We start from the raw sequence: 64,762 nt of genomic DNA on the forward strand, positions 1-64,762 counted from the left end.
AGTGGGCGTTTCGGGCGGAGACCCTTCGGCGGGGTGCTGCCGGACTGATGAGTTCCTCCAGCATTTTGTGTGTGTTGCCCAGAAACATTTGTAATTTTGCGACCCAACTCGAGTCAAACACCACGCTGCCCGCTCCATCAACAACACGGCACAGCGGAACACACAGCAGGGACTTTACATCACAACACTGGATTCAGTGATGAAACCCTAATTTAGTTTTGCTGTTCCAAGTCATACGAAACGACCATTAAGGTGTTTTTAAACAGAAGCGCTCAGCCTCACGTGACGTCACCCATGGACTCCCCGCATCTGCATCTGCTGTCACGTGCACTGCGCCTGAGGTCACACACGCGCTGCTGCGCTCGAGCTCGGTCGGTTTAACGGCTGAACTACTGAGCACGAGCCCCCACCCCACCCCCACAGACAACGGAGGAGTTAGAGGCTGCGCTGCCCCCATTGGTGCAGAGTGATGTCAATCAGTGGTTACGCCCAATAGCGGAGGCGGTCGAGCCGAGAGGGCGTTACCCCCGCTGAAAACCGTCTCCCGAACTTTCCTTCAGAGCGGCTCAAATCCCAAAGTAAATGTCCGCTTTCTGATTTATTTCCATTTCCCTCCGAGGGAAGTTGGGGCGTTTGTGAAGCGTCTCCTGCGGCCGGAGTCTGATGTGTCGCTGAGAGGTAGGAGGAGACCGCTCGGCCCGTCGGTTTGATGCCGGTTCCCCGGGGAGGGAGAGGGGGATTTTATTGAAAGGATGAAGACGGTGAGAGAGGGGGCGGACAGGATGTTTGTCCCGGTGGGGACAGGAGGGGCTCATCTGTGGAAATGTCTGAGCCCACGGTGGTGGCGAGCAGAGGGATTCACCACATTGGGGGGCAAACACCGGCAGACTGTTGCCCTGCAAGCGGGGCCAATGGTCCGGGCAAAGTGACAATTATTTGTGTTTTGTTGAGACTGTACCTGGAATATGGTGTAAAATCCCGCTCCCCACACTAACACGGGTCATACAGACCAAAGAACAAACTGCCGGAGGAACTCAGTGGGTCGGGCAGCATCTGTGGAGGGAAATGGACCGTCAACATTTCGGGCCGAGACCCTCCCTCTGGACTGAGAGTGTACGGGAAATAGTCAGAGAAAAGAGGTGAGGGTGGGGATGGGGCAAGAGCTGGGAAGTGAGAGGTGGATCCAGGTGAGGGGGGAGGTGGGAGGGTGGAAATAGTGACGGGGGTGGGAGGTGAGTGTTTGGGACAACACGGGGCTGCAGATGGTGGAAATTAATTCCATGATCGAGGAGATGGGGATCGGGCAGAAACATGTGTCTGAGATGGGAGAGCTGTGAATGTGAAATAAAGTGTGAAATGCGGCCGATGGATCGGGCAGCGTGTGAGGGGCGAGGAGACGTCACCGGGTCACGTGGGAGACCCTCCATCATCACGTGATCCCGTTTTAACGCAGATCGGCAGCATCTGCGGGTTTGTCTCAGAGGCCCCGCCCCCCGCTCTGATGACGCAATAAGAAGATTGCGCATGCTCAGAGTCCCGGGATCGGCTGTGATTTCTTTTCCCCCGTCTTTGTCGAAGCGGGTCCGGAGCGGCGGATCGTCCGCGGGATCCGGATCGGGATCGGGATCGGGATCAGGGGAGGGTCAGGGTCCTCGCCCCCTCGGGCGGGGAGCCGGGGATGGGGGACGGATCATTATCTGCCGAGCGAGTCCGACAAGATCCATGCGGTGAGTACTGAGTCCGGTCCCGACCGATGCTGGGCAGTGAGTCCCGTTTGCTTCCCCGAACTCGCGGTCTCACCCCGCTTCCTGGACAGAACCTGCCGGGGTCGGTCCGGGTTGTGAGACCTTCACCCCGAACCTTGGGGTACTTTCCATGGTGTGTTGATAAAAATTGGTCAGGGGAGAAGGGTCAATGCCAAAGTTCCTGTTGTTCTATCTTTGTCATTTTAGTTCATAGTAGTATGTACTGTTAATTCAGTATCTGTGTATTGCTGGAGGACCATCAGTGATCGTCCTTGATCCCTTCTCCCACCTGGCTCTATCTGCTCAATCCCTGCCCATCTTGTTCAATCACTGTCCAGCCTGTATCCCACCAATGATTACATATCAACAATATCTCTTCTACCATTGCCTTCATTGTGAAGTACTTTGCCTCACTGAGTTATTTCTGAAATCAGTGTTTGGTACCTGGAATTACCAGAGGATTTATTTAATGTAGAATGAGGAAGGATAAAGACAGTCACCACAGTTTTAGTTTCAAAGTTACCAAATGGCTGCTGTGTTAATCTTTGTCAGACGGAGACTCTCCACATTTAAAGTTGAGTCTATTATTTCCTGTTTTGGTCATTTTTGGAGAGGCCCGAAACAGCCCATGGGATCAGCAGGGAGTGGTACACATTTTTATCGCTCTCTGGTCACTTCCCATCATTGAGAGTTAGTGGCCTCGGGAGCAGATGTAACACACTGATAGTGGGGTGGGGAGGATGTTGTGAGCATTGACTGTATCGACTGTATTAACCCTGTGATGAAATGAAGAGGAAGCTAATTAATGTGGGACTTACATTTGTGTAACTTTATTCAGGCCGTCACAAGCATCTTGCAGTCAGTCAATATACTGTAGAAAGAGAAAATGCTGGAAATTTTCAGCGGATCGGGCAACGTCAGTTCTGATACTGGGTCTTCCACAGATCCAATCTGATGTACCGAGTTTCCAGCATTTAATTTCAATTTGAAATGTAAAGCTTGCAGGAAAGGTGATGGCTTATTGTGCTGGGCAAAATCTCATTTAGCAATACAGTAATGATAAAATGTGTTCAGTTTAACTGCTGGAGACAATGTGAAACGTATCCATGCCTGCTGGTGACCTACGTACAGGTTTTCCATCCCAATGTCTGGTCCAGTCAGAGGATTATCAGGTTCCCATTCGGCCACAGGTTGATGCAGGAGTGTTAGTTTTTGAACTCTGAATGGCCAAGACACTGCAGCATGTTACTGGAAACAAGGGAGTCCTGCGAAAATTGGTGCACGGCCTGTTATCCTGGGATATAGACTCTAGGCATATGGAACTGTCATTTTTTGGGATTTGATCAGGTCAGTACTTCTGTAGATGGGGCAGAATGTTCCTTCTTCCACAATGAATCAGAAGTCCCGGGTTGCTGGACATTGGTTGTGGGGAAATCCCTGATGTGGGGATGATGTGCGAGGATTCTGGGGTCGGTAAGTGGCACATTCAGCTGTGTGACCCTATCACAGACTTTGACCAAGGTAAAATGGATCCAGGGATCGAGCTGCTTGGGCTTATGAGGTGTTGAGTGAATATTTCTGGTCTGGAGTCAGGTGTTTGTTGCTGGAGTTCATTTGGAAGCAATGATTGTAATCTGAGGAGTGCTGTCAGTATCCCAGCTCTTTGAAGTCACTCACATTCCCTCAGTGTTTGCGCATTTCAAGGTCTTGGATCTTGTGAAGTAGCTTTTGGTCACTTCTGAGTTGGGAGGTGGAAACAAAGGGGAGAGTTAATACTTAATATCTTTCCAAAAAAAAGTAATTCTTTGAGCTTACTTGCTGCAAACTTGCTTGGCTTTTTCTCCTTGGAGTGACAGAGAATGAGAGGGGACCTGATAGAGGTGTATAAGAGGTGCATTGATCATGTGGATAGCAAAAGGCTTTTTCCCAGGGCTGAAATGACTGACATGAGGGGGCATAGTTTTAAGGTGCTTGGAAGCTGGTAGAGGGGGGACGTCAGGGGAGTTTTTCCACACAGAGTGGTGGGTGTGGAATGCATTATTGGTGACGGTAGTGGAGGCAGATACAATAGGGTATTTTAAGAGACTCTTAGATAGGTACATGGAGCTTAGAAAAATAGTGTTATGCGGTTGGGTAATCCTAGATAGTTTCTAGAGTAGGTTACATGGTCGGCAGAACATTGTGGCTGAAGGGCCTGTAATATGCTGTAGATTTCTATGTTCCTTGTTCAAGCTTACTATCTATACCCTATACATTCCCAACCAAATGATTGATATAGATGACAAGTAACAGTAGGTGTAACCCTGGGGAACATCACTAGGCACTGGCCTCAAGTCCAAGGAACAGCTCTCACCGTCACCCTCTGCTTCCTGGCATTCAGCTGTTCCCAGGCTCTGTGGCTCTGTCACAAACACAATGTTAACAGGAAGATTAGTCAGTAATTAATGTGAAACGAGAATTGTTGCTTCCTGAAAGGTCACATATCCTGTTCAATTCAAAGGACCAACTCCTCCCTTGTTTACAACATAATTTGTCCTGGGACCCATCCTCCCCCAACCTCCCTCCACCCCGCCAATGGCCCCACATCCCCAACCTCCCCCCACCCTGCCAATGGCCCCACACCGTTTCCACCATTTACCCCACACCCACACACATAGAGTGATCCACATCATCCACATTCCCAACTACCCCCCACCCCGCCAATGGCCCCACACCCTTTCCACCATTTACCCCACACCCACACATATAGACTGATCCACATCACCCACAGCCTCCCTCCCAGCCTGGGGAACCACAACTAACTGATCCCACAGTCTTGGCTCGGGCACAAAACTAAAACCAGAGCTGCAAGACCAGACATCCTGGACTCTCTAGCCATCCGGCTCAGTCCCAGCCTTTTTCTATTGTAACTAAAGCCTGATTTACACAAATCCAGGACCAGCCCCTTCCTCACTGCTGCCTGAACAGGAGAATCACTGGCATCAGCTGGAGTCGGCACTGTGTTGATATAGATGACAAGTAACAATAGATGACAACTAGATATAGATGACAACTAGGTTATTGATATAGATGACAAGAAACAATAGATGTAACCATGGGGAACATCACTAGGCACTGGCCTCGAGTCCGGCTCAGTCCTGGCCCACTTCCACTGCAGCCGACGCTCAATTTATGCAAACCCGTGAATAGCCCCTTCCTCACCGCCGCCTGAGCAGGAGAATCACTGGCATCAGCTGGAGTCGCCACTGTGTTGCACTTTGCAGGAGGTCCCTGTGCCACCTCCGGAGGTCGGATGGACAATAGAGAGAGTTTGGCTGACCCGTCCTTTCAATGTGACATCCCTGAACTCCACATCAACTCCATCCAACCAAATCTAGGCAAACTTCAATGACCAACAAATATCGTTCTTCTCAGCGATCAGCTGTTTGAATGATACACTGACTTAGAGGAAGGTGTATCTGTGGTCCACAGTGTCAGAGTGTTAGTTTGTCTGGAGACAAAGACTGCAGGGATGAGAGGTTTTCTGTTAGCTGATACGAGTCTGTGTTTACACTGTTGCCAATTCTGGTTTACATCAGTAAAACCATTGTTTATGAAATTTGTAAACATTAGGATACTGCACTGACTGACCCACCCCAGACCAAATCACCCTGGAAAGTCCTCCCTTGAAACATTAGGGGTTTTGTGACCCAACTCAAGAAAAAGGCCACACTGCCCACTCCATTAACAACTTGGCAAAGCCGGGGACTTTGCCTCACACAACACTGGATTCCGTGATGAAACCTGATAAGTTTCTTTCATTGTCCCTCTGAAATCATTAAAAACGTCCATTGAACAGCTTTTGAAAACAAGTTCTCACCCACATGTGACGTCACTGTGCACCCTGATGTCAGTTGTGGTTTCCCCACTCCGGGATCTGGCATCACTCTGTGCCCCCACATGCCTTATGTCAGTGTGGGTTCCCCAGACCGGGGTCTAACGTCACGTGTGCACTTACTGCCGCTGAGACGGTTGAACTTTACCGGCTAAGGTTACGATTACCTGACCCACCCACCCCAGCCCACTGTCAACAGAGGAGGTACACTCTTCGCATTGGTGAGAAGCGATGTCAATCACTGGTTACACCCAATAGCGGAGGCGAACCAACCGAGCGGACATTGCTCCCGCTAATCCTGTCTCCTGCTCCTGCTCTGCTCCGAGCTCCACATCAAAGTGGAACAAACCTCAAAGGAAATGTCCCACTTTCTGGATTATTTCCATTTCCCTCCGATGGGGGTGTTTGTGAGGTGCCTCCTGCAGCCAGAGTCTGATGTATCGCTAAGAGGTAGAAGGAGACTGCTCGGCCCATCAGCTTGATGCTGGCTCTCCAGGGAGGGAGGGATCCCAGCAGAAGGAAGAGGGAGAGGGAATTAACTGAGAGGACAAATATGGTGTGAGGGGTTGGATAGGATGGAGTCTGAGAGGTTGTTTGTCCCAGTGGGGGATCAAGAAGCAGGATGGGGGAAGGAGTCCATTGACAGTGGGGAAGGGACATGAGGGGCTCGTCTATGGAAATGTCTGAGCCCACAGTGCTGGCGAGCAGAGATATTCACCACTCTGGTGGGCAAACACTGGCAGACTGTATTTTATTATTGTTCGTGACACAGAATTGTATAATTGCTGTTCTGTGTGTTATCTGAATGTACTTGCCTGTGATGTTGCTACACGTCAGTGTTTCTCTGTACCTGTACCCTACCGTACTTGCTCACTTGGCAACAAATTCAACAGGACCTGAGAAAACTCGGTGAGATTTGATTAGTGATGATCATCTTGGCACCTTGGTAGGTAAAATGTAAAGAACGCAGAACATAGAAATCTACAGAACGTTACAGGCCCTTCTGCACACAATGTTGTTCCGACCATGTAACCTGTTACAGAAAATGACGAGAATTTCCCTGCAGCATAGCCCTTTATTTTTATAAGCTCCATGTACCTATCTAACAGTCTCTTAAAAGACCCCGTTGTATCCGCCTCTACCACCGTCACTGCCAGTGCATTCCACGCACTCACCACTCTCTCTGTGTGAAAAACATACCCCTGACATCCTCCTTGTAACTACTTCCAAGCACCTTAATACAGGGGTCCCCAACCTTTTTTTGCACTGCGGACCAGCCGACCGGTGGCGGGGGGTGGGGTAGGGTTGCCAACGGACAAGAGTAGCCATCAAATATGTTGTGTTTCCCCCAAGAAAGACTACCAGGACTACCATAACCATGAAACCTTGCGTGGGCACCAGTGCGCTTGCGTGTACGTGCCGATTTTTTTTTTCCTCCAAATTGTTTTTGGTGATTCTGTTCGGGGGGGGGGGGTGCGGGGTGTGTTAATGCAACCGGAATATATGTGATGTGGCTAATACACTCAATTTCGTTTCTAAAAGGGTTTATCTAACAAATTTAATATTAAACACACAGCACATATTTTCCTTGCATAAATATAGTGATAAGTCAATTATAAGTCAATTGCATCATAACATTCTAAGTAACATTTGGATGTTAAACACACAGCACATATTTTCCCTGTATGAACATATAAAATCATTGCAACACACCAATATCGCTGAATCAGTGGGAGCCCTGGGCTTGTTTCCCTGCAACAAGATGGTCCCATTGACAGCAATACTCGAAGGGGGTTCCTTCTGTCCAGTCTATTCCGCGATTTAGTTTTCGTTACATTCATTGCAGAGATATGTTGGAAATGGAAGCAACATTTTCAGTGCTTTCATGGCTATCTCTGGATACTTAACCTTGACTTTGATCCAGAATGCCAGCAGAGATGTTATGTCAAACATAACTTTTTAGCCCGCCATCATTTGCAAGTTCGAGGAGTTGATCTCCTTCCCATGCTGACATGGATGACACGTGGGTAATGACCTCACATGCGTAATGACCTCGCGTGCATTCAAGCTCAACAGTGGGCGTGACAGGGAATGAGGAAAGGTGTAGCTGACCCATATCGCCAAATCATATCGTTTCCTCATGGCCGGGTAGCACGTTTTGTGGCCCTATAGTTGGGGACCGCTGCCTTAATACTATGTTCCCACTTGTTAGACATTTCAACCCTGGGAAAAAGCCTCTGGCTATAGGCACAACCAATGCCTCTCATCTTGTACACCTCTGTGAGGTCACCTCTCATCCTCCATCACTTCAAGGAGAAAAGGCTGAGTTCACTCAACCTATTCTCATCAGGCATGCTCCCCAATCCAGACAACATCCTTGTAAATCTCCTCTTCACTCTCTCTATAGCATCCATATTGTTTCCTGTAGTGAGGTGACCAGAACTGAACACAGTTCTCCCAAGTGGAGTCTAATCAAGGTCTCATATAGCTGTAACATTACCTCACGCTCTTGAACTCAATCCCATGGTTGATGAATGCCAACACACCATATGCTTTCTTAACAACACTGTCAACGTGTGCAGCGGCTTTGCGTGTTCTATCAACACAGACCTCAAGATCTCACTGATCCTCCACATTGCCAAGAGTCTTACTATTAATATTATATTCTGTCTTCAAATTTGACCTACTGAAATGAAACATTTCACACTTATCAGTATTGAACTCCATCTGCCACTTCTGTGCCCAGTTCTGCATCCTATCGATGTTGCACTATAGCATCTGACAACACTGCAGATGATCTGCAACACTCCCAACTTCTGTGTCATCAGCAAACTTACTAACCCATCCTTCAACTTCCTCATACAGGTCATTTGTAAAAATCACAAAGAGAAGGGATCCCAGAATAGATCCCAAAGGAACACTATCAGTCACCATTATCCATGCAGAATACGAACCATCTACAACTGCCCTTTGCCTTCTGTGGGCTTGCCAATTCTGGATCCACAAAGCAATGTCTCCTTGGATCCCATACCTCATTATTTTCTGTATGAGCTTTCCATGGGGAACCTTAGCTAACCTCTAACTGAAATCCATATACAGTACTTCCACTGCTCTACCTTCATCAATGTGCTTTGTTACGTCCTCAAAGAATTCAATCGGGATCATAAGGCATGACCTGCCCTCAGCAAGGCCACGTTGACTATCCCTAATCAGATTGTCTCTACAAATGCTCATAAACCCTGCCTCTCAGGATCTTCTCCAAAACATGCCCACCACTGAAGTAAGACTCACTAGTCTATAATTTCCTGAGTTATCTCTATTCCCTTTCCTGAACAAGAGAGCAACATTTGCAACCTTCCAATCCTCTGGTACTTCTCCCCACCTAACTGATGATGTGAAGATCATCATCAGAGGCTTAGCAATTTCCTCCCTCTACTCCTACTACAGTACAATGACGTATATCTCATTCAGTCCCGGCGACTTATCTAACTTAATACCTCTAAAAAGATCCAGCACGGGCACTTTCTTAAAGTCCATACACTCATGCATTTCAGTTCGCTGTAAGTCATCCCCACAATTGCCAAGGTCCCTTTCACTGGTGAATACTGAAGCAAAATACTGAGTATCTCAGAATATTTAAATGATCGGCAGGTTGAGAAAGATCTGTTGAGAACGTAACGGTAGAATTTAACCAAGCTAATTTGCCATTGCTGGCGACACCACCACAGATTTGTTATACTTGCATGACATGCCCTCAACACCAATAATGATTGTTGCAAAAATCAGTGATATGTATCTGATCCTTCATTAACAATCAGCAAACATACAATCATGAATCGATGAAACTGAAGTTTACCCAAGTGTAAGTTCATCGTATTTGAGAGGATAATAACAAAAGATATGACATCTGTCAGTCCCCAGCTGTGTATTGCATGGAACAAAGCACAAATATGTAACTGATTCCCTTAGCGTTTACCACACCCCCACTGATGCGACTAGTTACCATAAAAAAAGCATCATAAATACACAACACAGAATACAATGCAGATAGAGAACAGGTACATGGCTCCTACACACAGGCTCAGCTCCGATACAGGGTCTTCCACCTGAAATATTAACATACTCTCTGTCTTGTTGAATAATTCCAGCATTTTATTTTATTTATATTAACTATTTTCCCTAACTGGCTATTGTTGGATGTATGGCGTGTCGACATTGTGTTTAACAAGGTGCCATGTAACTAACTATCTGGTAATAACCAGGTGATATGCTCAAAGAAATCTTGACTGAGTTTTCGTGCTAATAATGAGGTCCTGCCAGAAAAAAAAACTATAGAGGTTCAGGACAAGATGTCGTGATGCTATGGGTGAGACTTTATTGTTCAGCATGTCAGTGTTTCTCTGTAGACTCAAATCATATATTGCCATCGGTGTCAATGCTGGGCGATGTTAAACTGAAATGAGACGGTGAGAATCAGGTGTGACTGAGAACTCTGTATAATCCAGTGACGCGAGGATTAGAAGTCTCATCATCAGCAGAAATGTTTCAGCCCACACTGCTGTAACAGTTGTCCACAGCGCCACCAGTGGTAGGAGGACCAAAGCAGTGGGCGCTGTCTACTCAATCTGCCCTGCCATTCCATTGACACATCACTCCCGGTCCGGGACACAAGATTGGTTCCTGAAAGGGATTTGCCTGCAATATAGCAAGTAGATACCCTGGAGAATCCTGGCCCAGTGTACAATCCATGGAGAGAGTGGAAATGGACATTGTATGACCGTGGGTGGATGGGTGCAGGTGGAGGCTTCAGTGGACGGGCCCAAGATGTTTGGAAGTGTTTGCCTCTGTTTAAAAACAAAACACGGCAATTAATGTCTGACCCTACTGTTAACTTTGTTTGTTACAGAGCATCAAAATCTGACCACAACTGTCCTCAAAATGGCTCAAGGAGTGGGCAGGGGAAAAGTTCCAGTGATGTCAAGATCAGGAAAGGACACGGGTATGCTAGCGAGTTACTTTATTTTTTAAATATTTCCTTGACTCTGTGTCTGAGTTTAATTCAATATCAACAATTCACAAAATATTTGTAAAATCTTCGCAGAGAGATGAGTCACAGAGGTAACTTCTCTGGGGAACAGTCACACGTGGAAGGAGCACAATCACTGTCTGCTTTTCACTCCTCAAGCAGACTGTGATGCACATTCAAACAGTGAGGTATTCCAGAGCACAAGACATTGTGCAGTTGCTGAAAGTTTTGAGCAACACAAAGACACACAAAGTACTGGTGGAACTCAGCAGGTCAGGCAGCATCCATAAGATAAGATGTACTTTATTGATCCCGAGGGAAATCCATGGAGAGGAATTAACAGTTAATGTTTCAGTTCAGGACCACAAAGAATAGAAAATAATGTGGCAATATCTGGAATTTCTATTCCTTCATTTCCAGTCTAATGAAGTGCCTTGGCCCTAAACGTTGATTGTTTATTCTCCTCCATAGATGCTGCCTGACCTGCTGAGCACCTCCAGCATTGTGTGAGATATTTCAGAGATTTGCTGAGGAAGGGTTTGGCAGGCAGCCAGTAACCCAGAGCCAAGCGGAGGTGATGGGCAGTACCAGGAGAGTGTTGCTGATGGGTTACTATATTCTCAGGAATAAGCAGTCATTTCCAAACAGAGTGGTATATTCCCAGAGACATTAAAACATTGAAACATCTGTCTCGGACTGTTTAGTGACCCAGCGAACCATCTTTAGGTTCCAGAGAGAAAGTTGCCTCTGAACATGGGGTCGGTAATATCTTTAATCTTCACCATTTTCCTTCACAGGTCCGATCTCAGTGATCACCGAGCTCCTGGCAAGCTGGAATGATTCCCAGCTGCTGCAGCTGACGGATTTCTACCGGGACAGGCTGGAGCAGGCGATGGAAGGAGGAGTGCACGGAGTGAGCCTGGCGTTAACGGCCGAGAATCAGTTCAGTGGAGAGGAACATCGGGTGAGCGGGAGGGAGAATGGGTTTGAATTTTCACACATCACAGGACTGATGGGTGTCGGAACTCTGACTCATCGGGTATTAAATTAGATAAAATAAAAACTGGGGAATAAATACTGTACATACAATCTCAAAGATGTGAATCTGAACCAGTGATAGAAAGAGGTGAAAAGACCCCGCGGACTGGTGGGTGGCTGCTCAGTGTTCAGAGTGAGTTGAGCAGGCAACAGTTGTGTGGGCTTACGGTATTAAATGGAAATATGATGGGAAGTTTCCGTTTGGGAAGACCGTGCAGCGTGACGGCAGGATGTCAGTGAGAACCGGGACATCATCAGTCATGGATGCCACAGGAGCTGGAGTGTGTTCCGTTCTGGGTTGAGATGATTCTGTTACAATCTGTAACGGCAAACAGTGTGAATCGGGGAATACTGCCATGCTGTAATGTGTAATCACTGAATAAACCTCCACTGGAAAAGGCAAAGGAAAGGCATCAGGTCAGCCAGTAATCTGCTGTCATGTTAGACACTGGCAGATTGAGGAGATGGATCACATCATCTTTTCTGCAACTTCTCTGAGACTGTTCACTCTGTTATAAAAACCTTCCTGTTTTACTTCTTCATCTGTGATCATTATTTTCTGATTTCTGTTTTACACTGTCAAATCTGGTGAGGAATTATTTTTGGATTTGGAGCCACGTCAGTGAAGCGGTCACAGACCAGCCAGGATCTCACTGACTGGTGGACCAGGTTCACGGTGACTGTCTCTCCGTGTGCTCTGCACTCAGAATGTACAGTCCGTGTCCAGACAGGATCAGCACCCGTCCAGGTGACTGCTCAGTGTGATCCCGTTACAGAGCACATCATTTACTTCTCATTCTCTGTGTGAATCTGTCAGTCCCCAATATGTTCCCCGTTACTCTTCACAGAAAATCTCTGATCTTGCTGATAAGGGAGAGCGGGCGGACAGTTCTAAACTCCTCCTGAGCCTGGTGATGGAGAAAGGCTCCCGCGCCCGGAGGGTGATGTAGGACACCTTTGTGAAAATGCAGAATTGTGTCCCAAATTTGGACAAAATACTGAAGGGAATACAGATATATGGTGAGATAACATCAGAGATTAATTTAAATTTGGATCGCAACACAGCACAGTTTACAATTTTACAAAAATGATTTCCTCACTTTGTTTAAATTCATCAGGTTGTGATCCCTCCCATCAACCAATTCCCGCTCAACTCTTACTGGAGTTTCTCAGTGAGCTGAAAGGTAAGTGACCGTGCATTGAACATTGCAGAGTATAACACGGGGATAAGCCCTTAGGCCTATCATATTGTGCCGAAACAGCTAAGAAGTACATCAAACATGCCCAAACTCTAATCTCTGCTTCCTACACCATGTCCATATGCGTCCATCTTCCTTACACCCATGTGCCTCTCCAAACGTCTCTTAGAAGTCTCTAACAATTTGCCTCTACCACCTGACCAGGCAGTGCATTCCAGTCATCCACGACTCTCTGATTTAAAAAAAAACTATCCCTCACATCCCCCTGAATCCAACCCCCTCTCACCTTCACTGCAGGCCCTCTAGTAACAGACATTTCAACCCCAGGAAACCGATTTTCTCTGTCCACTCTATCTAAGCCTCTCATAATGTTGTCAACCTGTGTCAGAGCTCCCTCAGCCTCCGATGATCCAGAGAAAACAATTCATTTTTCTCCAGCCTCTCATGGTAGCACATGTCCTCTAAACCAGACAGCATCCTGGTACACCTCTTCTGCTCCCTCTCTAAAGCCTCAACATCCCTCTGGTAGTGGGGCGATTGGAACGGTACGCAATGGCCCAGATGTGGCTGAAGCAGAGTTTATAAAGTTGAAACTTGACCTCTGTTTCCACCAACGGTGGTACTTTATGTTGGGCGGTTAAGTTGTTGAGCCACAAGGATCTGACCAGGTAAATGTTGGCACTGTGACAGAGAACACAGTGAGACACAGGGAAACATGTTTCCTGGAGGGAGAGATTTCAAAGGACACTTTGAGGAAAGAGACAGAGAGCTGGCGAGTTTGACTAAAGTGGTCACACCGCTCTGGGACCTGCAACTACAGATCCCCACCGGAGTCTGAGTGGAGAAGGGGGCGATCCGGAGAATGGGAAAAAAAAAACATATTTCTTCACACCAAAAAGCCAAAACCTTCTCTTGCCAGTCACTGCCCCCTCCTGAACAGCCTCATCCTTAACTGTTTTCTAAACTCCCCCAGTTCCTGCAGATTATCCTTTCTTAGAGTTGGGCGTCCACTGAAGTTCCAGTCACAGAATAGTAATAATAGCATCACTTTAATTAGAAAAGCAGGTAACATCCCAACCGGTCTGTTCAACCACAGAGCAGCATATGAACACCGCTGTGTTCACATCTGCACTCCCTGGTGCAAACACTGCTACAGTGTTAGAGAGGGTGAGATTGGGGGGCATATTCCTCAGCTCAGTCCACAGAAGCTGAAATTCCTATACTGTGATACCCCGCACACCTCTGACAGGTTCCTGACACAATGTGAAACCACAGAAGTATGACAGTATGACATTACGAGACCCCACCCGTCCCTGACAGTGTCCTGACACACTGTGAGACCCCACACACCCTTGCCAGGGTCCTGACACATTGTGAGACCTCGCACACACCTGACAGGTTCCTGACAGACTGTGAGAAACCACACACACCTGACAGTGTCCTGACAGACTGTGAGTCGTCACACACTCCTGACAGGGTCCTGACACACTGTGAGACCCCACACACCCTTGACAGGGTCCTGACACACTGTGAGACCCCACACATCCATGACAGGGTCCTGATAGACTGTGAGACCCCACACACCCTTGCCAAGGTCCTGACGCACTGTGAGACCTCGCACACCCCTGACAGGTTCCCGACAGACTGAGAAACCACACGCACCTGACAGTGTCCTGACACACTGTGAGACCCCAGACGTCCCTGACAGTGTCCTGACACACTGTGAGACCCCACACACCCCTGACAGGTTCCTGACGCACTATATGGATTCCTGTCACAGTATGTGGACAGGCCGACCAGGGGGAATGCCATACTAGATCTAGTACTAGGTGATGAACTGGGTCAGATCACAGATCTCTCCATGGGTGAGCATCTGGGGGACTGTGACCACCGCTCCCTGGTCTTTAGCATTATCATGGAAAAGAATAGAATCAGAGAGGACAGGAAGATTTTTAATTGAGGAAGGGCAAATTATGAGGCTATAAGGCTAGAACTTGTGGGTGTGAATTGGGATGATGTTTTTGCAGGGAAATGTACTATGGACATGTGGTCGATGTTTAGAGATCTCTTGCAGGATTTTAGGGATAAATTTGTCCCGGTGAGGAAGATAAAGAATGGTAGGGTGAAGGAACCATGGGTGATAAGTGAGGTGGAAAATCTAGTCAGGTGGAAGAAGGCAGCATACATGAGGTTTAGGAAGCAAGGATCGGATGGCTCTATTGAAGAATATAGGGAAGCAAGAAAGGAGCTTAAGAAGGGGCTAAGAAGAGCAAGAAGGGGGCATGAGAAGGCCTTGGCGAGTAGGGTAAAGGAAAACCCCAAGAGATTCTTCAATTATGTGAAGAAAAAAAGGATGACAGGAGTGAAGGTAGGACCGATTAGAGATAAAGGTGGGAAGATGTGCCTGGAGACTGTGGAAGTGAGCGAGGTCCTCAATTAATACATCTCTTTGCTATTCACCACTGAGAGGGAACTTGATGATGGTGAGGACAATGTGAGTAAGGTTGATGTTCTGGAGCATGTTGATATTAAGGGAGAGGAGGTGTTGGAGTTGATAAAGTACATTAGGATGGATAAGTTCCAGGGGCCTGACGGAATACTCCCCAGGCTGCTCCACGAGGCGAGGGAAGAGATTGCTGAGCCTCTGGCTAGGATCTTTATGTCCTCGTTGTCCACGGGAATGGTACCGGATGACTGGACGGAGGTGAATGTTGTCCCCTTGTTCAAAAAAGGTAGTAGGAATAGTCCAGGTAATTATAGACCAGTGAGCCTTACGTCTGTGGTGGGAAAGTGGTTGGAAAAGATTCTTAGAGATAGGATCTCAGGGCATTTAGAGAATCATGGTCTGATCAGGGACAGTCAGCATGGCTTTGTGAAGGGCAGATCGTGTCTAACAAGCCTGATAGAGTTCTTTGAGGAGGTGACCAGACATATAGATGAGGGTAGTGCAGTGGATGTGATCTACATGGATTTTAGTAAGGCATTTGACAAGGTTCCACAATGGTAGGCTTATTCAGAAAGTCAGAAGGCATGGGATCCAGGGAAGTTTGGCCAGGTGGATTCAGAATTGGCTCTCCTGCAGAAGGCAGAGGGTGATGGTGGAGGGAGTACATTCAGATTGGAGGATTGTGATTAGTGGTGTCCCACAAGGATCTGTTCTGGGACCTCTACTTTTCGTGATTTTTATTAACGACCTGGATGTGGGGGTAGAAGGGTGAGTTGGCAAGTTTGCAGACGACACAAAGGTTGATGGTGTTGGAGATAGGGTAGAGGATTGTCGAAGATTGCAGAGAGACATTGATAGGATGCAGAAGTGGGCTGAGAAGTGCAGATGGAGTTCAACCCGGAGAAGTGTGAGGTGGTACACTTTGGAAGGACAAACTCCAAGGCAGAGTACAAGGTAAATGGCAGAATACTTGGTAGTGTAGAGGAGCAGAGGGATCTGGGGGTACATGTCCACAGATCCCTGAAAGTTGCCTCACAGGTGGATAGGGTAGTTAAGAAAGCTTATGGGGTGTTAGCTTTCATAAGTCGAGGGATAGAGTTTAAGAGTCCCGTTGTAATGATACAGCTCTATAAAATTCTAGTTAGGCCACACTTGGAGTACTGTGTCCAGTTCTGGTCGCCTCACTATAGGAAGGATGTGGAAGCATTGGAAAGGTAACAGAGGAGATTTGCCAGGATACTGCCTGGTTTAGAGAGTATGCATTATGATCAGAGATTAAGGGAGCTAGGGCTTTACTCTTTGGAGAGAAGGAGGATGAGAGGAGACATGATAGAGGTGTACAAGATAATAAGAGGAATAGATAGAGTGGATAGCCAGCGCCTCTTCCCCAGGGCACCAGTGCTCAATACAAGAGGAAATGGCTTTAAGGTAAGGGGTGGGAAGTTCAAGGGGGATATTAGAGGAAGGTTTTTTACTCAGAGAGTGGTTGGTGCGTGGAATGCACTGCCTGAGTCAGTGGTGGAGGCAGATACACTAGTGAAGTTTAAGAGACTACTAGACAGATATATGGAGGAATCTAAGGTGGGGACTTACATGGGAGGCACGGTTTGAGGGTCGGCACAACATTGTGGGCCAAAGGGCCTGTACTGTGCTGTACTATTCTATGGTCTACGACAAACACGTCATTGACAGGGTCCTGACACACAGTGAGACCCCACACATCCAGGAGAGGGTCCTGACACACTGTGAGACACTAAACGTCCCTGACAGGGTCATTACACACTGAGACCCTGCACACATCTTACAGGGTCCTGAAATACTGTGAGACCCCACACACCACTGACAGGGCCCTGACACACTGTGAGTCCCCACACGTCCCTGACAGTGTCCTAACACACTGTGAGACCCCACACACCCCTGACAGTGTCTGGACACAATGTGAAAACCCACAAGTCCCTGACAGGGTCCTGACACACTGTGAGACCCAACACACTCCTGACAGGGTCTGATACACTGTGAGACCCCACAGGTCATTGACAGGGTCCTGACACACTGTGAGACCCCACACATCCCTGACAGGCTTTTGACACACCGTGAGACCCCTCACACTACTGACAGGGTCCTGACATGCCGTGGGATGCCACACAGTCCTGACAGGAACCTGACACACTGTCAGAACCCAGACACACCTGACAGGTTTCTGACAGACTGTGAGACCCTGCACATGTCTGACAGGGTCCTGACACAATGTGAGACCCCATGTAGCCATGACAGGTTCCTGACACACTGTGAGACGCCACACACACCTGACAGGGTCCTGACACACCGTAAGACCCCATATACTCCTCACAATGTCCTGACACTCTGTGAGACCCCGCACACCCCTGACAGGTTCCTGACAGACTGTGAGACACCACACACCACTCTCAGTGTCCTAAGTCATCCCTGACAGTGTCCTGAAACACTGTGAGACACCAGACATCACTGACAGGGTCCTGACACATCGTGAGATCCCACACACCCCTGACAGGGTCCTGAAACACTGTGAGTCCGCGCACGACCCTGATGGGGCCCTGACACACCGTGAGACCCCACATAACCCTGACAGGTTCCTGACAGACTGTGAGACACCACACACACCTGACAGGGTCCTGACACACTGTGAGACCCCACACACGTCTGACAGGTTCCCGACACACTGTGTGACCCTGCCCACGTCTGACAGGGTCCTGACACACTGTGAGACCCCACACGTCCCTGACAGGATCCTGACACAATGTGAGACCGCACACAGCCTTGGCAGGGTGCTGACAAACTGTGAGACCCCACACACCCCTGAGTGGGTCCTGACACACTGTCTGACCCTGCACACCACTGTCAGTGTCCTAAAACACCCCTGATAGGTTCCTGACACACTGTGAGACCCCACACACCCCTGACAGGGTCCTGACACACTGTGAGACCCCACACACCCCTGACAGGGTCCTGAAACACTGTGAGACCCCACACACACCTGACAGGGTCCAGACACACTGTGAGACCCCACACTCCCCTGACAGAGTCCTAAAACACTGTCAGACCCCAGACGTCCCTGAAAGGGTCGTGACAGATGGTGAGACCCCACACACCCCTGACAAGTTCCTGACACACTGCAAGACGACACACATCTATGACAGGGTCCTGACATGTGAGACACCAAACACACCCCTGAGAGGGTTCTGACACTCTTTAAGACCCCACACATCATTGACAGGGTCCTAACACACTGTGAGACCCCGTAAACCATTGGCAGGGTCCTGACACATACTAAGACCCCACAGACGCCTGACAGGGTCCTGAAACACTGTGAGACCCCACACACCAATGTCAGTGCCCTGAAACACCCCTGACAGTGTCCTGAAACACTGTGAGACCACAGAGGACCTTGACAGGGGTCTGACACACTGGGAGACTCAACACACCCCTGACAGTGTCCTGACAGACTGTGAGACACAACACACCACTGTCAGTGTCCTAAAACACACCTGATAGTGTCCTGAAACACTGTGAGACTACAGACGTCCCTGACAGGAACCTGACACACCATGGGACCCCACACACTCCTAACAGGGTCCTGACACTCTGTCAGAACCCATAAACACCTGACGGAGTCCTGACGCACTGCGAGACCACAAACACTCCTGACAGGGTCCTGACACAATGTGAGTCCCCACACACCCCTGACAGAGTCCAAAAACACTGTGAGACCCCACACAACCGTGACAGGGTCCTGACACACTGTGAGATCCCACACACCCCTGACAGGGTCCTGAAACTCTGTCGGATCCCACACACTCCTGGCAGGGTCCAGACAAGGTCCAAACACCCATGACAGGATTCGATCCCACACACCCCAACCACCCATCCACAGTGCAGGTGCTGATCAGCAAAGCTACCTCTTTGTATTTTGAATCAGTGATGGTGAGAGGGGAGGGGGAGCTGTGATTCCCCGACCTGTTCCTTTCACAGAATGACCACTACCCTCTTCACCATCTCCATACGCCACATCAACACTGGGGATCAAAAGTTTCTTCCACAGGAAAAAATGACAGCTGTGATAGTAGAGGGAGGTTGTCCAGTACGGGACAGTCGGGGGTCAGTAAACTACCAGGGAAATACTCACCTTCACAGCACAGTTAATTGTGAAATGTGATGATCTGTTGTTTATCTATACCAGGCCTCTCTGTCCAGTCAGCAGTCTGTTAATCTAATTTAATTTACTGTTCGAGCATCTATTGATGAATCCAATTAATGCAATAGCTTTGAGCTAACTCTTGCATACTTAAATACTGAGTTCTGAGTTGAGGCATCTGACAGTTTGTCCACTGTCTGTTCCCATGGAAGATGTTCGACAGAAACACAAGGAGACTCTGCGGGCACAAACTGAATCACTGAGAGTGAACACGATCCTGATGAGGGAGAAGGTGAAGGTTTCCCAGCTGGTTGATCGATACGCTGAGCTCACGGTCATTTCTACTGTTCGAGATCGGAGACTGGTGGAACATGAGCTGCTGGCAAGAGGCAGAGACCACGAGGAGTGGAGACAGAAACATCTCCGCGAAGAGCTGGAAAAAATACGGACCGATCAGTTGTTCCAGAGTAGCTTTTCCCGAAGTGAATCCAAATCTGGGAGTTCGGCAGCAGTGGCCGGAGTCCCGGGGATCGGGAAAACAACAATGGTACAAAAGATTGTTTATGACTGGGCCACAGGGAAAATATACCAACAATTCCAGTTTGTCTTCAGTTTCAAATTCCGGGATTTAAACTCCATTAACTGCAGAACAAACCTAAAGGAACTGATTCTGGATCAGTATCCTTACTTTGGGAATTTTCTGAGAGAGGTCTGGAAGAACCCAGAGGGATTACTGTTTATATTCGATGGTTTGGATAAATTCAATGACAAAATTGATTTTGCTGACAGTCGGAGAAACACAGAAGCTCAGGACTCATGCACAGATCCTGAATTCAAGTGCAAGGTGTCTGACATTGTGTACAGTTTAATCCAGGGAAAGCTGCTCCCAGGGTGTTCAGTGCTGGTGACCACACGTCCCACTGCGTTACATTTATTGGAAAAGGCAGAGATCAGTGTCTGGGCTGAAATCCTGGGATTTGTTGGTGAGGAACGGAAGGAGTATTTCATCAGGCATTTTGAAGATCGGACGGTGGCAGCAGCTGTTTTTAAACACGTGGAGGAGAACGAGATCCTGTACACCATGAGCTACAACCCCTCCTACTGCTGGATCCTCGCTCTGGCACTGGGCCCCTTCTTCACACAAAGAGCCAGGGACCCGCAGCGAGTTCCCAAGACCATCACCCAACTGTACTCCTACTATATTTACAACATCCTGAAAAACCACGGCCGTCAGATTGAGAGACCCCGTGATGTGTTACTCAGGGTTGGTCAGATGGCCTTCAGAGGAGTGTCCGAGAAGAAGATTGTGTTTACAGATGGAGATTTGATCAAGTACAATCTGCAGCCTTCCCCAGTTCCTGTCCGGGTTCCTGATGGAGCTTTTGGAGAGAGAGGATTCAGCCCGGTGTGTGGTGTACACATTCCCACACCTCACCATCCAAGAGTTTGTAGCTGCAGTCGCACAATTCCTGATCCCAGATGGCAGAGATATCCTGAAATTCCTCACTGAAGCCCACAGCACGACAGACAGTCGATTTGAGGTATTTCTCCGTTTTGTTGCTGGTCTCTCCAACCCAATGACAGCTCGGGGGCTGGAGGAGTTTCTGGGTGCATTTCCTCATCAAACAACCTGCCGGGTGATTGACTGGGTGAAGGAGGAGGTTAAACGCCAGAGTGGAAACACATGGAGTGAAGCTGGTAAAAGGAGCCTCCTGAACACATTACACTACCTGTTTGAATCTCGGAATCGTGGGCTGGCTCAGGCCGCACTGGGATCTGTGGAAAAACTTTCATTCAGTGGAATGACACTGACCCCGATTGACTGCGCGGTCCTGTCTCATGTCATCGGACTCTGTGATACAATAAAACACTTCAACCTGGAGTACTGCCACATTCAGTGTGAAGGAATCCAGCGGCTGGGACCCGGACTGCACAAGTGCCAGGAGTTGAGGTAACTTGATTTATCTCTCACTTTGAACTGTGAAACTGTTCCATTGTGTTGTTTCAATGTAAATGGATTTGGGTAAATATGATTGTGAAGAATTGTGACAAATGCCATCCCCCTTCCTCCTGTCGGATTGCAACCATCTCCCATCGACATTTCCCCATTCACAGATCTTCCTCACTGTGGGATTTTCTCCCCTTCATCCCTGCCCCTCCCGACCCTCTCACATCAGGAACACTTTTCTAACCATCAGGGAATGAGACAGAATATGTGGAGTTTACAGGATCACACCAACAGACTAAATTACTGACATTCGGTGAATACCCTGGAGCTGGGCAGTGAGGGACATTGACAGTGATGGGAACTCCGATCAGTGATTTACTGAAGGGTTTAATGTTTCCTGAAATATCCGAGTGAGAGAAATTCCCTCAGACCCGCCATTTGAATCACTTTGTTCATCAATTTGTCTGTTTGTGTTTAGACTGAGTTATAATGAGCTGGGAGATTCAGGAGTGAAACTGGTGTCTGCGGCTCTGAGGAACCCGGAGTGTAAAATACAGAAACTGCGGTAAGTACCAGACTGTGGGAGATTGTGTTTACAGTCACTGGGTGTCTGACACTGAACATTAATGTGATCAGTAATTGTGTTAGTGATAAACACTGTGGATTTGTACTGTCTCCTGTCTCTCTGTGTCCTTCACCCTCACTCTCTCTCATCTCCAGGCTGATGAATGTCGGTCTCACAGATTCTGGTGCCGAGGATTTCGTCTCCGCTCTCAGTACAAACTCGTCACTGACGGAGCTGAACCTGGGATTAAACTCGCTGACAGACCGATCTGTCCCCGCCCTCCGCCGCCTCATATTCACCCTCCCGAGTCTGGAGCGGATCCGGTGAGTGTTTGTGTTAATGTTCAATGTGATAAAATATCAGCGGATCCGCGGGTTTTCTGGTGATATTTGTCTGTGAATGTTATTGAAACATTAACCCCAGTCCCCTGTTACTGACACTGTTGTGTCATGTGTTTATTTCATCTTTATTCTCCTATCTGTTTCAGGCTGGGGGACAATGAGTTCAGTAAGACCGGGAGGAGGGAACTGAGATCTCTGCGGGAACCCGGACCTGGACAGTGATCCTGTGAACATCTGAACGTGTGAACATCCCCGCCCGTGGGATGGGGACATTTTGGCTGATTCCCGGCCCTCCCCTTTAACTCCCCTTCCCCTTACCTTTAATGGCCGCGCGCCAGGTTTAATTCCCAATGGTTTTAACGGAATTGGCTCCAGTCTTGCGCTGTGTGTTGTTCATTGTGCTCCCGTAGTGACGTATTTCCACCTCCTGTCCAGCGGTGCAGCTTCCGCCGGATGTGCGGTTTCAAGACCCCACCCACGAGAGACCCCAGGGAATTACACAGACAGGAAGAGCACGAGGACCGGGGCTCAGTCTGGGACACCGGTGTCCCAGGGTGGGATTATCCCGGGAGAGAATCATTTTGCTCCCCTTGCTGAGGACGGTGCATTCGGCAGTCTGTTGAACTGACAGACAATCGGCAGTGACCCTGGATCTGCAGCGATCTCGGACACGGCCCTGAAGTGTGATTTTATAAACGCAAACACGAGGAAATCTGCGGATGCTGGAAATTCAAGCAAAACACACATAAAAGTTGCTGGTGAACACAGCAGGCCAGGCAGCATCTCTAGGAAGAGGTACAGTCGACGTTTCGGGCCGAGACCCTTCGTCAGGACTAACTGAAAGAAGAGTTAGTAAGAGATTTGAAGAGGTACACCTCCCCCTCCCACTTTTAAATCTCTGACTAACTCTTCTTTCAGTTAGTCCTGACGAAGGGTCTCGGCCCAAAACGTCGACTGTACCTCTTCCTAGGGATGCTGCCTGGCCTGCTGCGTTCACCAGCAACTTTGATGTGTATTCCTTGGTTAATGTGGCCACCAGGGATGGAGTGAGACACTGACTTACAATGGCCACTGTTGCACATAGAATCTATGGCGAAGAAACAATCCCGGGATCGAGTGTGTTATTGATTGTAATAACAGTATCTTAAATTTGTGTTTTATATAATCTTGTGTATTGTAAATATGTTTTAGTTCTAATCATCTTGTCATTGAATAAACTACTGTATATATATATTCTGATACACATACACAGATACATGTGTGTTTTGGGGAGGAGGGGTGAGGGGTTTGGGAGGAAGAGGAGTGTTGGTACGAGGAGTGGACTGATGAGATGGTGACCGTGTCGAAGTCAATAGGGGACGAAAAGGGGAGGAGAGAGTTCCTGTCACAAACTGGTGGTGACGTGGATCAGATAGAGTCGGGGTGAGGAGGAGTGAAACGACAGGAAGGGAGCGGGAGGGATGGGACCAGGAAGGAGGGAAAGTGATGGGATGAGCTGGAAGGGGATGTGATGGGACGGGAAGGGAGGGGAAGTTGCAGGACCAGGAAAGAGGGGTCTGATAGGACAGGGTGGGCAGGAACAGGATGGGGAGTGTGGAGGAAGGGTGGGTGGTTTCAATCCTTCGCAAATAAGACGGACGGCAAGAAGGGGGGGTGCGGACGGGGGAAAGGGGGAGCAAGGGGTCGAGATGCGATCAGGGCTGATGGGACGGAGAGTTGAGTGTCTGAACGGAGGGAGAGAGGAGAGACTCACTCAACGACAGAGGGAAGGGATTGGTTGAGGGAGTGAAATTTCCCATCGGAAAACGTTCACCACCCAGGATGTGGTGGGTGGCGGGAGAAAGGACAAGGGAACAGAGAGGGAAGGGTGTCAGGAGTGACGGGGTGAGTAGGAGAGAGACTCACTGGGTAACAGAGAGAGAGAGAGAGAGAGAGGGTGATGAGGAGAGGCGAAAATTGGCATCGCAAAATGGCAGACAACCAGTGTAAGTTGCACACCATTGAGGTGGCGGGGAGAGGAAAGAGAGGGGAGGGAGGGAAGGTGTTTGCGAGTGATGGGATGGGAAAGGGGTTGACAAGATGGTCAGTGTGAGGGAGTGACACACTTCGTGGAGGAAGTGGGAGGGAGGGTCACACACTCTCACAAAATGGCTGTCGGCAGAAGGTTAAATGGAGAGTCGGGAGAGCAGGGGTGGGGCGGAGGGATGAGGAGTTGAGATTGAATCAACAGGGAGGGAAGTGAGTGGAAGGTGAGGAAAAGGGTGTGCTTCATTCTACGATGCTGGGGGAGCAGTTGTCAATGATAACCATCACAAAATGGCCGCCAGACAGGGTGAGACGGGCGGTGATAGAGGGGACAGAGAGCGGAGTGTTTCAGGCGTGACCGGGTGCCGAGGGTGGAAGAGAACGACTCGTAACAAGGGAGCTGGAACTGTGGGGTACCCACGGGGAGGAATGTGACTACGGGAAGAGGCTAGCACCCTTATCCTCCCCACCCCCCACAACCCTGTCTCCAAAATCCCGCATTGATTTTTCTTTCAGGCTACTCGGCCCAAATCCTTCGGGCTGTCCCGTGGAGCGGGGAACGTGTCGTCACTGGGGCCTGTCAGACGCCGGTTTGCTGGAGAAGATGGAGGCGAGGCCCAGGGGTGCAGGCTGGTTAGCGTGGATCACCACCATTCTCTGCATTGGGGGAGAGGGATCAGATTGAGGAGGGGAGGGGAGAAAGAGAAGGTGAGGAGAGGAGACGGGATCCACTACCCACTTCCTCAGCCTCTCTCTCCCTCCGTCCCCTCTCTCCATCCCCCGCTGTCCCTCCATCTCTTCCCCCCACCTCTCTCTCCCCCTCCCTATCCTCCTCTCCCCACCCCTTTCATTCCATTTCTGCCCCCATCTCTCTCTCTTACTCCCTCCCGTCTCTCCCCACCCTCCTTCCATCTCCCATCTCTCCCACCCACGTCCCATCCCCCGCCGCCCACCCCCCGGTGCACAGGAAGATCCCACTCACACCGGAGGCCGCGCGGCTCAGCACTGGAGGTTCCCGCAGTTGATGATGGCCGTGAGGATGGACATCACCAGGGAGACCAGGCAGTTCACCTGCAAAATCACCGTCACCCCGCTCACCAACCTCTGCCAGAGGGAGAGAGGGAGACATGGGGTGAGAGAGGGAGAGGAGGGGCTCGGGCCGGGGAAGAGAGAGACAGAAGAGGGGGAGAGAGGGTAGGGATGGGAGCGGGAGTGTGGGGTAGGCGGAGGTGGGAGACCCAGACGGGGAGGAAGAGACTGGGGGGCGATGGGTGAGGAAGAGAGGGGGTGGGTGGGAGAGAGATGGGGAGAAAGAGGAGAGGGGGCACAGAATAGTTGATAGAGGGAAAGTCAGACCGGGCAGAGAGAGGGAGGAGACTGAGTGGTGGGAGACAGAGGGTAGAGAGAGGGGGGAGGGAAATGTGAGAGGCAGGAGATGAGAGAGGTCGGACAGGGAGGGAGAGAAAGGTGGAGAACGCGGGGGGGGGGGGAGAGACGGAGACGGAGAGGGATGAGGGACAGAGATTGGTGAACGAGGTAAAAGAGGGAGAGGGGTGGAAAATCGAGAAGGATGAGGGACAGAGCGGGGTGAAAGAGGGAGAGGGGAGAGAGGGGGTGAGAGACGGAGAGGGGGAAAGGGGGGTGAAAGACAAAGTTGAGCAGACAGGAGAGATAGAGTGCGGGACAGAAGGGGAAAGTTGAGAGTGTGAGAGAGAAGAGGGGCAGTTTCGAGGGAGGGGTCAGAGGGGAAGAGATAGTGAGGGGGGAGTGAAGAGGGAGAGGTGGCCGGTAAGAAGGAGGAGGGGGAGAGTTTGGGGAATGGGATAAAGTCGGGGGAGAGGGAAGGAGCGCGTTGGGTGGGGAGAGAGGGGGAGTGTGGGAGAGGGAGATGTGTTTACAAGTGTCGGGGGGAGTGGAGAGAAATCTCTGTTAACTCCTGTCTCAGGAATGTAGCTTTCTCTTCACGGAACACACCAGGTTTTGGGTGACGGTTCCCTGAAAGTGGGGTGACGGGGAGACTGGGCGGTGAAGGCGGCGTTCGGCATTCCCACCATCGTCGGACCGGACACCGGGAACAGGAGACCGGAGCTCCCGGGGATTTACGGGGATGTCGCCGGGACTGGAGGGGCTGTGTTACGGAGAGAGGTCGGGAGGTTTGGGAATTTATTCCCGGGAGTGTCGGGGTGACCTGACAGGGATGTGTAAAACCACCAGGGGCACAGACAGGGTGAATGAACACAGACTTTTCCCCCAGGGTCGGGAAATCGAGAACCAGAGGGCGCAGGTTTTAGAGATTTAATAGGGGACCCCGAGGGGAAACTGTTTCACCCAGAGGGTGGCCCGTCTGTGGAAGGAGCTGCTGGGGGAGGGGACGCTACAACCGAGGGGAGGGAGGGTTCTGAGGGAGCTTGACGTGGAGGGAGGGAGTGCTACCGGGAGGGAGGAAAGCGTCGTGGGAGAGGGGAAAGGCCGAGTGGAGATCTCCGGGGGTTGAGGGGGGCTGAGGGCTGGTTCGCCAGTGTGTTGGGGGTGGGGGCGGCACCCGGTGTAGCAGTACCCGATGCAGGGGAAGACCCGGGCGTTCAGCGAGTACAGGATGACGGCGGGAGTGCAGGCGAGAGCGCAGATCACATTCGCGACCAGGCAGGCGATGGTCTGTCGCAGAGAGAGAGAGAGAGAGAGAGAGAGAGAGAGAGAGGGCGGGAACAGAGAGAGAGAGAGAGAGAGAGAGAGTGAGGAGCGGACAGAGAGAGAGAGAGTGAGGGGGGGCAGAGAGAGAGAGATAGACTGAGAACAGACAGAGGGACGCGGGTGGGGAGGGACAGTGATGGGAGAGAGAGATAACGGACGGGGGGGAATGGACGGAGAGAGAGAGACTGGAAAGGAGGAGAGCGGCGAGAGGAAGGCAGGAAAACGAAAGGAAGAGAGGATAGGAACAAGGAGGGAGAGAAAGAGAGATAGAGAAATTGGAAGGGAGAGGAGAGAAAGGTGAAAATGGGGAGGGGTGAGAGAGTGTGAATGAAGGGAGGAGGGACAGAAAGGGATAAAGCCTGAGATGGGATGAGAGGGGAGGGAAAGAGGGGGATGGGATGGGGGGATGGGATGAGGGGGAGATGGGATGAGAGGGGTAGTGAAAGAGGGGGGAGGGAGAGAGGGGGAGGGGAGAGAGGGGGCAGGAGAGGGGGGAGGGGGAGAGAGGAGGAGGGAGAGAGGGAGGGGCGGAAAAGGAGAAGGGGAGACAGAGCGACAGAGAGGGAGAACGTGGAAAGGGAGAAGTAGAGGGAGACAGAGCAAGGAGACAGAGACCGAGAGGACGGCAGAGGGGCAGTGGGAATGTAGAGGGGCGAGTGAGAGAGAGAACGTGGAAGCAGAGAGAGGCGTGGAAAGACAGGAGCGGGCGAGAGAGGAAGAGAGAGGGGGAGGAGTTGGAAAGGAAGGGGGAGAGATAGAGGGGGGGGAGCGAGAGAGGTGGAATGGGAGGAGAGCCAGGGAGGGGAAGAAAGAAAATAGAGAGGGAGGGGGCTGGAGACAGAGAGAGAGAGAGAGAAAGAGCGAGGAGATTAACAGAGAGAGGGAGAGTGGAAAGGCAGAGGGGCGAGTGCGAGCGGGGGGGGTGAAGAAAGTGAAAAGGGAGAGAGGGAGGGGGAAACAAAGGGAAGGAGAGGGAGGCGGAAAGGGCGGAGGAGAGACGGGTGGAGAGAGAACTGGAAAGGGAGGGGGCGAGTGACGGGGATGAGGATGAAGGGGAAAAAGTTGAAAAGGATGGCAGCGAGTGGGAAGGGGGGAGAGACAGAGTGGAAAGGGAGATGCGGGTTGGTCGTCCCAGGGATAGAAAGAGAAGTGGGAAAGAGATAGGGGAGAGACAGGGGAAGTGAAAATGGAGGGGAGACGGGGAGACCCAGAGGGGGAGAGAGAGAGAGGGGGAGCGTGAGAGGGCCAAGAGAGAAAAGACAGGAGCGGACAGAGGTAAAGGGAGAGGGTGTACAGGAGGGATGAAGAAAAGGGGGAGAGATGGAGATCAGGGAAAAGGGAGGGAAAGAGAGAGAGGGAACAGTCGGAGAGAGAGCAGGAAGAGGAGGAAGAGATGGCGGGTGAGAGACACGGCGATGGGGGATAAAGAGAGGGGGAAAGAGAGAGCGGGAGGGAGGGAGAGAGAGAACGAACACGAAAGGGAACCGTGTGCGGTAAAGCTCCCGGTGTGTGGGAGCGGGGGGAACCGGAGACCGGGAACCGTAAACCCACCGTGGATTTGTTCGGCGACTGGCGAACGGCCATGATCAGCATCCCAGCCACTGTGGACTGAATAAACAGGGGTCAGACACACAACTCTGACTCCCTCCCTCCTGCCCTCCTCGCCGCTCTCCCGCCGCTCTCCCTCAGCCCTCCCTCCTGCCCCTCCTGGGTTCCGGCCCGAAACGTCAAACCGACCTTTTCCCATGGATGCTGCCCGACCTGCTGAGTTCCTCCGGCGCGTTGTGACTCCTGCCCTCCTCGCCGCTCTCCCTCCGCTCTCCCTACCCTTTCCCTCAGCCCTCCCTCCTGCCCCTCCTGGGTTCCGGCCCGAAACGTCGACCGATCTTTTCCCACTGATGCTGCCCGACCTGCTGAGTTCCTCCGGCGCGTTGTGACTCCTGCCCTCCTCGCTGCCTCTCCCTACCCTTTCCCTCAGCCTCTCCACCTCCCCCCTCCGCCCTGCTCCTCCTCGCAGACCCGCCTCTGCCCGAGGGGGTGGGGGGAGCCCCCACTCACGATGACTCCGGTCCACCAGGGGGCGCCCACCAGCATGGCGTAGCCCAGCCGCCAGCGGGCGGTGAACAGCATGAGGAGGCGGAGCAGAGCGCTGGAGACCCCCGAGGCCATCTGTCCGAACTGCGGGGCAGAGACAGACAGAGCGGAGGGAGAGGGGAGTGGAGAGGGACAGGGGACTCGGGGTACGAGGGTCGGACACGCACCGTGAACGGCGGGGAGCGTCGAGGGACAGGGGAACTCGGGGTACGAGGGTCGGACACGCACCATGAACGGCGGGGAGTGTCGAGTGACAGGGGACTCGGCGTAGGAGGGTAGGACATGCACCGAGAACGGTGGGGAGTGTCGAGGGACAGGGGAACTCGGGGTACGAGGGTGGGACACGCACCGAGAACGGCGGGGAGTGTCGAGTGACAGGGGGGACTCGGGGTACGAGGGTGGGACACGAACCGTGAACGGTGGGGAGTGTCGAGGGACAGGGGGATCTCGGGATACGAGGGTGGGACACGCACCGTGAACGGTGAGGAGTGTCGAGGTACAGGGGGACCTCAGCGTACGAGGGTGGGACACGCACCGTGAACGGTGGGCAGTGTTGAGGGACGGGGGTCTCGAGGTACGAGGGTCCGACACGCACCGGGAACGCCGGGGAGCGTCGAGGGACAGGGGGACTCGGGGTACGAGGGTGAGACACGTACCGTGAACGGGGGGGAGTGTCGAGGGACAGGGGGACCTCGAGGTACGAGGGTGGAACACGCACCGTGAACGTTGGGGAGTGTCGAGGGACGGGGGGACTCGGGGTACGAGGGTCGGACACGCACCGTGAATGGTGGGGAGTGTCGAGGGACATGGGGTCTCGGGGTACGAGGGTGGGACACGCACCGTGAACGGTGGGGAGTGTCAAGGACAGGGGGACTCGGGGTACGAGGGTGGGACACGCACCGTGAACGGTTGGGAGTGTCGAGGGACATGGGGTCTCGGGGTCCGAGGGAGGGACACGCACCGTGAACGGTGGGGAGTGTCGAGGGACAGGGGGACTCGGGGTACGAGGGTGGGACACGCACCGTGAACGGTGGGGAGTGTCGAGGGACGGGGTGGACTCGGGGTACGTGGGTGTGACACGCACCGTGAACGGTGGGGAGTGTCGAGGGACAGTGGGACTCGGGGTACGAGGGTCGGACACGCACCGTGAACGGTGGGGAGTGTCGAGGGACGGGGGGGTCTCGGGGTACGAGTATCGGACACGCACCGTGAACGGTGGGGAGCGTCGAGGGACAGGGGACACGGGGTACGAGGGTGTGACACGCACCGTGAACGGTGGGGAGTGTCGAGGGACAGGGGGACTCGGGGTAAGAGGGTGGGACACGCACCGTGCACGGTGGCGAGTGTCGAGCGACAGGGGACTCGAAGTACGAGGGTGGGACACGCACCGTGAACGGTGGGGAGTGTCGAGGGACAGTGGGACTCGGGGTACGAGGGTCGGACACGCACCGTGAACGGTGGGGAGTGTCGAGGGACGGGGGGGTCTCGGGGTACGAGTATCGGACACGCACCGTGAACGGTGGGGAGCGTCGAGGGACAGGGGACACGGGGTACGAGGGTGTGACACGCACCGTGAACGTTGGGGAGTGTCGAGGGACAGGGGGACTCGGGGTAAGAGGGTGGGACACGCACCGTGCACGGTGGCGAGTGTCGAGCGACAGGGGACTCGAAGTACGAGGGTGGGACACGCACCGTGAACGGTGGGGAGTGTCGAGGGACAGGGGACCTCAGCGTACGAGGGTGGGACACGCATCGTGAACGGTGGGGAGTGTCGAGGGACAGGGGGACCTCGGGGTACGAGGGTGGGACACGCACCGTGAACGGTGGGGAGTGTCGAGGGACAGGGGGACCTCGGGGTACGTGGGTGGGACACGCACCGTGAACGGTGGGGAGTGTCGAGCGACAGGGGACTCGAAGTACGAGGGTGGGAAACGCAACGTGAACGGTGCGGAGTGTCGAGGGACAGGGGGACCTCGGGGTACAAGGGTGGGTCACACACCGTGAACGGTGGGGAGTGTCGAGGGACAGGGGGACCTCGGGGTACGAGGGTGGGACACGCACCGTGAACAGTGGGGAGTGTCGAGCGACAGGGGACTCGAAGTACGAGGGTGGGACACGCACCGAGAACGGTGGGGAGTGTCGAGGGACATGGGGTCTCGGGGTCCGAGGGTGGGACACGCACCGTGAACGGTGGGGAGTGTCGAGGGACGGGGAACTCGGGGTACGAGGGTGGGACACGCACCATGAACGGTGGGGAGTGTCGAGCGACAGGGGACTCGAAGTACGAGGGTGGGACACGCACCGTGAAAGGTGGGGAGTGTCGAGGGACAGGGGGACCTCAGGGTACGAGGGTGGGACACGCACCGTGAACGGTGGGGAGTGTCGAGGGACGGGGTTGTCTCGGGGTACGTGGGTGTGACACGCACCGTGAACGGTGGGGAGTGTCGAGGGACAGTGGGACTCGGGGTACGAGGGTCGGACACGCACCGTGAACGGTGGGGAGTGTCGAGGGACGGGGGGGTCTCGGGGTACGAGTATCGGACACGCACCGTGAACGGTGGGGAGCGTCGAGGGACAGGGGACACGGGGTACGAGGGTGTGACACGCACCGTGAACGTTGGGGAGTGTCGAGGGACAGGGGGACTCGGGGTAAGAGGGTGGGACACGCACCGTGCACGGTGGCGAGTGTCGAGCGACAGGGTACTCGAAGTACGAGGGTGGGACACGCACCGTGAACGGTGGGGAGTGTCGAGGGACAGGGGACCTCAGCGTACGAGGGTGGGACACGCATCGTGAACGGTGGGGAGTGTTGAGGGACAGGGGGACCTCGGGGTACGAGGGTGGGACACGGTGAACGGTGGGGAGTGTCGAGGGACAGGGGGACTCGAGGTACGAGGGTGGGACACGCACCGTGAACGGAGGGGAGTGTCGAGGGACAGGGGGACTCGGGCTACGAGGGTGGGACACGCACCGTGAACGGTGGGGAGTGTCGAGCGACAGGGGACTCGAAGTACGAGGGTGGGACACGCACCGTGAACGGTGGGGAGTGTCGAGGGACAGGGGGACCTCGGGGTACGAGGGTGGGTCACACACCGTGAACAGGGGACTCGTACGAGGGTGGGGTGAACGGGGGAGTGTCGAGGGACAGGGGGACTCGAGGTACGAGGGTGGGACACGCACCGTGAACGGTGGGGAGTGTCGAGGGACAGGGGGACCTCGGGGTACGAGGGTGGGACACGCACCGTGAACAGTGGGGAGTGTCGAGCGACAGGGGACTCGAAGTACGAGGGTGGGACACGCACCGTGAACGGTGGGGAGTGTCGAGGGACATGGGGTCTCGGGGTCCGAGGGTGGGACACGCACCGTGAACGGTGGGGAGTGTCGAGGGACGGGGAACTCGGGGTACGAGGGTGGGACACGCACCATGAACGGAGGGGAGTGTCGAGCGACAGGGGACTCGAAGTACGAGGGTGGGACACGCACCGTGAACGGTGGGGAGTGTCGAGGGACAGGGGGACCTCAGGGTACGAGGGTGGGACACGCACCGTGAACGGTGGGGAGTGTTCAGGGACAGGCGGACCTCGGGGTACGAGGGTCGGACACACACCGTGAACGGTGGGGAGTGTCGAGGGACAGGGGGACTCGAGGTACGAGGGTGGGACACGCACCGTGAACGGAGGGGAGTGTCGAGCGACAGGGGACTCGAAGTACGAGGATGGGACACGCACCGTGAACGGTGGGGAGTGTCGAGGGACAGGGGGACCTCGGGGTACGAGGGTGGGACACACACCGTGAACGGTGGGGAGTGTCGAGGGACAGGGGGACTCGAGGTACGAGGGTGGGACACGCAACGTGAACGGTGGGGAGTGTCGAGGGACATGGGGACCTCGGGGTACGACGGTGGGACACGCACCGTGAACGGTGGGGAGTGTCGAGGGACAGGGGGACCTCGGGGTACGAGGGTGGGACACACACCGTGAACGGTGGGGAGTGTCGAGGGACAGGGGGACTCGGGGTACGAGGGTGGGACACGCACCGTGAACGGTGGGGAGTGTTCGAGGGACAGGGGGACCTCGGGGTACGAGGGTGGGACACGCACCGTGAACGGTGGGGAGTGTCGAGCGACAGGGGACTCGGGGTACGAGGGTGGGACACGCACCGTGAACGGTGGCGAGTGTCGAGGGACAGGGGACTCGGGGTACGAGGGTGGGACACGCACCGTGAACGGTGGGGAGTGTCGAGGGACGGGGGGACTCGCCGTACGAGGGTGGGACACGCACCGTGAACGGTGGGGAGTGTCGAGGGACAGGGGGACCTCGGGGTACGAGGGTGGGACACGCACCGTGAACGGTGGGGAGTGTCGAGCGACAGGGGACTCGCCGTACGAGGGTGGGACACGCACCGTGAACGGTGGGTTGTGTCGAGGGACGGGGGGACCTCGGGGTACGAGGGTGGGACACACACCGTGAACGGTGGGGAGTGTCGAGGGACAGGCGGACTCGAGGTACGAGGGTGGGACACGTACCGTGAACGGTGGGGAGTGTTCGAGGGACAGGGGGACTTCGGGGTACGAGGGTGGGACACGCACCGTGAACGGTGGGGAGTGTCGAGCGACAGGGGACTCGGGGTACGAGGGTGGGACACGCACCGAGTACGGTGGGGAGTGTCGAGGGACGGGGGACTCGGGGTACAAGGGTGGGACACGCACCGTGAACGGTGGGGAGTGTCGAGGGACAGGGGGACTCGGGGTACGAGGGTGGGACACGCACCGTGAACGGTGGGGAGTGTCGAGGGACGGGGGGACCTCGGGGTACGAGGGTGGGACACGCACCGTGAACGGTGGGGAGTGTCGAGGGACGGGGGGACTCGGGGTACGAGGGTGGGACACGCACCGTGAACGGTGTGGAGTGTTCGAGGGACAGGGGGACCTCGGGGTACGAGGGTGGGACACGCACCGTGAACGGTGGGGAGTGTCGAGCGACAGGGGACTCGGGGTACGGGGGTGGGACACGCACCGTGAACGGTGGGGAGTGTCGAGGGACAGGGGACTCGGGGTACGAGGGTGGGACACGCACCGTGAACGGTGGGGAGTGTCGAGGGACGGGGGGACTCGCCGTACGAGGGTGGGACACGCACCGTGAACGGTGGGGAGTGTCGAGCGACAGGGGGACCTCGGGGTACCAGGGTGGGACTCGCACCGTGAACGGTGGGGAGTGTCGAGCGACAGGGGACTCGGGGTACGAGGGTGGGACACGCACCGTGAACGGTGGGGAGTGTCGAGGGACAGGGGGACTCGCCGTACGAGGGTGGGACACGCACCGTGAACGGTGGGGAGTGTTCGAGGGACAGGGGGACCTCGGGGTACGAGGGTGGGACACGCACCGTGAACGGTGGGGAGTGTCGAGCGACAGGGGACTCGGGGTACGAGGGTGGGACACGCACCGTGAACGGTGGGGAGTGTCGAGGGACAGGGGGACCTCGGGGTACGAGGGTGGGACACGCACCGAGTACGGTGGGGAGTGTCGAGGGACGGGGCGACCTCGGGGTACGAGGGTGGGACACACACCGTGAACGGTGGGGAGTGTCGACGGACAGGGGGACTCGAGGTACGAGGGTGGGACACGCACCGTGAACGGTGGGGAGTGTTCGAGGGACAGGGGGACCTCGGGGTACGAGGGTGGGACACGCACCGTGAACGGTGGGGAGTGTCGAGGGACGGGGGGACCTCGGGGTACGAGGGTGGGACACACACCGTGAACGGTGGGGAGTGTCGAGGGACAGGGGGACCTCGAGGTACGAGGGTGGGACACGCACCGTGAACGGTGGGGAGTGTTCGAGGGACAGGGGGACCTCGGGGTACGAGGGTGGGACACGCACCGTGAACGGTGGGGAGTGTCGAGCGACAGGGGACTCGGGGTACGAGGGTGGGACACGCACCGTGAACGGTGGGGAGTGTCGAGGGACAGGGGACTCGGGGTACGAGGGTGGGACACGCACCGTGAACGGTGGGGAGTGTCGAGCGACAGGGAACTCGGGGTACGAGGGTGGGACACACACCGTGAAAGGTGGGGAGTGTCGAGGGACAGGGGGACTCGAGGTACGAGGGTGGGACACGCACCGTGAACGGTGGGGAGTGTCGAGGGACAGGGGGACTCGAGGTACGAGGGTGGGACACGCACCGTGAACGGTGGGGAGTGTTCGAGGGACAGGGGGACCTCGGGGTACGAGGGTGGGACACGCTCCGTGAACGGTGGGGAGTGTCGAGCGACAGGGGACTCGGGGTACGAGGGTGGGACACGCACCGTGAACGGTGGGGAGTGTCGAGGGACAGGGGACTCGGGGTACGAGGGTGGGACACGCACCGTGAACGGTGGGGAGTGTCGAGGGACAGGGGGACCTCGGGGTACGAGGGTGGGACACGCACCGAGTACGTGTGGGGAGTGTCGAGGGACGGGGGACTCGGGGTACGAGGGTGGGACACGCACCGTGAACGGTGGGGAGTGTCGAGGGACAGGGGACTCGGGGTACGAGGGTGGGACACGCACCGTGAACGGTGGGGAGTGTCGAGCGACAGGGGACTCGGGGTACGAGGGTGGGACACGCACCGTGAACGGTGGGGAGTGTCGAGGGACAGGGGACTCGGGGTACGAGGGTGGGACACGCACCGTGAACGGTGGGGAGTGTCGAGCGACAGGGGACTCGGGGTACGAGGGTGGGACACGCACCGTGAACGGTGGGGAGTGTCGAGGGACGGGGGGACCTCGGGGTACGAGGGTGGGACACACACCGTGAACGGTGGGGAGTGTCGAGGGACAGGGGGACTCGAGGTACGAGGGTGGGACACGCACTGTGAACGGTGGGGAGTGTTCGAGGGACAGGGGGACCTCGGGGTACGAGGGTGGGACACGCACCGTGAACGGTGGGGAGTGTCGAGGGACAGGGGACTCGGGGTACGAGGGTGGGACACGCACCGTGAACGGTGGGGAGTGTCGAGCGACAGGGGACTCGGGGTACGAGGGTGGGACACGCACCGTGAACGGTGGGGAGTGTCGAGGGACAGGGGACTCGGGGTACGAGGGTGGGACACGCACCGTGAACGGTGGGGAGTGTCGAGCGACAGGGGACCTCGGGGTACGAGGGTGGGACACGCACCGTGAACGGTGGGGAGTGTCGAGGGACAGGGGGACCTCGGGGTACGAGGGTGGGACACGCACCGTGAACGGTGGGGAGTGTCGAGGGACAGGGGGACTCGAGGTACGAGGGTGGGACACGCACCGTGAACGGTGGGGAGTGTTCGAGGGACAGGGGGACCTCGGGGTACGAGGGTGGGACACGCACCGTGAACGGTGGGGAGTGTCGAGGGACAGGGGGACTCGAGGTACGAGGGTGGGACACGCACCGTGAACGGTGGGGAGTGTCGAGGGACAGGGGACTCGGGGTAGGAGGGTGGGACACGCACCGTGAACGGTGGGGAGTGTCGAGGGACGGAGGGACCTCGGGGTACGAGGGTGGGACACGCACCGTGAACGGTGGGGAGTGTCCCTTCCCTCCCCCGCCCCCCAATATCGGCCCGTAAGACGTAAGGGGGCACGTGAGCGCATGGGTGCGCCTGTGTGACGTCACCAGTGGGGGGAGCGCTGGTATTTAAAAACACCTGAATGGACGTTTCTGATGATTTCGGTGGGACAACAACATTAATCCCGGGTTTCATCACTGAATCCAGTGTTGTGAGATGTAAAGTCCCCTGTTATGTGTCCGGCTGTGCCGTGTTGTTGGTGGAGTGGGCAGCGTGGTCTTTGTCTCCATTCGGGTCACAACACCAGAATTGCCAGCGGGGTCCACACACAGTGTATTAGTCAACAGAAAACCTCCCGTCCCTGCAGTCTCTGTCTCCTGGTAAACTCAACACCCTGACAATGTGGACCATAGACACCCCTTCCTCTCAGAGTCAGGGGATCACTCAGACAGCTGATCGCTGAGAGGAATTATATTTATTGGTCATTAAAGTTCACCCAGATTCGTGTGGACGGATTTGATGTGGAGTTCGGGGTGTCACAGTGAAAGGGCCGGACGGCCGAACTCTCTCCGTTGTCCAAACATCCTTCCAGGTGAGGCGACACTTCACCTGTGAATCTTCCGGGGTCGCCCGTTGTGTCCGCTGCTCCCGATGCGGCCGCCTCGACACCGGTGACACCAGATCCTCCGCAGTTGTGCGGGGTAGGGTTGTTTTTTTGGGGGGGGTTCCCATTTGTGCGGGAGGGGTGGGTTTTGGGGGTTGATGATCGGGCTGCCGTTCTTTTTTATACGGGGGTGGGCTGGGAGTTTGATTTTTCTCTCTGGACGTCTTTCATGTTCTTTCTTTGTTTCGTGACTCTGTGGGGGAGAACTAAATCTCAGTTGTTTATAAATACCTGCTTTGATAGTAAATTAAGCTTTGAACTATCCGCTCCGAGCGGGACTTCCCGGTGTCCAAACATTTTCATTCCCATTCCCAATCCCGTTCCGACGTGTCAACTCATCGCCTCCTCTTGTGCTAAAACGAGGCCACCCTCAGGGTCCAGGATCAGCACCTCATATTCCGTCTGAGTACCCCCTCCCCTCCAACCTGATTGCATGAATATCGATTTCTCCTTCCGGTGAACAAATCTCCCCCTCACCCCGCCCTCCCACTCCCTCTCTTCCTCTCTGACATTTCACATCCTCTCACTTCAGCATGTCAGGCAGCATCTATGGATGGGAATCAACATTTCGGACCAAGACCCTTCATCGGGACTCTTGATACCCACATATCTGGAATATCAGCAAGCAAAGAAAATAGAAAGCAGTGCGAAATAGGGAAAACCTTTGACAAAATTTAGTTCAAGCCTTAAAAAATCCTGCTAAACAGAGCTCAATAGTTAACAAATACAACAAAACAATAAACACTTTCATCAGTACTGACATTGACTTTTTTACGAATATATCTTTGTTCCATTTCAATCAGTATTTTTCTGATTGAAATGAAATGACAACTTTAGAAAAAGTCTATTTACACTCAGACCCACTTAGATTAACACTACTTTGTTGCCCTTAAGGCATTTATCTGACTTTGTTGGGGCTGCGCTTTAAATGATTTGTTTGTAACTATTTTCTAGTTAAAGTTGAAGGTTGATAATGAAGTTACAGTATAACAAAGGTAAATTCATTGTCTATGGTATATCGCGGCGTGTGATGACGTCACCTCCGGTTTCGCCGGGTCTTGTGTAACTTCCGGTCCGGAGGAGGTGTGAAGGTGGGCGCCATGCGTGCAGCGTGATGGTGAACAGCTCCGTGTCCACCCACACAGAAACATTACAGAAGCAACGCCGTAAGTCCCTGTGAAAGTGTTGCAAGTAAAAATATTAACGCCGTTTCTGTCAAGGAAGCGGCGGTTCGGATGGCGCGAGTGTAGGCTTTTCAATTTCAAACGCGGGGTGGGCTCGGTCCCGGCGGCGGTTTGACGCGACCCCCCGTCGCTCCCCGACCCGGGGCGGCCGGAGACCCTCGCTAAAAGGAGAGAGCGCGGGTGGTCTCCAGAATGAAACAGAAGCTGTGTATGTTTGTATTTTTTTATCAACAGTTTTCATCATCCGACGTTCATGTGGAAGAGTGAACAGTAAATGGTTAACCTTACTACGACTCTGTCTTCATTGGCTCCGGTTTAACTTGGTGTTTAGTCGGAGTTTCAACACACTGCAGGAGAACACTACAGTGAAAAGGCGGAATCATTAGATGTTTCGACAAGTGGTACGATGGCTTCGCGATCAGGCACCGAGTCGCTTGCACTCAGCGCCGAGAGCAGTCGGACGTGGACAAGTGTGGCTGCCCTCGCAGGAGCTGAAGCAGAAGCCGCCAAGGTGCGAGCGTCATACACTAACCAAGAAGCAAAACTGAAAATGGAAAAAGCTGCCGGAGAAGCGGGAAACCAGAAGGAAAAGGCAAGGATAGATACAGAGTTAGAAGTGCTGACTCTACAACGAGAAGCTGATGCGGTGAAATGTACGTTCTAGACGAAGCAGGAAAATCTGTGTCAGAAAGGGCCAAATTGGAACGCACCAGCGAATATGTCCAATCTCAAATTGACCTGCAGATTCATTCTCCATCTCCATACTTGCCTGTGGCGTCCCATCTCGTGTGGAATCACAGGGAAGCTTCGTTTCATCGAGTCCACCTGGGGAAGACAACTCACAGTATGAAAGGGCTGACTACGAATACTTCCCGACACCAAACTTACCAGATCCGGCGGGATCAGAGACAAAGGCAGAAGTCAGAACATCAAATCCCATCAGGAACGTACACGCTCAGTCATATGTCCCCCAGCATATTCCCCCAGCTAGCACGCCACCTGCAGCAGAACCCTTGGCACAGTATTTAGCGCGACGAGACCTCGTCAATTCAGGACTGTACCAGTTTGACGATAAGCCTGAAAATTACCGTGCGTGGTACTCCTCATTCACCAGTGCCAGCGGCGGAGTCCAGCTCACGGCAACCCAAGAGTTGGACCTGATGACTAAATGGCTGGGAAAGGAATCAAGTGAACAGGTGAAACGCATACGCTCAGTTTACGTCAACAACCCCAAGCTAGCCTTACACAAAGCATGGGAGAGACTGCGGGAGTGCTATGCGGCCCCTGAAATTATTGAGAGGGCGCTATTTCAACGGCTGGACAATTTTCCTAGGGTATCAGCCAAGGACCACACTAAATTACAAGAACTCGGAGATTTACTCATGGAGATTCAAGGTGCTAAGAAAGACGGGTATTTAACTGGCTTGTCGTATCTGGGTACCTCACACGGAGTTGGACCAATTGTGGACAAGCTTCCATTTGGGCTACAGGAAAGATTGGTGTCTGTGAGCTCAGAGTACAAGGAAGAGAACGGTGGTCGATTCCCTCCCTTTGAGAATTTTAGTCGGTTTGTGTGCAGGGAGGCGAAGAAGCGAAACGACCCGAGCTTCATGAATCAAGGCAGCCCCACAACTCACACCAACCCAGTCAAACCCATTTCGAACAATTTTGTCATCAATAAACCCGTTTCAGTGCATAAAACCGAAGTCTCCGCAATCAAGAATAACTCTAGCAAGAATTGCCCATTGCAGAACAAACCCCACCCCCTCAGAAATGGTACATTGTTAATGATCTCTGGGCCCGTGAGTGAAGTGGAGTGGACAGAACTGACCGCTAGATGGCGCTGGAACCACGGCCGCCGCTCTCCCCGGGCAGTACTTTGTTTTCAGTTTCTGACTGCAAATGGCAACAAACCGATCGGAGGTGAAAGTGACGGTGAACCAGACGGAACAGTTCACGGCAACGCGGGACAGGACACGGAGAACAGTGCACACAGAGGCGACGTTCAGGAAACAAACGGCAAAATAATGATCATTACCACCATTCAGGGCCCCAAACAGTCCTTCCAGGTGAGGCATCACTTCACCTGTGAGTCGACTGGGGTGATATACTGTGTCCGGTGCTCCCGATGTGGCCTTTTATATATTGGCGAGACCCGATGCAGACTGAGAGACCGCTTTGCTGAACTCCTACGCTCTGTCCGCCAGAGAATGCGGGATCTCCCAGTGGCCACACATTTTAATTCCACATCCCATTCCCATTTTGACATGTCTATCCACGGCCTCCTCTACTGTAAAGATGAAGCCACACTCAGGTTGGAGGAACAACCCCTTATATTCCGTCTGGGTAGCCTCCAACCTGATGGCATGAACATCGACTTCTCTAACTTCCGCTAAGGCCCCACCTCCCCCTCGTACCCCATCTGTTACTCATTTTTATGCACACATTCTTTCTTTCACTCTCCTTTTTCTCCCTCTGTCCCTCTGAATATACCTCTTGCCCATCCTCTGGGTCACACCCCCCCCCCGCCCTTGTCTTTCTTCCCGGACCTCCTGTCCCATGATCCTCTCGTATCCCCTTTTGCCTATCACCTGTCCAGTTCTCGGCTCTATCCCTCCCCCTCCTGTCTTCTCCTAGCATTTTGGATCTCCCCCTCCCCCTCCAGCTTTCAAATCCCTTACTCACTCTTCCTTCAGTTAGTCCTGACGAAGAGTCTCGGCCTGAAACGTCGACTGCGCCTCTTCCTATAGATGCTGCTTGGCCTGCTGCGTTCACCAGCAACTTTGATGTATGTGGCAAAATAATGATTATTGAGCTGATACAAAACGACCTCAGTGATAATGACCAGTAGATCCGCCGCTGCCATGGCCACCAGGTACCGTGTGGTGCAGAAGGAGAGGCCGCACTTTCCCCGGGAGAGGATGACAATCGCCACTAAATTCACTGGAGAAAGTGAACGGAATGACATAAACATTATGAATCGCTATCAGGCACCCCCAACTTAACTGCCCTCCACTATCCATCAAGGGAAAGATCGAGTTACTGTTAACCTCAGATTCACAGCTATCGGAATCCAATGATTCACCAATCACGAGCATTAAGGAGTTTCGACTGATATCCGTCGTGAGCAGTGTATTTATTCTTTTTATTCTTCTAAAATTTTGCCTCATCGGCCTCGACTGCACGGTGCAGGATCCATATTCCCTGCACCCAGACTGTCAGTCATAGAATCATAGAAATCTACAACGCATTACAGGCCCTTCGGCCCACAAAGCTGTGCCGACCATTTAAACTGAGGTGGAGATTAGCTGCAATACTTGCAAATCATTCATCTTGCTCAGTGTGAATGAATGCACAGCTCATTGTTTGAATGGAGCAGCTTGGTGACAGAGCGTCCAGTCCACTTATTCCAATCCCCGTCACAGTCCCGCCACGTCAGAGGCCAAGATGGTGAATATTCCTGCATTGAGAGCAGGTGTTTCTTAAGCAAGGAGCACAAGTTGCACACGATACACCAATTTTTGCCTCATAATGTCGAGACGAAGTTGGAGTAGGAAGACATTACTCTGACAGTGGGATAAAAGTTACTTGCTGAGAATATCTACTGACCATCTCTGAATCTGTTTGCCCTATTTACACGTGAGCAGTGAACAGTGTTCCGGGTGAGCTGGGAATTGGCACACGAGGAATTTCCAATATATTATGCAAGTCGCTATTTTGGTAGCATTTCGCTTTTAATTTTCCCCATTCATTACATTTATCCACGTTATTTTATTTTTATTGCCATGGATATTCGCACACATCGCGATTCACTAAATTGCACTGAATCATCCTGGAGTCCTCGTAATTCTCCACATCGCACAATTTCACCTCGCCGGGAACGCCAGAAAGAAAAAAAAAACTGCCCCGTTCCGACCTACACACATCAAAGTTGCTGGTGAACGCAGCAGGCCAGGCAGCATCTGTAGGAAGAGGTACAGTCGACGTTTCAGGCCGAGACCCTTCGTCAGGACTAACTGAAGGAAGAGTTAGTAAGAGATTTGAAAGTTGGAGGGGGAGGGGGAGATCCGAAATGATAGGAGAAGACAGGAGGGGGAGGGATAGAGCCAAGAGCTGGACAGGTGATTGGCAAAAGGGATATGAGAGGATCATGGGACAGGAGGCCCAGGGAGAAGGAAAAGGGGGAGGGGGAAACCCAGAGGATGGGCAAAGGGTATAGTCAGAGAGACAGAGGGAGAAAAAGGAGAGTGAGAAAAAGAATGTGTGTATAAAAATAAATAACGGATGGGGTATGAGGGGGAGGTGGGGCATTAGCGGAAGTTTGAGAAGTCGATGTTCATGCCATCAGGTTGGAGGCTACCCAGACGGAATATAAGGTGTTGTTCCTCCAACCTGAGTGTGGCTTCATCTTTACAGTTACCGTTCATCAGTCACCTTTACCGTTCCGACCTAATCAACATAATCGATGCAGTCTGTATCATGACAGACGGGGTTACATTCTGTGCGGCACCACACATATACCCTAAAAAAGGAATATATTCTCTTAATTTTCCTGATGTGCTGTCTCGACGTACTTATATATTGAATGGTCCAAACTGAATGGCAGGTAAGAAGAGCTTTCACTGAATCCAGATACAGGTTGCAGCGATAAACCAGTGGGTTGTCGGTTATGGGATTACATTCAATAGGTGGACAGTGAAGAGCAGACAGGGGTCAATTTTGAGGAACGTGGTGACTACCTTCCATGGAAGAGTTGGGCTGGGATATTTACAGCGAGTGACGGGCTTCTCCAGACAGCTGATGTTGAGACGGAGAAGGAACCGAAAGTTCAACATCAGTGCAGGTGGGGATGCGGATTCATAATGTTGTTTTCTACACAGTCCACCTTTACTGACGGAAAAAGTCATGACACAGTAATAGTTCATATTCGTCTGAATCAGAGCCTCTTAACTTTCCTGCCACCTATAGGGATAGACCGTGATCAGATTGGAACCGATTCCGAGGGGTTCAATGAAGAAGCTGTCGAAGATAGAACATTTCAGATACCCGCAGCCAATCTGCCCTGAGGCGGAGGAGAGAGAGTTGCTTCACCCAGAAATTTTAAAAATATTAGCTGCATACATGTGTTCAGTATTGAAACCATTAATTTCGCCAGACCAGGAGAGAAGGGACAGAAAAGGGAGAGAGGGAGAGGGAGAGGAAGAGGGAGAGGGAGAGAGAGAGAGGGAGAGGGAGAGGGAGAGGGAGAGGGAGACGGGGAGAGAGAGAGAGCGAGAGCGAGAGAGAGAGAGAGAGAGAGAGAGAGAGAGAGAGAGAGAGAGAGAAGAGAAAAATAAAGAAAATCGGAAAGTAGGAAAGGTAGCGCCGGTAAAAGGAGCCAGATGTCCCTTTCCGAATTGCGGTCTACCATTTCTACGGTGGTTGTTCTCCACAGAGTTGTCACTGCCAGTACACCGGACATCTTCGATTCCAATCCTTTCGCCTGTCAGATCAGTCTGTTATGTTTTGATTCCAATGACGGAATCTAATCTGACTGACCTATGTCAGCTTCTCACTGGATCTGACCCAAGGGTACAAACAGCATTGCCGTATGCCGCTTTCCCCCATACTTGAGTTATTGTTTTGCTTTCCAACTCAGGCTGGTTCAGACCAGACTGGAAGCTGAACAGACACCGGATCCAGGTGACCAGACGACATGATTCTCCTTCTATTACCCTGCCGTACAACAGTAACTGCAGCGGTTTATCGGAATAAGGTCTCAGGTTTCGAAGGGTTGTCTCTATAATGGGATCCAACGGGGGAAGAGCTCCACAAGATCATGAGGCTACTATGTCACTTGACCTCAAGGTCGCAGTAACGTTCATCCTGCCAGTGAGACTATAATTACTCGGAAGTTGACAATGTTTGATTGGAACCCGAATGACACCCTGATCTGCAGACGCGAACGAAGCAACCTTGAGTGAAAAACGTTTTTTTTTTGAATTTCTGAAGAAAATGGAATGCAATTGGGAATCACAGAGTATGGTACATCAACATGATACACGGGCAACACCAACATTAACATCTGATGATTTCGTGAAACTATTGTCTCATTTCCACACGCGCGCTGCGACTCCCTGTCTCCATCTGCAATAACATTGAATATTAGTATTAAATCATTCTCCCTCTCTCTCTCTCTCTCTCTCTCTCTCTCTCTCTCTCTCTCTCTCTCTCTCTCTCTCTCTCTCTCTCTCCCTCTCTCTCTCTCACACTCTGTCTGTCTGTCTCTGAATTTTCTAGTTTATCATCTTGAATGTGTTGGTCTTTTATACGTATGTTTGATTTCTGTGTGCGTGTGTGTTAACCACTTGGTCCTGCATTGCCACAAGAAAACCTTTGTTTCTGGTAAGTCTCCAACTTTTACCCGGGCGTTCGAGGGTTCCCTGTGGAAATCTTGTCTGCTCAGATCGTGGGTTATTCTCTTCCATTAGGTAACTTTTCCTTTAATGGTCATAATTACTTCTTTTCTTCTGAATTCTGCTTTCATTTCAGTTCAGTGGTTTGTACCTCTTATCAGAATTGCCTGTGCTCGCGTCGAAAGCTGAATACTGTTTTCGCTGATGAAAATATATTGTCAGAAGTTTTCTCTGACTGTAGATGCATCACCAGTAAATGTTTAATGTTTGTTATTCCTCGTCCCCCTTCCCTACTAAATAGTGTTAATCTAATCAAATTCGAATGTACATTTTCTCCCGAAAATTTGCCATTTTAATTTTTACTTTTCTTTCTAAATTTCCAGATCGGTTGCCGATCAGGATATTATGACAAAAGAATACATTAATATGGGTGTAGTGAAAGTGTGTATCGCCTTTGTTGTATGTTTACTGTTGAGCTGCGTTTAACAGATTTTCTGAAGCCTTGAAGTAAATTCTGTGAAAAGGTTTTTCCTTATGAAACTATGATCTATTTTCATTGACTGTTGATATACTGGATATTTACACGTTACATTCGTCCATCGGTTGTATTGTATCCCGCTGCTGTGTCTTGTATTCTATTTGTCACAATGGGGCGTTGATGGCGGACCCAAGATACAAGACACAGACACTGACGTACCTGGAACAGGACTAGGACTAGAGTTAAGCAAGCAGGGGAAGTGGAGGGGAAAGGACGCTGGACATGACACAGGCCCTGGATATGCAGCGTCACATCCATAGGGAAGAGTGGATGGAGCCTCACGTCCACCAGCAACAATTGATGAAGGGTCAAATCCTCCAAGAGCAATGGATGTAGGGACACACAACCGGGAGACAAGGGTGGTTAGTCACCCCACCATGTTCATTGGATGGAGGGGTAACTTCCTTCGGGAACAGTAGGTGCTGGTAACCCCACCCCCTCCACGGAGATCAATGACGCTGGGTCATCCCACCGGGTACGTTGGACTGATGGTCAGCCCGGCGAGATCAATAGATCGTGGGTCATTCACACAAGGAACATTGGATAGAAGTTCATCACCACACGGATCAATGGCTGAGGCTTCACTACCACCGGGAACAATGAACGGAGGTTCTGCACCACTGGGATAGACGGGTTATGGTCCCCACTACAATAGATGGAGTGTCAACCACCTGGTACAAGGGTTGGTTGGTCATACTTAACGGGAAGAAGGGATGCAGGGCCACCACGCTCAGACATTATAGATATTAGAGACGTGCTGTAATTTGTAACCCTGCTTTGTAATATACTTTACCTTATTAGGAGTTTGAAGAGATTTGGCATGTCAACAAACACACTCAAAAACTTCTATAGTTGTACCGTGGATAGCATTCTGACAGGCTGCATCACTGGTATGGAGGGGCTACTGCACAGAACCGAACGAAGCTGCAGAAGGTTGCAAATGTAGTCAACTCCGTCTTAGGCACTAGCCAACAAAGCACCCAGGACATCTTCAGGGAGCAATGTCTCAGAAAGGCAGCTTCAATTATTAAGGACCTCCAGCACCCAGGGAATGCCCTATTCTCACTGTTACCATCATGTAGGAGATACAGAAACCTAAAGGCACACACTCAGCGATTCAGCATCAGCTTCTTTCCCTCTGCCATCCGATTCCTAAATGGACATTGAAGTTTTGACTCTACCTCGCTTTTGTAAATATACAGTATTTCTGCTTTTGCACACTTAAAAAAAAATATGCTCCACACGTAATTGATATACTGGTTAATTTACTGTTTTTTCATGCCTTATTATTTTCTCTATCTCTGGTAGATTATGTATTGCATTGAACTTCTGCTGGTAAGTTAACAAATTTCACGTCACATGCCGGTGATAGTAAACCTGATCCTGATTCTGATTCTATTGTTTTCAATTGTGGACGTAGTGTCTCTGTATCTGGGGACTGAGGAGAAAGAGAAACCACTTCATTGTCACTGAGAGTTCAGAGTCTCCAACAGAGGGCAGTGTGGGGGGAGAGTCACTGAGAAGACGGAGTCTCCGACAGAGGGCAGTGTGGGGGGGCGGATCACTGAGAGGACGGAGTCTCCGACAGAGGGCAGTGTGGGGAGGAGTCACTGAGAGGACGGAGTCTCCGACAGAGGGCAGTGTGGGGGGAGAATCACTGAGAGGACGGGGTCTTCGACAGAGGGCAGTGTGGGGCGAGGGTCACTGAGAGGACGGAGTCTCCGACAGAGGGCAGTGTGGGAGGAGAATCACTGAGAGGACGGGGTCTCCGACAGAGGGCAGTGTGGGGGGAGAGTCACTGAGAGGACGGGGTCTCCGACAGAGGGCAGTGTGGGGGGAGAGTCACTGAGAGGACGGGGTCTCCGACAGAGGGCAGTGTGGGGGGAGAATCACTGAGAGGACGGAGTCTCCGACAGAGGGCAGTGTGGGGGGAGAATCACTGAGAGGACGGGGTCTCCGACAGAGGGCAGTGTGCGGGGAGGGTCACTGAGAGGACGGAGTCTCCGACAGAGGGCAGTGTGGAGGGAGAGTCACTGAGAGGACGGGGTCTCCGACAGAGGGCAGTGTGGGGGGAGAATCACTGAGAGGACGGAGTCTCCGACAGAGGGCAGTGTGGAGGGAGAGTCACTGAGAGGACGGGGTCTCCGACAGAGGGCAGTGTGGGGGGAGGGTCACTGAGAGGACGGGGTCTCCGACAGAGGGCAGTGTGGAGGGAGAGTCACTGAGAGGACGGGGTCTCCGACAGAGGGCAGTGTGGGGGGAGAATCACTGAGAGGACGGGGTCTCCGACAGAGGGCAGTGTGGGGGGAGAGTCACTGAGAGGACGGGGTCTCCGACAGAGGGCAGTGTGGGGGGAGAGTCACTGAGAGGACGGAGTCTCCGACAGAGGGCAGTGTGGGGGGAGAGTCACTGAGAGGACGGGGTCTCCGACAGAGGGCAGTGTGGGGGGAGAATCACTAAGAGGACGGAGTCTCCGACAGAGGGCAGTGTGGGGGGAGAGTCACTGAGAGGACGGAGTCTCCGACAGAGGGCAGTGTGGGGGGAGGATCACTGAGAGGGAGTCTCCGACAGAGGGCAGTGTGGGGGGAGAATCACTAAGAGGACGGAGTCTCCGACAGAGGGCAGTGTGTGGGGAGGGTCACTGTTCCCGGAGACTGCAGTATAATGTAATTCACCCGACACATTGACCTGGGGAATGAGAACTCGGTCACCGATGGAAGCTGGATATATATCGTCACGGGTCTGGCTGTGAGCAGGTTTGTGCTTCCTTAGGGGGCTGCTCTGTTAATAAACCGGAGTACTGAAATGAACGGATATTTCACCGCGCTTTTCACCTGCTCCCGGAATAAGGACTGAGTGGCGGCGGAAATGAATGTGTTCGTGCAGCAGCTGAAATTCCTTAGCAAATATCCGGCATAGGCGAAGATAATTTCCGAGTCATTCCCCTGTGTCCCTATCCCGGTGATGTGATAACAGATAAATTCTGCAACATTCGTCAGCCACAGGAGGATGAAGCTGTCGGAGAGGGTGAAGAGCAAAACCACAGACCTCTTCCGGCTCTCCATCTCCGGGTCACTGCTGTTTCCCCCATTGCTCTGACCCCTCAGCCCCCTACGGACCCGACTGGCCACTAAAATGTGTCTGACGGTCAGAGCGTTGAGCAGCAGAATCACACCGAATGGGAGGAACGGAGTTAAAATTATGTCAAGCCAGTCATACGCCACCCACGCCGGTTCAGTGAAGTAACTTGGTTTCGGATAGCAGAACCATGTGTGAGGGGATCCAGGAGGGCCCCTATGAACTGTATAAAGAGAGAGGGAGAGGGTGATTTATCACCGATGATTTGTTTTGAAAAGAGAGAGAGAAACGAAGATTAACGGTTGGAATGTCACGTTAGGGCACGGGAGGTAACTTTGGAGATAATACCGAGCAACTCGAAGGTTGCAATGGTGACTGATAACACATTATTGATGTTGCTTACAAGGACAGGTCTACTTGCTGGCATTTCTTTACAGACAAAGCAAGGAGGGGCTCTTTGAATTACAGGTGATGCTCAGCATGGTGAGATAAATAGGAGGTCAGATGATACAGACCTCAGACATATGATCTGGACACTGAATGAGCAGTGTTGTGCCCGCAGAGAAGGTGGGTTTTGGAGGATCGATCAGGCGGATCGATCCGTTTGCACTTCCAGTGAAGGAGAAGTGGTTGACTGGTGGGGAGTTGTCTGTGTGTCCACCGTTGCCGGGGTGATAGCTCCACCACAGGAAAACAGGTCCCCCTGTTTAAAGTCACAGTCGGTGACTTGTGAAGGATTTCGGAGGACGACGAGAGGATCGACGGCATCAGCTCACCTGAAGACTCGGCCCACTCTCGTTCTCTCTCCATCGCTACTCAATTAAACACCACGAACTGAACTGAACTGAACTTTACTCAACATCGTAAGACTGTATCTTTTTACCCCTAGACATAAAGAAGCTTGGTTTTCATACACATATATTTCCACACTTCCTGATATACTTACTTAAGAGTTACAAAATACACATGGACTATGATGTTAACTGTCCTGTGCTATCCCCGGTGGGATGATCAGTTGATCTGCCACCTGTCTTCAGGAGTTTCGGCCCGCTTATGATCAAGACTCCCTCGAGGTGGTGGGCCAGCAGTGCTAAAGCACCACCTCCCACTGGTGAGCTTAAAAACTTGGCATCTGCCTCTATCAAAGTTGTTGGTCACTTCCATCCAACAGATAGTCTGCTCTTCAGGTATCCATGGAACTACTGAAGGGTTTGCAAGATATGTGATTATATATATAATCACTGCTAACCTGTTTGATTTATTTACATTTGTGTTACTGTATTGCGTAGTCACTATTAAATATTATTAGTTTATAGCAATACTGGACTCCAAAGTGTTTTCCGTCTCTGCTGGATCTTTATTTCCGTCACAGGGTACGTGACACATGGTACATTGCTAACGAAGTGGAGTGGACAGAACAGACCGCTAGATGGCGCTGGAACCACGGCCGCCGCTCTCCCCGGGCAGTACTTTGTTTTCAGTTTCTGACAGCAAATGGCCACAAACCGATCGGAGGTGAAAGTGACGGTGAACCAGACGGAACAGTTCACGGCAACGCGGGACAGGACACGGAGAACAGTGCACACAGAGGTGACGTTCAGGAAACAAACGGGAAAATAATGATAATTAGAATAGAATAGAGTATCTTTATTGTCATTGTGGAACAATGAAACACGGTTTCGCAGCTCAACGTTTTGCAGCATGACAAAGAATATACACATAAAATAAACGCTAAAACCTCAGGAATGCGGTCCAAAATTAATAATATATGGATGGGGGGGTAGGACTATTGCACACCTGCCATTCCTGGAAGTGTAATGCATTTAGCTGCCGCCGTCTTAGGAGGGGGGCAGGAGAAGGGAGGGAGGTGTTATTCATTTCACTGCTTGTGGGTAGAAGCTGTTAAGGAGTCTCTTTGTTTTCGTCCTTAATGCTCTGTATCTCTTCCCAGAAGGTAGAGGGGAAAACAGGTGATGTCCAGGATGAGTGGGATCCTTTGAAATACAAGTAGCCTTCTTTTGAAGTCTGCCAGTATAAATGTCTCTGAGGGAGGGTAATGTTGTGCCAATAACCCGCTCTGCTACCCTCACCACCCGCTGCAAGTCCTTCCTGTTCTGTTCCGTGCAGCTGGCAAACCACACCGCACAGCAATACGTCAGGAGGCTCTCTATAGTTGTCCGATAGAAGTTGATCAGCAGGTGATGAGGGAGGAGAGCGTGCTCTAGCTTCCTCAGGAAGTAGAGCCTCCGTTGGGCCTTCCCCACCTGATAAGAGATATAGGCAGTCCAGGTGAGGTCAGCCGAGATGTGGACGCCGAGGAACTTGAAACTCTCTACTCTCTCCACCTCTTTCCTGTATATGTGCAGAGCAGAGTGCTCGACGCCCTTTGATTTCCTGAAGTCTACTATCAGCTCCTTGGTTTTTGTGATGTTCAAGTCCAGGTTATTATGTCAACACCATTCTGTCAAATGCTGTACCTCTTCCCTATAGGCTGTCTCATCACAGTCTGATATGATACCCATTAGGGTGGTATCGTCAGCAAATTTGACAATGGTGTTGGTGGAGTGAATGGTAGAGCAGTTATGGGTGAGGATGGGGCTGAGAACACACCCCTGTGGTGTACCGGTGTTCAGGATGAGAGTAGATGATGTGTGTTCTCCCATCCTGACACTTTGGGGTCTGTTACTCAGAAAATCCAGTATCCGTGAGCACAATAAACTGCCAAGGCCCAGGTTGCCCAATTTCTGCACCAGTCTGTAGGGATGACTGTATTAAAGCTGAGCTGTATCCACAAACAGCATTCTTACATAGGTGTTATCCTGATCCAGGTTTGTAAGGGCTGTGATGACCGCATCCTCTGCCGATCTGTTTGCACGATACGCAAACTGGTATTTATCAAGGTCAGCAGGTATGCAGACTTAATAGAAGACAGTATGAGTCTCTCAAAACATTTCATGATGATAGGAGTTAGAGCAACTGGGTGATAGTCACTAAGGCAGTTCACTGTACTTTTCTTTGGTATGGGTATTATTGTGGCTGTCTTAAGGCAGGTGGGGACTACAGACTGTAGTAGCGAGAGGTTGAAGATGGTAGTAAATACTCCCGCTAGTTGATCTGCGCAGTCCTTAAGAATCCTTCCGGTGACTCCATCTGGGCCAGCTGCTTTCCTCGCATTGACTCCGTGCAGGCGGATCTGACCTGGTGTTGGTGTAATTGGTCATCCTTCTCTGTTAGTGCTGACTGAATGCCAACTTCTCCATTCTGGCTGTCAAAGCGAGAAAGGAACTGGTTCAGAGTGTCTGGCAGTGTCCTATCTGAGGAGTTTGTGACTGTATAGCTGTCCTTGTAGCCAGTAAGAGTCTTTATCCCCTGCCACATACATCTGGAGTTGTTATTGGTAAAGTGCTCCTCTATACGCTGTTTATATCTGCGCTTGGCCTCTCTGATGCCGCTTTTCAGGGTTCTTCTTGCCTGCCCATAGGCCTGTAGATCCCCAGCATCCCGTGTTCTTAGCAAGATCCTCACCATGCTATTGAACCAAGGTTTTTGGTTGGGGAACACCTTAACAGACTTTGTATCCATGGTGTATTATTACATGTATTATATAAATATATGAATCACACCTAATTTGTGTACCTGCTCATTACATGAATGGGGCAAGGAAGTTGCCCAGTACATGAAATGAACCGGGACACAAATTGGGTATGAGTTATGAGGAGTGATTGATAAGTTCGTGGCCTAAGGCAGACGAAGTCAGTTTTAGAAAACCTAGCAATTTTCAATTATCTGAAACAGAAATACCACAACAGTTATTAACTTCGAACTTTCTGCATAATCACTCAAAGAGTTGAACTAGACGTGCATGTAACGAGAGCTGTATAACTTTAGGCCGTCTAACTTAAGCCACGGACTTATCAATCACCCCTCTCCAGCTCCGGCACCTAAAAAATTGGCACTGCACCCCTGCTCCAGCCGTCCGGCAGAGCTCGGATCCGGGACTTTCCCAATCAATCAGCCTCGATTTACAGAATCTCCGGGTAGGTTCCTACTTACCGCCGCCCGAATACGCGAACCACCGCGACAGCTGCGGTCGGCAACACAAAATAATCTACAGATGCTCGCTCCAGTCGGCACCGCTCATACGTTTAGCAGGAGGTTCTCCGCAGACCCACCGGTGGCCAGAGGTCCATGCAGCGCCGCCAGTGACCGGAGGACCATGCAGCGCCGCCAGTGGCCGGAGGACCATGCAGCGCCGTCAGTGGCCGGAGGACCATGCAGCGCCGCCAGTGGCCGGAGGACCATACAGCGCCGTCAGTGGCCGGAGGCGGGCGGAACAACGTAGAGGTAAATCACAAACATGACAACGTCTGCAGACGCTGGAAATCCAGAGAAACAGAAACAAAATGCTGGCGGAACTCAGCAGGCCGGGCAGCATCTATCGAAAAGAGTCAACAGTCGACGTTTCCAGTTAAACCCTCCTTCAGGACTGAAATGAAATGACGGAAATAACTCAATAAAATCGGGGCTGGCGAGGAAATGTCTCGCTGGAAGGTGATATGTGAAGTCAGGTAGGTGCGAAAGCTGAAGAGCTGAAGAAAATAGAATCTAATAGGAGAGGAGAGTGGAAAATAGGAGAAAGGGATGGAGCAGTGGACCCAGAGAGAAGTGATCAGCAGGTGAGAGGACGTGAAAAGTCAGAGAGGAAGAAAGGGAGTGGGAAGGAGAGGTGAGGGGGAGATTTGTTCACTGGAAGGAGAAATCGATATTCATGCCATCAGGTTGGAGGGGAGGGGGGGTACTCAGACGGAATATAAGGTGCTGATCCTGGACCCTGAGGGTGGCCTCGTCTTGGCACAAGAGGAGGCGATGGGTTGACACGTCGGAATGGGAATGAAAATGTTTGGACACCAGAATTACTGCTCAGAGCGGATAGTTCAAAGGTTAATTTACTATCAAGGCATGTATTTATGAACTACTGAGTTTTTGTTCTCTTCCAGAGAGCCACGAAACAAAGAAAGAACATGGAAGTCGTTCAGAGAGAAAAATCAAACTCCCACCCCACCCCCCGCATCAAAAAGAACGGCATCCCGATCATGAACTCCCCAAACCCACCCCTCCCGCACAAAAGGGAACAATAACATCGACCCCCCAAAAAAAAACAACCCGACCCCGCACAACTGCGGAGGATCTGGTGTCACCAGTGTCGAGGCGGCCGCATCGGGAGCAGCGGACACAACGGGCGACCCCGGAAGATTCACAGGTGAAGTGTCGCCTCACCTGGAAGGATGTTTGGACAACGGAGAGAGTTCGGCCGTCCGGCCCTTTCACTGTGACACCCCGAACTCCACATCAAATCCGTCCACACGAATCTGGGTGAACTTTAATGACCAATAAATATAATTCCTCTCAGCGATCAGCTGTCTGAGTGATTCCCTGACTCTGAGAGGAAGGGGTGACTATGGTCCACATTGTCGGGGTGTTGAGTTTACCAGGAGACAGAGACTGCAGGGACGGGAGGTTTTCTGTTGACTAATACACTGTGTGTGGACCCCGCTGGCAATTCTGGTGTTGTGACCCGAATGGAGACAAACACCACGCTGCCCACTCCACCAACAACACGGCACAGCCGGACACATAACAGGGGACTTTACATCTCACAACACTGGATTCAGTGATGAAACCCGGGATTAATGTTGTTGTCCCACTGAAATCATCAGAAACGTCCATTCAGGTGTTTTGAAATACCAGCGCTCCCCCACAGGTGACGTCACACATGGGTTCCCCACACCGGGATCTGCCCTCACGTGCGCGGGGTCTTACGTCACCCACGTGCTGCTGTGCTCGTGCTTGGTCGGTTTAACGGCTGAGATACTAATCACGTGACCAGCCACTCCCCATCGTTGTCAACAGAGGATTCAGGAGCTGCGCTATTCCCATTGGTCCGGACCGATGTCAATCACTGGTTACAACCAATAGCGGAAAGGGACAAGCCGAGTGGGCGTTCCCTCTGCTGGCCTTGTCACCCGGACAAGGGTCGACCTTCTCATCAGAGTGGAGCAAATCCCAAAGTAAATGTCCGCTTTCTGATTTATTTCCATTTCCCTCCGAGGGAAGTTGGGGCGTTTGTGAAGCGTCTCCTGCGGCCGGAGTCTGATGTGTCGCTGAGAGGTAGGAGGAGACCGCTCGGCCCGTCGGTTTGATGCCGGTTCCCCGGGGAGGGAGAGGGGGATTTTATTGAAAGGATGAAGACGGTGAGAGAGGGGGCGGACAGGATGTTTGTCCCGGTGGGGACAGGAGGGGCTCATCTGTGGAAATGTCTGAGCCCACGGTGGTGGCGAGCAGAGGGATTCACCACATTGGGGGGCAAACACCGGCAGACTGTTGCCCTGCAAGCGGGGCCAATGGTCCGGGCAAAGTGGGGACGGGAGCGGTGTTGGGGCCCGGGTCTGATTGAATGACAGGACGTGATAGAGGGGCCGAGTGGCCGGCTGCTGTTCCCGGTGTCCGTGTGTTTCGATACGAGGAATAACCAGACCCTTCCCGGGCCCGCAGGATGTCCCGGTCGGTCCCGGAGTGAGGACAGACTCCCCCCACCTCTGAACACATCTCCCTCTCCCTCACCCCGACCCCCTCAATCCGCTCTCCGTCCCTCCCCACCGTCTCTACCCAAACCTTTCACCGCCATATCCCCAAACGGTACCCCTCCTCTTTCTGTCCCTCTCCCCCTCTCCGTCCCTCCCCACCGTCTCTACCCAAACCTTTCACTCCATATCCCCAAACGGTACCCCTCCTCTTTCTGTCCCTCTCCACCTCTCCATCCCTCCCCACCGTCTCAACCCAAACCTTTCACCTCCATATCCCCAAACGGTACCCCTCCTCTTTCTGTCCCTCTCCCCCTCTCCGTCCCTCCCCACCCCGTCTCTACCCAAACCTTTCACCTCCATATCCCCAAACGGTACCCCTTCTCTTTCTGTCCCTCTCCCCCTCTCCGTCCCTCCCCACCGTCTCTACCCAAACCTTTCACCTCCATATCCCCAAACGGTACCCCTTCTCTTTCTGTCCCTCTCCCCCTCTCCGTCCCTCCCCACCGTCTCTACCCAAACCTTTCACCGCCATATCCCCAAACGGTTCCCTCCTCTTTCTGTCCCTCTCCCCCTCTCCGTCCCTCCCCACCGTCTCTACCCAAACCTTTCACCGCCATATCCCCAAACGGTACCCCTCCTCTTTCTGTCCCTCTCCCCCTCTCCGTCCCTCCCCACCATCTCTACCCAAACCTTTCACCGCCATATCCCCAAACGGTACCCCTCCTCTTTCTGCCCCTCTCCCCCTCTCCGTCCCTCCCTACCGTCTCTACCCAAACCTTTCACCTCCATATCCCCAAACGGTACCCCTCCTCTTTCTGCCCCTCTCCCCCTCTCCGTCCCTCCCCACCGTCTCTACCCAAACCTTTCATCGGCATATCCCCAAACGGTACCCCTCCTCTTTCTGCCCCGACCACCTGCCACCCCCTCTCCCCCTCTCCGTCCCTCCCCACCGTCTCTACCCAAACCTTTCACCTCCATATCCCCAAACGGTACCCTCCTCTTTCTGCCCCTCTCCCCCTCTCCGTCCCTCCCCACCGTCTCTACCCAAACCTTTCACCGCCATATCCCCAAACGGTACCCCTCCTCTTTCTGTCCCTCTCACCCTCTCCGTCCCTCCCCACCGTCTCTACCCAAACCTTTCACCGCCATATCCCCAAACGGTACCCCTCCTCTTTCTGTCCCTCTCCCCCTCTCCGTCCCTCCCCACCATCTCTACCCAAACCTTTCACCGGCATATCCCCAAACGGTACCCCTCCTCTTTCTGTCCCTCTCCCCCTCTCCGTCCCTCCCCACCGTCTCTACCCAAACCTTTCACCTCCATATCCCCAAACGGTACCCCTCCTCTTTCTGTCCCTCTCCCCCTCTCCGTCCCTCCCCACCGTCTCTACCCAAACCTTTCACCGGCAAATCCCAAAGGGTACCCCTCCTCTTTCTGCCCCGACCACCTGCCACCCCCTCTCCCCCTCTCCGTCCCTCCCCACCGTCTCTACCCAAACCTTTCACCTCCATATCCCCAAACGGTACACTCCTCTTTCTGCTCCTCTCCCCCTCTCCGTCCCTCCCCACCGTCTCTACCCAAACCTTTCACCGCCATATCCCCAAACGGTACCCCTCCTCTTTCTGTCCCTCTCACCCTCTCCGTCCCTCCCCACCGTCTCTACCCAAACCTTTCACCGCCATATCCCCAAACGGTACCCCTCCTCTTTCTGTCCCTCTCCCCCTCTCCGTCCCTCCCCACCATCTCTACCCAAACCTTTCACCGGCATATCCCCAAACGGTACCCCTCCTCTTTCTGTCCCTCTCCCCCTCTCCGTCCCTCCCCACCGTCTCTACCCAAACCTTTCACCTCCATATCCCCAAACGGTACCCCTCCTCTTTCTGCCCCTCTCCCCCTCTCCGTCCCTCCCCACCGTCTCTACCCAAACCTTTCACCTCCATATCCCCAAACTGTACCCCTCCACTTTCTGCCCCTCTCCCCCTCTCCGTCCCTCCCCACCGTCTCTACCCAAACCTTTCACCTCCATATCCCCAAACGGTACCCCTCCTCTTTCTGCCCCTCTCCCCCTCTCCGTCCCTCCCCACCGTCTCTACCTAAATCTTTCATCGGCATATCCCCAAACGGTACCCCTCCTCTTTCTGCCCCTCTCCCCCTCTCCGTCCCTCCCCACCGTCTCTACCCAAACCTTTCACCTCCATATCCCCAAACGGTACCCCTCCTCTTTCTGTCCCTCTCCCCCTCTCCGTCCCTCCCCACCGTCTCTACCCAAACCTTTCACCTCCATATCCCCAAACGGTACCCCTCATCTTTCTGTCCCTCTCCCCCTCTCCGTCCCTCCCCACCGTCTCTACCCAAACCTTTCACCTCCATATCCCCAAACGGTACCCCTCATCTTTCTGTCCCTCTCCCCCTCTCCGTCCCTCCCCACCGTCTCTACCCAAACCTTTCACCTCCATATCCCCAAACGGTACCCCTCCTCTTTCTGCCCCTCTCCCCCTCTCCGTCCCTCCCCACCGTCTCTACCCAAACCTTTCACCGCCATATCCCCAAACGGTACCCCTCCTCTTTCTGCCCCTCTCCCCCTCTCCGTCCCTCCCCACCGTCTCTACCCAAACCTTTCACCTCCATATCCCCAAACGGTACCCCTCCTCTTTCTGTCCCTCTCCCCCTCTCCGTCCCTCCCCACTGTCTCTACCCAAACCTTTCACCTCCATATCCCCAAACGGTACCCCTCCTCTTTCTGCCCCTCTCCCCCTCTCCGTCCCTCCCCACCGTCTCTACCCAAACCTTTCACCGCCATATCCCCAAACGGTACCCCTCCTCTTTCTGCCCCTCTCCCCCTCTCCGTCCCTCCCCACCGTCTCTACCCAAACCTTTCACCTCCATATCCCCAAACGGTACCCTCCTCTTTCTGCCCCTCTCCCCCTCTCCGTCCCTCCCCACCGTCTCTACCCAAACCTTTCACCTCCATATCCCCAAACGGTACCCCTCCTCTTTCTGCCCCGACCACCTGCCACCCCCCTCTCCCCCTCTCCGTCCCTCCCCACCGTCTCTACCCAAACCTTTCACCGCCATATCGCAAAGGGTATTCCTCCTCTTTCTGTCCGGACTCCCGACCCTCTCTCTCACTCTCTCTCTCTCTCTGTCCCTCTTCCCCTCCACTCTCTCTCTTTTTGTCTGTCTCTCTCTCTTCCCCTCTCATTATGTCTTTCTCTCTCTCCCTCCCTCTCTCATCCCTCTCTTTACCTCCCTCCTCTCCCACACTCTCTCTCCCCCTGTCTGTTTCTCGTCACCCCTCTCACTCTATCTCCTTCCCTCTATCTTCCTCCTCTCGGCCCCTCAGCCCCCTCTCTGCCCTTTCATGCCTCTCAGGTGTCTCGCCTCCCTCGCTGTCTCTCCCCTCTATCGACTAATCTCCCTCCCTCCTCTCTCTCTCTCTCCCCCTCTCCCCACTATCGACTAATCTCCCTCTCTCCTCCTCAGCCAGGCTCCCTCCTCTCTCTCCCCGACTGTCTCCCACCTCCCTCCTCTCTCTCTCTCCCCTCTCGGTCTCTCACCCCTCTCTCCCCTCTGCTTTCCACCTTTCTATCCCCTCCCTATCCGAACGTCTTTCATGTCCTGCCTCTCTCCCCCTCTCACCTGTCTCCCACCACTGTCTCCCATCTCTGTCTCACCTCTCTCTCCTTTATCGACTATTCTCTCTCCCACCTCTCTCCTCTCTCCCCCGCTCTACACCATGCCCCCTTTCATCCTCCCGTCTCTGTCTCCCACACAATCCCACACCCAACTCTTCCTCTCCCCGGCCATCTCTACCAATACCCCTCCTTCTCTCTCCTCCTGCTCTCTGTCTCTCACCCCTCTGTGTCTCACTTCTCATTCTCACCCCATTTCTCTCTCTCCTTCTCTAATCCTCTCTTTCCATCTGGCTTCCTCCCGCTTCCATGTCTCTCCGCCAAACATCTTCCTCTTCCCCACAGGACAGTCACTTTCCCTCCCTCCTCAACCCATCTCTCCCGCTCCCTTCCTGTCGTTTCACTCCTCCTCACCCCGACTTTATCTTCTCCATGTCGCCCACCAGTTTGTGACAGGAACTTTCCCCTCCCCTTTTCATCCCGTATTGAGTCCGTGACTTCGCCACGGTCACCGTCTCATTCCGCCCTTCGCCCCCTCCCTGGGGCCCATTGTCACTCAGCCCATCACTTTCTCCCCGGAGACCGTTTTCAGTCAACCTTTCACTCCCTCCCTAGTGACCATTCTGAATCCTTCTGTCGTTCCCTCCCTAGTCACCATTTTCAATCAGGAGCCCCTCGCAGGACAAACACTTTCGACCACCCTCCACTCGATTGCGCAGACTGTTTATCACAAATAATAAATATATTGCAAACAATAGAGACCGATCCGACATCCACATCTCCAGATCCTGTGAGTTATTACTCCGAGTGTCGTGGAGAGAGGAGGATACAGACACCAGGAAACTTGCGCGGAAATATTCCCGGTGTCAATACAGAGACCCGACACTGAGCGCAGTGAAACTCTCCATGTGAAGATAGAGGTCGGGAATCGTGCCAGGCAGAATTCCCAGTTTGGGATATAGAGATCGGGAACCGTGCCCTGTATAACTTCCTGTGTGATGGGACGGTGCGGAGGGAGAATCACTCTGTGTCTGACCCCGGGAGTGTGTGATGGGACGGTGTGGAGGGAGATTTACTCTGTGTCTGACCCCGGGAGTGTGTGATGGGACGGTGTGGAGGGAGATTTACTCTGTGTCTGACCCCGGGAGTGTGCGATGGGACGATGTGGAGGGAGATTCACTCTATGTCTGACTCCGGGAGTGTGTGATGGGACGGTGCGGAGGGAGATTCACTCTGTGTCTGACTCCGGGAGTGTGTGATGGGACGGTGCGGAGGGAGATTCACTCTGTGTCTGACCCCGGGAGTGTGTGATAGGACGGTGCGGGTGGAGATTCACTCAGTGTCTAACCCCGGGAGTGTGTGATGGGACGGTATGGAGGGAGATTCACTCTGTGTGTCTGACCCCAGGAGTGTGTGATGGGACGGTGTGGAGGGAGATTCACTCCTTGTTTAACGCCGTTATTCCAACACCCATCCATCTCGTACTCGGGACCTCAGTGGACTCACGTCCGATATTACCCGTTTGCGGTGTGGAATCACATCAATTTTAACTGTCCGCGAGTAATTACTTCCGAGTAATTATAGTCTCACTGGCAGGATGAACGTTACTGGGACCTTGAGGTCAAGTGACATAGTAGCCTCATGATCTTGTGGAGCTCTTCCCTCGTTGGATCCCATTATACAGACAACCCTTTGAAACCTGAGACCTTATTCCGATAAACCGCTGCAGTTACTGTTGTAGAGCAGGATAATAGAAGGAGAATCATGTCGCCTGGTCACCTGGAGCCGGTGTCTGTCCAGCTTCCAGTCTGGTCTGAACCAGTCTGAGTTGGAAAGCAAAACAATAACTCAAGTATGGGGGAAAGAGGCATACGGCAATGCTGTTTGTAGCCTTGGGTCAGATCCAGTGAGAAGCTGACAAAGGTCAGTCAGATTAGATTCCGTCATTGGAATCAAAACATAACAAACTGATCTGACAGGCAAAAGGATTGGAATCGAAGATGTCCGGTGTACTGGCAGCGACAACTCTGTGGAGAACAATCAACGTAGAAGTGGTAGACCAAAATTCGGAAAGGGACGTCTGGCTCCTTTTACCGGCGCTACCTTTCCTACTTTCCTATTCTCTCTCTCTCTCTCTCTCTCTCTCTCTCTCTCTCTCTCTCTCTCTGTCTCTCTGTCTCTGTCTCTGTCTCTCTCCTCTCTCCTGGTCTGGCGAAATGAATGGTTTCAATACTGAACACATGTATGCAGCTAATATTTTTTAAACTTCTGGGTGAAGCAACTCTTTCTGTTCCGCCTCAGGGCAGATTGGCTGCGGATATCTGAGATGTTCTATCTTCGACAGCTTCTTCATTGAACCCCTCGGAATCGGTTCCGATTTGATCACGGTCTATACCTATAGGTGGCAGGAAAGTTAAGAGGCTCTGATTCAGACTAATATGAAATATTACTGTGTCATGACTTTTTCCGTCAGTAAAGGTGGACTGTGTAGAAAACAACATTATGAATCCGCATCCCCACCTGCACTGATGTTGAACTTTCGGTTCCTTCTCCGTCTCTACATCAGCTGTCTGGAAAACCCCATCACTCGTTGTAAATATCCCAGCCCAACTCTTCCATGGAAGGTAGTCACCACGTTCCTCAAAATTGACCCCTGTCTGCTCTTCAGAGTCCACCTAATGAATGTAATCCCATAACCAACCACCCACTGGCTTATCGCTGCAACCAGTATCTGGATTCAGTGAAAGCTCTTCTTACGCTCCATTCAGTTTGGACCATTCGATATGTAAGTACGTCGAGATAGCACGTCAGGAAAATTAAGAGAATATATTCCTTTTTTAGGGTATATGTGTAGTGCACACAGAATGTAACCCCATCTGTCATGATACAGACTGCATCGATTATGTCGATTAGGTCGGAACGGTAAAGATGACTGACGAATTGTAACTGTAAAGATGAAGCCACCCTCCCCACCGTCTCTACCCAAACCTTTCACCTCCATATCCCCAAACGGTACCCCTCCTCTTTCTGCCCCGACCACCTGCCACCCCCCTCTCCCCCTCTCCGTCCCTCCCCACCGTCTCTACCCAAACCTTTCACCGCCATATCCCCAAACGGTACCCCTCCTCTTTCTGCCCCTCTCCCCCTCTCCGTCCCTCCCCACCGTCTCTACCCAAACCTTTCACCGCCAAATCCCAAACGGTACCTCTCCTCTTTCTGTCCGGCCTCACTCTCACTCACTCACTCACTAACTATCTCTCTCTGTCCCTCTTCCCCTCCACTATCTCTCTCTCTCTCTCTCTTCCCCTCACATCTGCCTCCCTCCTCTTCCCACACTCTTTCTCCCCTGTCCGTCTGACATTTTTCTCATCCCCCCTCTCAATCTATCTCCTTCCCTCTATCTTCCTCTTCTCCTTCCCTCCCCCCCACTCTCCCGACTCTCCGTCTCAACTTCTACCGACAGTGTGTGACCCTCCCTCCCACTTCCGCCACCACTCAGTGAATCACTCCCTCACCCTCACCATCCTGTCACCCTCCTTCCCATCCCATCCTCCCCTCCCTCCCACTTCCTCCACACTCAGTAACCGGGTGTGACCCTCCTCCCACTTCATCCACCACTCAATGAGTCACTCCCTCACCCTCACCATCCTGTCACCCTCCTTCCCATCCCATCACTCACAACCCCCTCACCTCCCTCCACACTCAGTGAGTCACTCCCTCACACTCACCATCCTATCACCCTCCTTCCCATCCCATCACACCCCCTCCCTCCCCTCCCTTTCCTCTCCCCACCACCTCGATGCTCTATACAACATGCTGGCTGGCTGCCATTTTGCGATGTCAATTTTCGCCTCTCCTCATCACCCTCTCTCTCTGTTACTCAGTGAGTCTCTCCCCTACTCACCCTGTCACTCCTGACACCCTCCCATCTCTGTCCCCTTGTCCTTTCTCCCGCCACCCACCACATCCTGGGTGGTGAACATTTTCTGATGGGAAATTTCGCTCCCTCACCCGATCCCTTCCCTCTCTCGTTGAGTGAGTCTCTCCCCTCTCCCTCCGTTCAGACACTCAACTCTCCGTCCCATCAGCAGTGACCGCGTCTCGACCTCTCGCTCCCCCTTTCCCCTGTCCGCACCCTCTTCTTGCCGTCCGTCTTATTTGCGAAGGATCGTAACCACCCACCCTTCCTCCACACTCCCCATCCTGTTCCTACCCACCCTGTCCTATCAGACCCCTCTCTCCTAGTCCTGCAACTTCCCTTCCCTTCCCGTCCCATCAGATCCCCTCCCACCTCGTCCCATCACTTTCCCTCCTTCCTGGTCACATCACTCCCACTCCCTTCCTGTCATTTCACTCCTCCTCACCCCGTCTTTATCTTCTCCATGTCGGCCACCAGTTTGTGACAGGAACTTTCGCCTCCCCTTTTCGTCCCCTATTGACTTCGCCATGGTCACCGTCTCATCAGTCCACTCCTCGTCCCGTCACTCCTCTTCCTCCCAAACCCCTCACCCCTCCTCCCCAAAACACACATGTATATGTGTATGTGTGAATATCTGAGATATATACATTAGTTTATTCAATGACAAAATTATTAGAATTAAAACATACATGCAATACCCAAGACTATATAAAACACAAATTAAAATACTGTTTTTACAATCAATAACACACTCGATCCCGGGATTGTATCCACGGGCACTGCATGTTCCTTCCCCATAGATTCTGTGTGCGACAGTGGCCATTGTAAGTCAGTGTCTCACTCCATCCCTGGCAGCCACATTAACCAAGGAACACACACAAAGTTGCTGGTGAACGCAGCAGGCCAGGCAGCATCTATAGGAAGAGGTACAGTCGACATTTCGGGCCGAGACCCTTCGTCAGGGCTAACTGAAGGAAGAGCTAGTAAGAGATTCGAAAGTGGGAGGGGGAGGGGGAGATCCAAAATGATAGGAGAAGACAGGAGGGGGAGGGATGGGGCCAAGAGCTGGACAGGTGATTGGCAAAAGGTATACAGAGATGGAGAAGGGGGAGGGTCATGGGTCAGGAGGCCTTGGGAGAAAGAAAGGGGGAGGTGAATGAGAGGAGACCTCAGAGAAACATTTCGAATGTTAAAAGGCATGGACAGAGTGGATGTGGCAAAGTTGTTTCCCATGATGGGGGAGTCTAGTACGAGAGGGCATGACTTCAGGATTGAAGGGCGCCCTTTCAGAACAGAAATGCGAAAATAATTTTTTAGCCAGAGGGTGGTGAATCTATGGAATTTGTTGCCACGGGCAGCAGTGGAGGCCAAGTCACTGGGTGTCTTTAAGGCAGAGATTGATAGGTATCTGAGTAGCCAAGTCATCAAAGGTTATGGTGAGAAGGCGGGGCAGTGGGACTAAATAGGATAAAATGGATCAGCTCATGATAAAATGGAGGAGCAGACTCGATGGGCCGAATGGCCTACTTCTGCTCCTTTGTCTTATGGTGAACCCATTATAGTGAGGGGGACAGAGGGAGAAAAAAAGAGAGAAAGAAGGGGAAAATTAATGATAATAAATAATAAATAACGGATGGGGTACGAGAGGGAGATGGGGCATTAACTGAAGTTTGAGAAGTCAGTGTTCTTGCCATCAGGATGGAGGCTACCCAGACAGAATATAAGGTGTTGTTCCTCCAACCTGAGTGTGGCTTCATCTTTACAGTAGAGGAGGCCGTGGATAGACATGTCAGAATGGGAATGGGATGTGGAATTAAAATGTGTGGCCACTGGGAGATCCTGCTTTCTCTGGTGGACAGAGTGTAGGTGTTCAGCAAAGCGGTCTCCCAGTCTGCGTCGGGTCTCCCCAATATATAGAAGGCCACATCAGGAGCACCGGACGCAGTATATCACCCCAGTCGACTCACAGGTGAAGTGTCGCCTCACCCGGAAGGACTGTCTGGGGCCCTGAATGGTGGTGAGGGAGGAAGTGTAAGGGCATGTGTAGCACTTGTTCCACTTACAAGGATTAGTGCTGGGTGGGAGATCAGT

At 52.7% G+C, this 64,762-nt stretch overlaps 1 pseudogene; it reads left to right on the top strand.

Annotated features, from left to right (window-relative positions):
• The first annotated feature begins 1,550 nt into the window (after positions 1 to 1,550).
• Positions 1,551 to 23,151, top strand: LOC134341852 (NACHT, LRR and PYD domains-containing protein 3-like; annotated as a pseudogene).
• The last annotated feature ends 41,611 nt before the right edge of the window (positions 23,152 to 64,762 follow it).

This window comes from Mobula hypostoma, unplaced genomic scaffold (genome assembly GCF_963921235.1).
Source record: "Mobula hypostoma unplaced genomic scaffold, sMobHyp1.1 scaffold_53, whole genome shotgun sequence".
NCBI lineage: Eukaryota > Metazoa > Chordata > Chondrichthyes > Myliobatiformes > Myliobatidae > Mobula > Mobula hypostoma.